This window comes from Impatiens glandulifera, chromosome 1 (genome assembly GCF_907164915.1).
Source record: "Impatiens glandulifera chromosome 1, dImpGla2.1, whole genome shotgun sequence".
Taxonomy (NCBI): domain Eukaryota; kingdom Viridiplantae; phylum Streptophyta; class Magnoliopsida; order Ericales; family Balsaminaceae; genus Impatiens; species Impatiens glandulifera.
This window is the reverse complement of record NC_061862.1, coordinates 67,372,644-67,425,344: the sequence shown is the minus strand read 5'-3', so window position 1 is coordinate 67,425,344 and position 52,701 is coordinate 67,372,644. Positions and strand designations below refer to the sequence as shown.

Below are 52,701 nucleotides of genomic sequence, written 5' to 3'. Positions count from 1 at the left end.
TAAATAAGTTAAATTTTTACAATTTGAAATTTACACCGATAATATTTACTATTTATAAGTTTATAAATAATTTTGATTTTATTTACAATTTTATTCTTCTTTAGAAAAAATGTATATTTATAAATTAAATTTATTTTTATTATTTATTCAAATAAATAAATTATGAAAATCATTTTATAAATATGATTTCCTTTAATGTTAATTTCCTTTAATATTATTTATTAATTAATTATATTATATGATAAGATAAGATATAGCTAATATTATTTTAAAATAAATTCTCATTATTTTAAATAAACTCTTAATTTTAATAATGTATAAAGTTGATAATTTTAAGTAAAATTTTGATTTTGACTATGGATCCTAACTATTATTTTATTAAAAAACTATTAAAATTAAAATTATTTTTTTACTTGGTATAATATTATTTATTGAATAGTAAATAATTTATGAATTATGATAAATTATATATGCGGTATTTTTATTTTATTTAATATAAATATTATTTTGGTTTTAATGTAATTTTAGTTAATTTTAATTAGATTATTATTGTATTTTTTTTATAAATAGAAGAAATATAATTTATTTTTAATAATGATATCGAATAAAAAGATAAATTATTAAAACTTTATTTTATTAAACATTTTTATTTATAATATTTATAGTTAGGGTGTTAAATAGGTCTGAAACAAAACCTACCGAATTTAAATTCAATTTGAATTTATTTTCTATTTTTTAATTGAATTTTACCCGTTGAAATTTTAACTACATACCTAATTTGAAAATGAATTCATTTATTTTTATTTATTTTAATTAATTATTTTATTACATATTATATAATTTATTACATATAATTAAATAATTATATATTTAAATTAAATATAATAATTTTTATCTCTACAACAAAATACAACCGCCGCATATCTCTCTTATTTATTCTCATTTATCTAATGCCCTAACCCTAATCAAATAATTCCTCTACTAGCCGCCGCCCATCTCTCCCTCTCCTATCTATTCTCATTTATCTAATGCCCTAACCCTAATCAAATAATTCCTCTACTAGCCGCCGCCCATCTCTCTCTTATATCTACTCTTATTTTCTCCGCAACATCTCTCCTTCTCTTATATGGACTCTTATTTTCTCCGCCAACATCTCCCTTTTATATCTACTCTTATTTTCTCCGCCAACATCTCCCTTTTAACCCACCTCCCTCCCTCTCATTTCTATTCATAATCAATCTACCTTCTTATTTCTGGTTATCTCTATTTCTTCTTTGTAAGACTATTGAGTCTGTATCTATATTTCTTCTTTCTTGTTAAAATTTCAAAACTCTTGAGTTTAGATCTATATTCTTTCTTTCTTGTTGATAATATTCGCTTGCTTGCTTGTCGCAAACCGCCAACATTGAAGATCAAGTTTAGAGGTAACTTAAATTTTGTTTTAAGAATTTATTTGAATTTGATTCGGTTATTAAATTGGCTAAAAAATTATATATTCAAAACATTTTGAATATAACAAGTAAAATTAATGTTATATATATTTTTTCACTTACTATGTATATATATATATTAAATAAATAATGTATATATTCTTATTAAATTATAAAAAAATTATAATATAAATAATAAAACTTAATATATATATATATATATATTAATAAATTTATATATATGTAACAATAATATATATAATTTAAAAACTTAAAAATATATTAATAATTTTAAATTTTTATTTATAATAATAAAAAATAATAATAAAAAATAAAAATAAATAAATTACTAAATATTTTTTAATAATAAAAAATTAATGACATATAAACTATTAGATGTGTTTGTGGTGATATTTATAATATCAAATTAAAATGAAATAAATTGTTCATATTCATAAGATATAATATTAAATATTTTGTTATATATTATTACTCATTATTGGTAATAATATATAATAATAAAATAGATAATAATAACAATAATTTAAAATATATAATATTTTAGTGTCTTGATTAATTAATTGAAGTATGTGATAGATAAGAAAGAAAATAAAATAATGTTTAACGTTATTTAATTTTAAAAAATTATAATCAAACTCATTATATTTTAATATTCTTAATATTTATTTCACTCATTATATTTTAATATTTTTTATTTATTCTCTTATTTTTTTCATTTATTATTATTATTATTATTTTTATTTCTCTTTCTAATTTTTTATATTATATAAAATTATTATAATAATAAAACATAAATTTAAACATATAACCTTTTTTTTCGATACACATATACACAGTCATATTATAAATTTATTATATCTATATATTCTCTACAATTTACAATATAATATTATTTTTTAAGATATTAATTATACATTTTAATAACGTAATAAACAAACTAAAAAAGATAAAAAAAAAATTGTATGTCAAAAAATTTACAAAAATAAATAAAAGTGTATTTTAGTATTTAATTTAATAAATTTATTAATTTGATTAATTATTAGACAGGTGAGAGGATAATAAATTATTTGATACATAATTCAAATGAAGAAGGATTATGTCTTAATTATCAAATTAACAAAAACTAAAATGTGTAACAAATGGGCCCTAAATATGCATGCATTTATCTATCTGTCATTTGACATAGAGCGCAGGTTTGATTTTGCGTATTTAAAAACCAAATTTATTTACTTATTGATCAATTCTTTACCGACACAGAAAAACAACGTTGTACGGTCAAGGTCAGAAGAGCGAGAAATGGTGAAGAAGCATGTGGAGAAGAGAGGCGGCGGCGGCGGCAGCGGAAAGAGAAAGAGAAAGAAAAAGAGCAGGGTTAAAAACAATGGAAGTCACTTGTCCCTATAATTTACGATTGGCTAACTCATCACTCACTTCTCTGGCCTTCTCTATCATGCAGGTACGCATATATATATCTAATGTATCTATCTATCTATCTAATCTGTATCTAATCTAGCTTTATTATCATGCATATAAATAGATGGGGTCCCCAGTTAAAAAAGGGTTCTTTCAAGAACAGCCAGCGCCTTTACATTTCCGAACAGGTAATTAAACTTAATTGGATCTCCTACTTCTCTTTGTTTTTTTCATTTATGTACATCCTTTTATAATTAATTAGCTATATCTAAACCATATGCTTAATTAATTTGATAAAATATACAAAGCCTCATCTTAGCTAGCTAACTTTACTTTGCATGTCTCATGGTCGCTCTAGCCTCTTGGGTAAGGCTAGTTAGGCGGCCTAAGGCGCATAAGCTAGGCCCCCTCCCACAGCCACCAAAAATAGAAAAACACTAACAAGATTTGAAGCATAGGCCATTAGATGAATTTACTTTTTTAGTCTAAGGCATCAAAAACCTCGTGCCCAGACACTGGCTCGACTTCATCTTCTTTGGAACAAAGTCTTCACCATTTGAACAACAAGAGCCACCATCAGTCTTAGATGTTCATCGAAGCAGTTTTGAAGTCTATACTATGTTTCGATGATTATTAGATTGTCCACTTGAGATCAAATGTTAATCTAGAATTGACTACAACTAAGAATTTGGAGGAGGCACGATAATTCAAATTTGGGGACCGAGCGAGCCACCAAAGGATTAAGACTTTTGAGTTGAACTAGGAAGATGTTGTTTAATCTCGGGTTGAGAAACCCTAAAACTTTCTAACAACCTAAATTATAATAGGGTTGGTAGAAACAAACTTGAATGTAGTGCACCAATTTATGCTAGACAATGGATTAGCCGGCTTGTTTTTGTATTTGTTCCAATGCTTTTAGCATTGAAGATAATAATGAAAAATATTGTAAAACTGAAAAAGAATAGTGATCATAATTAAATGATAGCTTTAAGAGATAGTTTGTCTAAAATTCTTTTATTGGTTGTCTAAAATTCTTTTATTGACTACTAACCCTGTTCAGTCAAGATTTTAATTTTATTTGAGAATCACACTATTCAAAATTAAATTTATATAGATTGTCCAGATAGTTATTTAAGTTAAATGTTGCAACATTCCAAATAAATCAAAAAAATAATAGTTTGTTTAGGCACACATTAGACAAATTTCCTCTATTTTGTAGTGTCAACAAGTCCTTCAATTCTTCATCTATTGCATATTTACACGGACTATATTTTAATTACTTTTGTGAAAAAGTCCAATGTTTACAAGAATTATAATGAGACTTTTTTTTTGTTGGCATCCCAAAATTTAATGGTTTCCACTTTGGAATTAGTAAGCAAACTAAATATGTTATAATCTTACGAGATTAAATGTTACTTTATCTCATTGTCTTTTGTTTGACGAAGAAATCTAGTCTTAGCTTATCGATGCACTATCTTACGTAACAATTAATTTCGGTTCACATGCTGACTAGTTCTTAAAACACAACTCTATTTTTCGTACCTATCTAGGACATCAAGATACAGTTGAGGATGTACAATTTTGCCCTTCAAGGTAGAGAAATTACATTTGTAAATTGATCTTTAGGCTTGATATTTCAATCTATATGCAGTTTATGATATTTTTTAAGTAAATTCTTTTTTTGTATGTACTAAAGTGGACAAGAGTTCTGTAGTGTGGGTGATGATTCATGTCTCATACTTTGGGATGTAAGGACAGGTTCAAATCCAACTATCAAGGTACCTACACTCCTTATTTTGAATGGGTAAACATTGAAATGTGTTTTTTTATTGTTTTTTTTTCATCTTTTGTGATTTTCTGAATTAAATTTGGTATTATTCAACAGATCGGCTGATAATACAGTAATGATGTATGACCGTAGAAAACTTACTTCTGGATTACCCGTTCATGTATTTGAGGGTCACAATGTTGCTGTTCTATGTGTACAGGTTTGAAAAATATGATGACTACTGTTTTCTAAATATTTTCATGAAGGGAAATAATATAAAAAGAACAAATGCTTCAATTTGTTTTTCAGTGGTCTCCCGACAAGGCATCAGTTTTTGGAAGTTCATCGGAAGATGGAACATTAAACTTATGGGATCATGAAAAGGTTTAAACCTAATTAATATATGATGAATTGTTTTTTATTGTAAATTGATTTCAAAATAAAATTTTTAAATTTCATTCATGTTGCAGATGGGCGGAATGCAAGAACTTGGTGGATCATCAGATAGTTCACCGGGCTTGTTATTTAATCATTGTGGTGATAGGTAAGAAACTTATTATTGTATTTCTTTCTTTCTTTTTATATTTATTTTTTTTTGATATATCAATTCAGAATTTTATATTTATTTATTTTGGATATATCTATTCAGAGGCAAAGTTGTGGATTTCCATTAGAGTTCTTTTGATCCTTGGACAATCGTTAGTGTATCGGATGATGGAGACAGTATTGGCGGTGGTGGTACTATGCAGGTAATAATTGTTTTTTAGTAATTTCTATTGTTATGAATAATTAATATGGTTAGATGATTAAATGAGTAATTGGTAAATGTTGTTGTTTTTAGATATGGAGAATTATAGACATGATTTACCGACCACGAGAGGAGGTTCTGGCTGAGTTAGAGAATTATAAGTAAGATATAATCAATTTCAACTAACACCTATACATTATTAATTTTCTTTTGTTTTTAACACTGATATGATGGGCTAAACTTTAATGTCTTCGATCGTTAATATGTAGTCATTTTAATCAATGGTATCAAAATATTTTTTAAATTACTTGTCCTATTTCATTAGTGTTATATCCAACTATAATAAAGAAAGTTGGAGAATTTTCAAGAATAGAGTGAAAATGCTAAGAAAACTATGTTTTAATTTTGATCTAAACAAAACAATTAGACCAAAGATCCCAAAAAAGCTTGTACGAGCTATAAGCCATGTAAGATTCAACAATCTAATGCATATTAAATCCATACACAATGAAGTGAGCTTGTTTGTTGTTTGGGTTATTTTGAAATTTTATTGAGTTTTTTTTAAAATATATTTTTGATAAAAAATATTTCATAATTTTTTTTGTGAGTATAGTATATCTACTAGGATAATTTAAATGGACAATTATGGTGCGAATCCTTATCGAGATATTGAGTAGTACTAACTTCTTAAATTGAAAAAATTATTAAAAATAATAATTTTTTTATAAATACAAAGGTTTTCCAACGGATAGTAAGGCTTCTTTAATTTTTTTTTTGTAAGTAATGCATGACAATGCCATCTTTCTATTTAAAATATAAATTTCATAAATATTAGACCAAAAAAATTTATTTTAATGTTTTTGAGAATTCTCTTAGAGTTTTTTATGATTATTTTAATAAATATTAATTTATTAAAAAATGTTAAATGTGATAATTTTGAAAAGATGAGTAGTTTTTGGTTAAAATATTTAAAATATATTAATTTATAATAATAATTTTAGTTTTTGTAAATAAATAATATTTTAATGCTTTGATTAATGAATTGAATAATTTAGATGATGAGAGAGTGAATAAAATTATGTTTATTTATGATTTAGTCTAAGAGGGAAATCATCTAACAAATCCTAAGAATAATAGTTTTCAAAATTGTGAGAGTAAGAAAGAAAACTACACAATCAAACATACTTCATAATTTCATTTAAAATGTTTTAATATTAAATATTATATGACAATATATATTTAATAATATTTTCATTATTTTGTAATCTTAACAGTAAAATGTGTTCCTCCATAAATAAGAACTCGTGCAATCAATAAAGAAATCCTAATAAAAATATTAAGGCTTTTGCCTCTATTTCTTAATTTGGTTTGCTGAGTGCTTCTTACTTATATCGAAACCCTTGTGACAAATTCAATATTTTGAGCAATTGGTGTTTTATTTGTAATAAGAAAGTTATTTTTCTTCAGATACTTCAGATATCAGAAAGTTTTTTATGTTATATCTGGTTATATATTTATGGACGTCTCTAAATTAAACGAAATGCTCCGATCGACGGTTGGAGAACCGTTCATTGCACAATAGAACACGTTCTAGAGGGCGCACGACAACCGATTGAAGGTGTTGGAGGATGGCGGTCGACTTCCGATGTAGAAGCGCGTTCGCAACGAGAATCCGTGTTGTTTGTGTCGTTCGTGTCAATCATGCCGATTGTGCCGATCATGTCGATCGTGCCGACAGCGACCCAAATATTCGATCCATAAACTATAATCGCGATATCTCCCGATTCCTCTAGTAAAATTGAAATTCCTTTTAAGGGGGAAAGAGACGTACCTAATGGAGAAATTTGAGATCATTCCGACATTGGAATTTCTGGCGGCGTTGATGTGTCAGTCGTGCCCGAAGTGAGAAAATAAATCTCCAGAGAAAATTTCTCCGGCGGCATTGATGTGCTTGTCTAGTGTTACCTTATTTAACATTGAATAATCATCAAAAGTAACATCTCGATTGATAATGGGTTTTTTTGCATCCAAACACCAAAGGCGATATTCTTTAACTCCCGTAGTAAATCCCATAAAAAAGATTTATTTCCTCGTGGATCCAACTTTGATTCATCTAAATGATAATATACAGTAGAACCAAAAATATGCAAAAAATCATAATCAGTTGTAGGTTTTTCAGACCATACCTCTAATGGAGTCTTGCCACCAAGTGCTGATGATGGTAGACGATTTACCAAATGTTGAGCGTATTACACAGCTTCTGCCCAAAATTTCATGTCTAACCCAGCATTAGACAACATACATCGAACTTTCTCCACCAATGTCATGTTCATACGTTCCGATACTCCATTCTCCTGTGGTGTTTTTCTGACTATGAAGTGTCGAACTATGCCACACTCTTGGCATAACTTCTAGAATAGATCATTATTGTATTCTCTACCGTTATCAGTCCGAAGAATTTTGATCTTTCTTCCTGTCTCGTCGTCAACTTGAGTTTTCTATTTAAGAAAAATCTCAAACACTTCACAATTATTCTTCATAGTAAACACTCATACTCTTCTGGAAAAATCATCAATAAAAGTAACAAAATAATGTCTACCTCCAAGAGAAGGAGTCTTGGGAGGAGGTCCCTAGACATTCGAGTGCACATAATCCAAAATACCCTTGGTGTTATGGATAGCAGTGTCAAATTTTACCCGCTTTTGTTTTCCCACAATACAATGTTCACAAAAATCTAATTTACAAACTTTTGTACCTTTCAACAAACATTTCTTGACAAGAGTTTACATAGATTTCTCATCAGTCTGCCCCAATCGCATATGCCATATCTTTGTTGCCTCTAATTCCTTACTGCTCCCGGAAGTTGATACATATGTTGTCTCATTAACTGTACTACCTTGATAGTAATACAAATTATTATTTTTCCTGATAGCTTTCAACATCACTAGCGCTCTAGAGATTACCTTAAGAATTTCATTTTCCATTTTCACATGTAGACCTTCTGACTCCAAGGCTCCAAAGAAATGAGATTCTTTTTTATATTCGATATGTACCGAACATCTCTGATAATTCTGGTGGATCCGTCATCTTTTCTCAGCTTTATTGAACCTATCTCTTTTATTTTACATGTTTTAGCATCTCCCATGTAAACAACTCCACCATCCAGCTCCTTAAAGTCAAAGAACTACTTTCGAACTAGTGTCATATGATAAGTGCAGACCGAGTCCAATATCCACGCATCAGGATGTGATGTTGTGTGTGACATCGATAAAGAGTATTCTGAATCTGCATCAACTTTGTGTTGTGCAACATTTACATCTTCAAAATCTTTCTCTTTCTTATACAACTTTGGACAGTTAGTCTTTCAATTTCCTTTCTCATGACCGAAAGCACATTCATCTTTGGCAACTCTACTTTCAGATCTTCCTCCTTTCCCTTTTGATTTGTTTTGCTGACGGCCCCTGACCATCAATATTTCATCTTCTGTACCTATTTTGTTTTTCCTTTTGTCCTGCTTTCTCAATTCATGACTATATAAAACAGAACTTACTGCATCAAAAGAAACATTTTCCTTCCCATGAAGTAACATTGTTTCTAAGTGTTCAAATTAATCAGGAAGGGACGATAGCAACATCAATGCAAAATCTTCATTCTCAAACTTAACATCAAGGTTTAACAGATCTGCTACTAATTCATTAAACTTAGTAATATGTTCATTCATAGTAGTACCTGATTGATAATCAAACCGGAACAAACACTTCTTCATAAGGAGCTTATTTTGACCACTCTTTTTCAAAAATTTGTCCTCCAATGCTTACCATTGTTTCGGTGCAGAAATTTTGTTCTTCACAACATACTTCTGCTCTCTAGACAAGCATGATCGAATTGTTCCGCACGCCAACCGATTCATGATACTCCACTAATTTTCTTCTATATCATCTGGTTTTTCGACCTCAATAGCAACATCTAGACCCTGCTGAAAAAGACAATTTAGAACATCACATTGCCACATGCCGAAATGCCCAATTCCATCAAAGATTTCTACCGTAAACTTCAAATTCGACATCGATGTCCTCGTCCAGGATGACGAAGGAGTTGACGCCCTTTTGAAGACTCCACCATGCCAAGGACGAATCTTCGGCTCTGATACCACTTGTTGGGAAAAACCTTGATAGAAACACAAAAGAATAAAACAACCGAAAGAACACACTAACAGAATTTGATAATGGAGTTCGGCCAAAATGTTGCCTATGTCTCCGAACACTAATGCTATCAATTAATAATAAGAAGAGATACCAATATTGGGTGCAATAAATTAAAGAGGGGAGAATTTTTTTTTATACACTAAGAAACTTCCCCAACTCCCATCATTTGTTAATAGGAATTTCTATATGGTAAGACCATTGTTTTTCAAAACTACTAAATGTACCAAATCTAGATGTGACTTATAGGCTTCATACACAACATATCGATTAGGCTGGCTCAGAATAATCCAAATTAGAACATGAACATGAACTGAATGTTTTAGATTGTGATGGAGTGGTTCAAGGGTCACAAGATAATTTAGATATATAAGAAAGAAACAAGATGCGTACATATGGACGGTCGGTGTGAGTTGCCACCGTATTGCTATTTTTTTTTGAGGAAGTTCTCTATCTTTATTCATTCTTGATGATTCATATACAATCAAAATTTGTGTTATTCACTTCAAGAATGGATATAAAATGATATAAAATATTATGAATTATGGCAACCTGAAAACTTTACATAATATATATATATATATATATATATATATATATATATATATATACTATTGATCATATTTCTAAAACAATCAATAAAATTGAAAGCCAATAATATCAATATAGAATAATGCATGCATTGTGCAAATAAAAGTTAACAAGATTTCTAGAACATCATGCCTCTAAATAATAATTTCAAATTAACATATTGAATTTTAGAAACATCCCTATGTCCTAATTATGAAAAGATAGAAAAAAACAACTAAAATCATTCAATACCTCTCCAAGGTGAATAATTATTTTGAATATTTTTACAAAAAGAGAACTGAACTTTTTATTGAGCTTCAAAATCATGCAGCCAAAGTACACATTATTTTTTAGTAAAACATTGAAAAAGAGAGTCAATTATTAATTTTTAAAATGTCAAGAATAATAAATTTACAAGTGTGATATGTTTTTGGAGACCACTAAAAACAAATATATATATATATATATATATATATATATATATATATATATATATATATATATTGATTGTTAAGACCTTGAATATATTATAGATTGCAACAAGACTACATTTAAGATAATTGAGTAAGTTTTTCCTTACATTATTTATTTTTATAAACAATAATTTCAATAAGAATAAAACTTGAGACCTATTATTAGAAGAAAAAAGATTCAATGAATATAGATCCAAATATAACGAAAAACAACAATGAATTTATGAATCTAAATTATAGTAAGTTTTGATATATTATAATCTTCAAATAATCTCATCCAATTTTAGACATGAATAAAAAATATGAGACAAAATAGTGTTTCTAAATATTAAAGATTTACAATAATCGATTGATAAAGAACACTATTTGTATGTAAGATTCTTTCCATTTGATGATAAAAAATTGTACGAATAAAGTTTGCCCGTGAAGATATGCAACCTTGGCTTTCATGGGCAGTAAAATTTTGATATTTCACTCTCAATCTAAAATTTAATATTATAGATCATCAAAATAATAGATCATCAAAATAAGACTGCTCTTGGTACCATAAGAAGAGGAAGAGCTCGTTCAAAACTTAGAATTTGTGATAAGGATTAAATCGATATAAGTAAGAGGAACTTAGCGACGACCGGATTAAAAATTGGAGGCTAACTTAATATTTTTGTTAGGGTTTTTTCTTTATTTCATTTATTGAGTCAATAAAGAAATTAACTCAATAATATTATCTTAAATATTAATTGTCTCGGTTGAATATAAAATTTAAAACCAAGCAATTACATTTGTAGATACTAGAATCACCACTAAAGTCTACTACCATCAACAACTATAGTAGTAAAATCATCCCTTATGGATTAAATTGTACCAAATTTCTATCTATAAGAAGTATATAGATAAAGATGAAGATAATGCATGAACATATATAATCTTCCTTATGTGGAGCATTGTACCGGGAAAAGGGCTAATCACTTTGATAGAACTTTATTAATTAAAGGGTTCTAGTTTGCATCTATAATAACAAAAGCACGAAATGAGGTGTACCATCCATCCTTCCACCGAGAAGAAAAATAGTAAAGTCGTGACTAGCTTATTCGGTCTCACGACGTACAACCCCAATATTGAGTTTGTGGATTTTAAAACAACGCTTGATTGTCCTGCCAACATTACATATTGAAACCAGAAGGCACATTATTACAAACAGTGTGATATATTTATTTTTGTGTTATTTGTTTAGTTTTTTCTTTATTAAATAGTTCCGCATGTGACATGTCATTATTATTGTAGTGAAATTTCCTTAGTTTTTTTTTTATTTTATAGAATTTCATGTCTGTATTATTTCTTCTATTTTTTTGATACATTAGTTATTGAAATAAAATTATTATTAGTTCTGTATTAAATTTAAATTGAATATTTCTTCTCTCAATTCATTTGCTATTTGTAATGTACTAGCTTAATTTTCATGATATAAATCGCTTGATTATTCGTTTACGTCCCCTCTCCCATCAATTTTCTTTTTTCTTGGGCGGCAGTAAACTTTATGAATAAAATAATGTAGACTCCAAACACACATAAGTTTCAGAATAAACATAAAAAACATTGAAGGTATATACATTTTTATTTAAGACAGTAATATATTTACCTAAATCAAAATTGATTGTTAGTTCATTCTACCATCGTAAGTCTATTCTACAATCGTAAAGTTTTAAAATATCGAGTTGATGGTTAAAATTATACCATTGCAAAATAGACTAACAATTTTATTTCGATAAACTTTTAAATAAGTTAAATTTTTACGATTTAAAATTTTCACCCGATAATATTTACTATTTATAAGTTTATAAATAATTTCGATCTTATTTACAATTTTATTCTTTTTTATAGAAAAAAAATTATATTTATAAATTAAATTTATTTTTATTAGTTATTCAAATAAATAAATTATGGAAATAATTTTGTAAACATGATTTCATTTAATGTTAATTTCCTTTAATATTATTTATTAATTAATTATATTATATGATAAGATATAACTAATATTATTTTAAAATAAATTCTCATTATTTTAAATAAACTCTTAATTTAAAAAATGTATAAAGTTGATAATTTTAAGTAAAATTTTGATTTTGACTATTGATCCTAACTATTATTTTATTAAAAAATTATCAACATTAAAATTATTTATTTTATTTGGTATAATATTATTTATTGAATAGTAAATATTTATGAATTATGATAAATTATATAAGCGGTATTTTTATTTTATTTAATATAAATATTATTTTGGTTTTAATGTAATTTTAGTTAATTTTAATTAGATTATTATTGTATTTTTTTTATAAACAGAAGAAATATAATTTATTTTTAATAATGATATCGAATAAAAATATAAACTATTAAAACTTTATTTTATTAAACATTTTTATTTATAATATTTATAGTTAGGGTGTTATATAGGTCTGAAACAAAATCTAACCGAATTTAAATTTAATTTGAATTTATTCTCTATTTTTTAATTGAATTTTAAACTTATTCGAATTTAGATACGATTTTTCATGTTGAAATTTTAACTACATACCTAATTTGAAAATGAATTCATTTATTATTATTTATTTTAATTAATTATTTTATTATATATTATATAATTTATTACATATAATGAAATAATTATATATTTAAATTAAATATAATAATTTCTTATCTCAACAACAAAATACCATAGCTGCCTATCTCTCCCATCTATTCTCATTTATCTAATGCCCTAACCCTAATCAAATAATTTATCTACTAGCCGCCCATCTCTCCCTCTCTTATATTACTCTTATTTTCTCCGTCATCATCTCTCCCTCTTATACATTTACTCTTATTTTCTCCGTCAACATCTCCCTCGGTCTTATCTCTATTCTTATTCTCATTTTTAATACTTTAACCCTAGCCCACATCCCTCCCTCTCATTTCTATTCTCTACTATCATATAATCAATCTAGCTTCTTATTTCTGGTTATCTCTATTTCTTCTTTTTAAGACTCTTGAGTTGGATCTATATTTCTTTTCTTTTTAGAAATTTCAAGACTCTTGAGTTTGGATCTATATTCCTTCTTTCTTCTTGAAAATATTGCTTGCTTGCTCGTCCCGAACCTTCAACATTGAAGATTAAATTCAGAGGTAACTTAAATTTTGTTTTAAGATTTTATTTGAATTTGATTCGGTTTTTAAATTGGCAAAAAAATATATATTCAATTTTTTTTTGAATATAACAAGTAAAATTATTGTTATATATATTTTTTGACTTACTATATATATATTAAATAAATAATGTATATATTCTTATAAAATTATAAAAAAATTATAATATAAATAATAAAACTTGATATATATATATATATATATATATATATTAATAAATTTATATATATGTAACAATAATATATATAATTTAAAAACTAAAAATATATTAATAATTTTAAAATTATATTTATAATAATAAAATATAAAAATAAATAAATTACTAAATATTTTTAATAATAAAAAATTGAAGAAATATAAACTATTAGATAAGACGGAGAATACCAAAAGAATTCACTTCAATATATGAAATCCTGGGAGAATTATCCTTATAACTATGTGTTTGTCGTGATATTTATAATATAAAATTAAAATGAAATTAAATTTTCATATTCATAAGATATAATATTTTTTTATATATTATAATATATAATAATAAAATAAATATTAATAATTTAAAATATATAATATTTTAGTATTTTGATTAATTAATTAAAGTAGGTGATACATAGAGAATAAAATGATGTTTAATTATTTTGAGTTATTTAATTTTAAAAAATTATAATCAAACTCATTATTTTTTAATATTTTTAATATTTATTTCCCTTATTATTTTATAATATTTTTTATTTATTCTCTTTTATTTTTTTCAATTATTTTTATTTCTCTTTCTAATGTTTTTATATTATTTTACTTATTGATCAATTGTTTACAGACACAGACACAGAAAAACAACTTTATACGGTCAAGGTCAGAAGAGCGAGAAATGGTGAAGAAGCAGGTGGAGAAGAGAGGAGGCGGCGGCGGAAGCGGAAGCGGCAAAGAGAAAGAGAAAGAAAAAGAGCAGGATTGGCTAACTCATCACTCACTTCTCTGGCCTTCTCTATCATGAATATATATATATATCTAATGTATCTAATCTGTATCTAATCTAGCTTTATTATCATGCATATAAATAGATGGGGTCCCCAGTTAAAAAAGAGTTCTTTCAAGAACAGTCAGCGCCTTTACATTTCCGAACAGCTTAACTTAATTGGATCTCCTACTTCTCTTTGTTTTTTTCATTTATGTACATCCTTTTATAATTAATTAGCTATATCTAAACCATATGCTTAATTAATTTGATAAAATATACATAGCCTCATCTTAGCTAGCTAACTTTACTTTGCATGTCTCATGGTCTCTCTAGCCTCTTGGGTAAGGCTAGTTAGGCGGCCTAAGGCGCATAAGCTAGGCCCCCTCCCACAGCCACCAAAAATAGAAAAACACTAACAAGATTTGAAGCATAGGCCATTAGATGAATTTACTTTTTTAGTCTAAGGCATAAAAAACCTCGTGCCCAGACACTGGCTCGACTTCATCTTCTTTGGAACAAAGTCTTCACCATTTGACCAACAAGAGCCACCATAAGTCTTAGATGTTCATCGAAGCAGTTTTGAAGTCTAGACTATGTTTCGATGATTATTAGATTGTCCACTTGAGATCAAATGTTAATCTAGAATTGACTACAATTAAGAATTTGGAGGAGGCACGGAAAAAGGTCTCCACTTCAAATTTGGGGACCGAGCGAGCCATCAAAGGATTAAGACTATTGAGTTGAACTAGGAAGATGTTGTTTAATCTTGGGTTGAGAAACCCTAAAACTTTCTAACAACCTAAATTATAATAGGGTTGGTAGAAACGAACTTGAATGTAGTGCACCAATTTATGCTAGACAATGGATTAGCTGGTTTGTTTTTGTATTTGTTCCATTGTAAAAGCATTGAAGATAATAATGAAAAAATATTGTAAAACTCAAAAAGAGTAGTGATCATAATTAAATGATAGCTTTAAGAGATAGTTTGTCTAAAATTCTTTTATTGGTTGTCTAAAATTCTTTTATTGACGACTAACTGTTCAGTCAAGATTTGAATTTTATTTGAGAATCACACTATTCAAAATCAAAATTTATATAGTTTGTCCAGATAGTTATTTAAGTTAAATGTTGCAACATTCCAAATAAATCAAGAAAATAGTAGTTTGTTTAAGCACACATCAGACGAATTTCTTCTATTTTGTAGCTCCAACAAGTCCTTCACTTCTTCATCTATTGCATATTTACACGGACTCTATTTCAACTACTTTTGTGAAAAAGTCCAATATTGACAAGAATTATAATGAGATTTTTTTTGTTGACATTCCAAAATTTAATGGTTTCCACTTTAGAATTAGTAAGCAAACTAAATATGTTATAATTTTACGAGATTAAATGTTACTTTATCTCATTGTATTTTGTTTGACGAAGAAATGTAGTCTCTAAAGTTATTGATGCACTATCTTACGTAACAATTAATTTCGGTTCACATGATGACTAGTTTTTGAAAAACAACTCTATTTTTCGTAATAGTTTTATTTATCCCTCTTCCTTCAAAGTGAGTTTGGAATGCCAAGACACTTGAGAGTTCTTATTCTTTTAGTATGAATATCAATATAAACTCAAAATGATGTGTTTCACATTGACTAACACATGTTTCCTATGCGATAACAACAAGAAGACAATTAACCACGATATGTTTCACTTCACCCTTGCTTTAATATTTTGACTCTACTTCAAAGTTTCCTTAACTATCAAATGATCATATCTCAATATTAATTGGAAATTTTGGGTTTAATGGACAAAATAATGTTTTCCATCGTCGATGGCTATCATGGCTGTAAATGCCAAAAAAAAACATACATAAATCAATTAAATAAAATCAACCTATAATAATTAGTATGCTTTTTTTTTTATTAAAGGTCATGTTGTATTAAAATGATTTAATTAAATAAATTTATAAACGCGAGGGGTGATCAATTTTAGAAAAATGTAAATAAATAGAAAGACATTAACAAAGAAAAATGTGTTAGATTCATATGAAATCATAGTAGTCTCATCTATGACAAATCCTTCATTTTTTATCGAGATGAACATGCATAGAGTTACTCTCATTTCCAAAAAAAAAAAATCCTTTAAATGTCATGCTTTATATTGCATTATTTCTAAATCATCCAATAAAGATCCAATAAATGTTTGACCCGACTAAGGACTAGAGGTATGAGACGAGAAACTAAAACAAAATGTAGCATATTTTTTGGAAAACATATCAACTTTTATTTCAAAGAGACGTGAATGTGAAGGGCATTCAAAAGTTATGAGCAAAGAGAATCAAAGGAAAAAAAATAAGTAAAAAAAAATTAAGCTCTATCATCTCAAATATAGTTGGTTAATCATTATATAATTGAATTATTGATAACTTAAGTGCTTCTGTTTTGATTTCAAACCTTATATTGCGAAGATGATTAGCAAGGGTTGTGAACACAAATGTTTATTACTTTATTTAAGAAAAAGACTTATAAGAAAGTTTATATAACTCGATAATATAACACAAATCTCATTTTTATATGGTCATGAGTTCGAGCTTTAGTGACCTTTTAAAAAAAGAGATAACCAAAAGACAATTCTAAAAAGTCTTGCCTAGACATTAGAAGAATCAAACCAAGATAACTAAAATTTATTTTGATAATTTGAAATATCTTATATATAGATTTTATGAATAAAATTCTAATTAATATAGTTAAAAATTTGTTAATAACTTTCCATGTTTAAAGTTTTGTGTGTTACTTAACCAACACATTTTTTATTGATTTTTTTCACCTTATACAAAGAGTAAAAATACATAATTATTATCATAAGAACCGTTACTGATATTTACATAGTTGGTCTTTGGCGATTATGAGAGTCAAATTTAAAATCATCCTTTTATAAATGATATAATTAAAAAGGTGATCAAAATTTATTCCTCTACAAGTTTGCTATAATTTGAACACATCACTCTCAAAATTTTGTATAAATATAAATTTGACCTTTTAAAAGACCAAATCTATATATTATATATAGGGGATAACTCGTTACACATTAAATTATAGCATTATTCCAATAAATAAATTTATTGGAACTTTGGCTTCTCAACTCTCTTCGTCTCTCTTCATATCATGTCTATCCCTTTGAATTGAACTCTAGGAAGTAGGAATTGATATTTATCACTATATATATATATGCTTGCTAGGGAATGATGAAGCATCTGCTTGTCATATTTCCACATTATTAATCTTATATCTATGTTGTTGTTTTAAAAAATTGGTTCCTAGCTATTTCTGATATTTTGTTGTTTGTTTATGTTTCGTTTACTAGACTGATGGTAGAGTGCCAAACACACTTGTTATCATAAATTGTGATATTGTTAAACATAGGGTTGCTTCATCTCAACATATCACACCGGTAAGTGTATCAATCCTGACATTGTAAAAATAATAGTTCATTCTCTTTTTCAATGTTCTACCAATGGAATAATGTATGTTTTGGTTGCATGATCTTTGCAGTTAAATGAAAAGTCTAGTTCTCCCTTTGTGAAGAAATTCAAAACAATAATTCACCTTGGAGAGGTATTAATTATTTTAGTTGTTTTATATCTTTTCATAATTAGAATATAGGGATGTTTTAAAATTAAACATGTTAATTTGAAATTATTATTTAGAGGCCCGATATTCTTGACATCTTGTTAGCCTTATCTGCAATATGCATTCATTATTCTAGATTGATATTATAGCCTTTCAGTTTTATAGATTGTTCTAGAAATATGATCACTAGTGTATATATGTGTTGTAAAGATTCCAGGCCGCTATTATCCATAATATTATATATCATTTCATCTTCATTCTTTAAACACAAATCTTGATTGTATATGGAATCGTGAATCGAATCAAAGAACTTCCTCAAAATATAAATATTGTGGCCACTCACACTGACGGTCTAAATGTATGCATCTTGTTGCGTTCTTCTATATCTGAATTATATTGAGACACTTAAGATCCATTGAGTTCTTTCTATCTCAATCTAAAGCATTCAGTTCCTGTTCAGGTTCTAATTTGAAATGTTGAGAGCCAGCTTAATCGACAAGCTGTGTATGGAGCCCGAAATTCTTGTCCAGATTTGGTACGTGATGTTGCACAATAAAATGTTGTCATGATACAATCATTTTTTCAAATATTTATAGTTATATCTTATACACTTAAATTTGCAGATTTTAACTTAAATATTTCATATATTAAGAAACATCTTTGAATGATATTTATTTTGAGTTGTAGTTTATAATAGAGTTCTAATGCATAAAAGAATCATTACCTAACATGCAGGTACTTATTGGGCATAAAGAAAAATGCAGAATTTGCTCTTGCCATGGGCCAAACTGAACCTTTTGTGCTTTCTGGAGGTTGGAAACTCATTATACCTTTGAAATGTTTTTAGTACAAATTGTTTTTCTTATATTTAATAAATACAATTGTTTTTGATATTATTTAAGGACAAATTGGTGGTTCTATGGAATATTGAAGATCATATCTCCACCTTGGCTTTAGAGAACGATAAGAAACTCCAAGGTTGGTGGGAGTTCTGTTGAAAGTATTACTACTCTTCATCCTCGAGGTACCTATCTAGGACATCAAGATACAGTTGAGGATGTACAATTTTGCCCTTCAAGGTAGAGAAATTACATTTGTAAATTGATCTTTATGCTTGATATTTCAATCTATATGCAGTTTATGATATTTTTGAAGTAAATTCTTTTTTTGTATGTACTAAAGTGGACAAGAGTTCTGTAGTGTGGGTGATGATTCATGTCTCATACTTTGGGATGTAAGGACAGGTTCAAATCCAACTATAAAGGTACCTACATTCCTTTAAATTACCTTAAGAAGCTTACAAAATTGATTTTTTTTTTATTAAAACTTGATTCTCTATCTCTTTTTCAGGTTGAGAAAGCTCATGATGCTGACATTCATTGTGTTGATTGGAATTCACATGATCTTAACCTTATTTTGACTGGGTAAGCATTGAAATGTGTTTTTTAATTATTATTTTCATCTTTTGTGATTCTGAATTGAATTTGGTATTATTCAACAGATCAACTGATAATACAGTAATGATGTATGACCGTAGAAAACTTACTTCAGGATTACCCGTTCATGTATTTGAGGGTCACAATGCTGCTGTTTTGTGTGTACAAGTTTGAAAAATATGATGGGCTAAACTTAATTTTAATCAATTTTAATTTTCTTTTGTTTTTAACACTGATATGATGGGCTAAACTTTAATGTCTTTGATCATTATTATGTAGTCATTTTAATCAATGGTATCAAAATATTTTTTAAATTACTTGTTCTATTTCATTAGTGTTATATCCTACTATAATAGAGAAAGTTGGAGAGTTTCCAAGAATAGAGTGAAAAATGCTACGAAAAATATGTTTTAATTTTGATCTAAACAAAACAATTAGACCAAAGATCCAAAAAAGCTTGTATAAGCCATGTAAGATTCAACACTCTAAAGCATATTAAATCCATACCCAATGAAGTGAGCTTGTTTGTTGTTTGGGTTATTTTGAAATTTTATTGAGTTTTTTTTAAATATTTTTTTGATAAAAAATATTTCATAATTTTTTTTTGTGAGTATAGTATAACCTACTAGGATAATTTAAAGGGATAATTATGGTGCAAATCTTTATCAAGATATTGAGTAGTACTAACTTCTTAAATTGGAAAAATCATTAAAAATAATAATTTTTTTTTTATAAATACAAAGGTTTTCAAACGGATAGTAAGGTAAACCTCTTTAATTTTTTTGTACGTAGATGCATGACAATACCATCTTTCTATTTAAAATATACATTTCATTAATATTAGACAAAAAAAATTTATTTTATTGTTTTTGAGAATTCTCTTAGAGTTTTTTATGATTATTTAAATAAATATTAATTTATTTAAAAAATGTTAAATGTGATAATTTTGAAAAGGTGAGTAGTTTTTGGTTAAAATATTTAAAATATATTAATTTATAATAATAATTTTAATTTTTGTAAATAAATAATATTTTAATGTTTTGATTAATGAATTGACTCATTTAAATGATGAGAGAGTGAATAAAATTATGTTTGATTATGATTTAGTTTAAGAGAGAAATCATTGAACAAATCCTAAGAACAATAATTAATAGTTTTCAAAATTGTGAGAGTAAGAAAGAAAACTACACAATTAAACATGATGAGAATGTTATATATATTAGAGAAAAAATAAAGCTTAAAACTTTTAATAACTTCAAAATTAGAATGTTAAATTAACCAAGTTGAAAAAATACACATGTGTAGATAAATTTTTAATATGCTAACACTCATAGGTCGATATAGTTACTACTTCAACATAGTTACTAATGATACACTATGTTTAACTTAAATTTTGCAATACATAGTCAAATTATTATAGTAGGAGAGTCACACCACCAAATAAAATAAACATAATATATAATTATGTAATAAGATTTAAATATATTTAAATATATATATATTATATATAAATTGTGATGTTATTTATGATCACTAAATAGACACTCTAACCCAAATTTAAGATTCTTATTATAGACACTTTATTTATTTGTTATTTTATTTAACTACATTTTTTATTTTATATAATTATTTTTAACATAAATATATATTAGGATAAATTGTAATTTGTATTTTGTTTTAATTAAATTTTAATTTAATATATTAAATTTTAATATTTATTAAATATATTTTATATTAATGTATAATATTTAAGTTACAATGTATTAAAATAAATAAAATATATTAAATTGAAAAATAAATTATAGTTTTATTATTTATAATTTCTTAATTTTAAAAGATAATTTTATAATAGACCGGATAAGATAGGTGCAACCCTACAACTTTTCAAAACAATTACGATATTAATATGATATTAATGTACACAATTTTTAACTCGGATTCAAAACGATTAAATTAGATATTAGTGATGCACACATTTTAACTAGGAGGTTATTAAGTCTTTTCGGTGTGAATAAGTGGACAAGCCAAAACATGAATAATAAAAACATAATCAATCATGTGATAAAATTTTAAAAGATTAAATATATTTACAAAAATGATGTGTTATAATGACTGACTATAAATACATCATCCAAATTTAGGATCATTTTAGAAACTTTGTTTATATTTTATTTGATTAAATTATTAAGTGTGTATTCAATTATTTTTAATATAAGTATATAATAAATTATGTATATTAACATTTATATTTAATTTAATTTTAATATTTATTTAATCTATTTTAATATATAATATAATATTTAATTTTAAGTAAATATGTTTAATTATAATTATAAATATATTTTATATTTATAAATTTCAAAAGAAGAAGGTGCAGGATAATTTGAAAATGAAAAGGGTGTTCTGCATTATTTAGTATAACCTGAATGGATCCGATCGAGATGTGTTCCACCATGGCCAAAGACGAGCTCAAGGGACAACACATTTCTCTCTCCGTTCGAAAATAGGGTTTCTTGATCATTTCTCATTTCCTAAATCTTGACTTAGCCGTCATTTAATCAACTTTATGAATCATTGATATTTAGAAAATATTTTTGTCACGGATTTTATAAATGTGTACTAGATGAGATTATTTGAAAATAAGGTTATATTTAAACTTAGAATAAGTCAGATTAATAAATTTATTGATACTTTTTTTTTAGATTTGGATATATGTTTAGTAATATTATTTTTAATAATTTCATTGAAATATGTGGTGACAACGCATTAATAAGGTGAAGACAAATTAACTCAATAATATTATCTTAAATATTAATTGTCTCGGTTGAATATAAAATTTAAAACCAAGCAATTACATTTGTAGATACTAGAATCACCACTAAAGTCTACTACCATCAACAACTATAATAGTAAAATCATCCCTTATGGATTAAATTGTACCAAATTTCTATCTATAAGTAGTGTACAGAAAAAGATGAAGATAATGCATGAACATATATAGTCTTCCTTATGTCGAGCATTGTACCGGGAAAAGGGCTAATCACTTTGATAGAACTTTATTAATTAAAGGGTTCTAGTTTGCATCTATAATAACAAAAGCACGAAATGAGGTGTACCATCCATCCTTCCACCGAGAAGAAAAATAGTAAAGTCGTGACTAGCTTATTCGGTCTCACGACGTACAACCCCAATATTGAGTTTGTGAATTTTAAAACAACGCTTGATTGTCCTGCCAACATTACATATTGAAACCAGAAAGCACATTATTACAAACAGTGTGATATATTTATTTTTGTGTTATTTGTTTAGTTTTTTTCTTTATTAAATAGTTCCGCATGTGACATGTCATTATTATTGTAGTAAAATTTCCTTAGTTTTTTTTTTTATTTTATAGAATTTCATGTCTGTATTATTTCTTCTATTTTTTTGATACATTAGTTATTGAAATAAAATTATTATTAGTTCTGTGTTAAATTTAAATTGAATATTTCTTCTCTCAATTCATTTGTTATTTGTAATGTACTAGCTTAATTTTCATGATATAAATCGCTTGATTATTCGTTTACGTCTCCTCTCCCATCAATTTTCTTTTTTCTTGGGCGGCAGTAAACTTTATGAATAAAATAATGTAGACTCCAAACACATATAAGTTTCAGAATAAACATAAAAAACATTGAAGGTATATACATTTTTATTTAAGACAGTAATATATTTACCTAAATCAAAATTGATTGTTAGTTCATTCTACCATCGTAAGTCTATTCTACAATCGTAAAGTTTTAAAATATCGAGTTGATGGTTAAAATTATACCATTGTAAAATAGACTAACAATTTTATTTCGATAAACTTTTAAATAAGTTAAATTTTTACGATTTGAAATTTACACCGATAATATTTACTATTTATAAGTTTATAAATAATTTCGATCTTATTTACAATTTTATTCTTTTTTATAGAAAAAAAATTATATTTATAAATTAAATTATTTTTATTATTTATTCAAATAAATAAATTATGGAAATAATTCTGTAAACATGATTTCATTTAATGTTAATTTCCTTTAATATTATTTATTAATTAATTATATTATATGATAAGATATAACTAATATTATTTTAAAATAAATTCTCATTATTTTAAATAAACTCTTAATTTAAAAAAGTGTATAAAGTTGATAATTTTAAGTAAAATTTTGATTTTGACTATTGATCCTAACTATTATTTTATTAAAAAAATTATCAACATTAAAATTATTTATTTTATTTGGTATAATATTATTTATTGAATAGTAAATATTTATGAATTATGATAAATTTTATAAGCGGTATTTTTATTTTATTTAATATAAATATTATTTTGGTTTTAATGTAATTTTAGTTAATTTTAATTAGATTATTATTGTATTTTTTTTATAAACAGAAGAAATATAATTTATTTTTAATAATGATATCGAATAAAAATATAAACTATTAAAACTTTATTTTATTAAACATTTTTATTTATAATATTTATAGTTATGGTGTTATATAGGTCTGATACAAAATCTAACCGAATTTAAATTTAATTTGAATTTATTCTCTATTTTTTAATTGAATTTTAAACTTATTCGAATTTAGATACGATTTTTCATGTTGAAATTTTAACTACATACCTAATTTGAAAATGAATTCATTTATTATTATTTATTTTAATTAATTATTTTATTATATATTATATAATTTATTACATAATGAAATAATTATATATTTAAATTAAATATAATAATTTCTTATCTCTACACCAAAATACAATAGCCGCCTATCTCTCCCATCTATTCTCATTTATCTAATGCCCTAACCCTAATCAAATAATTTATCTACTAGCTGCCCATCTCTCCCTCTCTTATATTACTCTTATTTTCTCCGCCCACATCTCTCCCTCTCTTATATACTCTAATTTTCTCTGCTCACATCCCTCTTATATTACTCTTATTTTCTCCGTCAACATCTCTCCCTCTTATACATTTACTCTTATTTTCTCCGTTAACATCTCTCCCTCTTATACATTTACTCTTATTTTCTCCGTCAACATCTCTCCCTCTTATACATTTACTCTTATTCTCATTTTTAATACTTTAACCCTAGCCCACCTCCCTCCCTCTCATTTCTATTCTCTACTATCATATAATCAATCTAGCTTCTTATTTCGGGTTATCTCTATTTCTTCTTTTTAAGACTCTTGAGTTGGATCTATATTTCTTTTCTTTTTAGAAATTTCAAGACTCTTGAGTTTGGATCTATATTCCTTCTTTCTTGTTGAAAATATTGCATGCTTGCTCGTCCCGAACCTTCAACATTGAAGATTAAATTCAAAGGTAACTTAAATTTTGTTTTAAGAAATTTTGTTTTAAGATTTTATTTGAATTTGATTCGGTTTTTAAATTGGCAAAAAAATATATATTCAATTTTTTTTTAATATAACAAGTAAAATTATTGTTATATATATTTTTTCACTTACTATATATATATTAAATAAATAATGTATATATTCTTATAAAATTATAAAAAATTATAATATAAATAATAAAACTTGATATATATATATATATATATATTAATAAATTTATATATATGTAACAATAATATATATAATTTAAAAACTAAAAATATATTAATAATTTTAAAATTATATTTAAAATAATAAAATATAAAAATAAATAAATTACTAAATATTTTTAATAATAAAAAATTGAAGAAATATAAACTATTAGATAAGACGGAGAATACCAAAAGAATTCACTTCAATATATGAAATCCTGGGAGAATTATCCTTATAACTATGTGTTTGTCGTGATATTTATAATATAAAATTAAAATGAAATTGAATTTTTATATTCATAAGATATAATATTTTTTTATATATTATAATGTATAATAATAAAATAAATATTAATAATTTAAAATATATAATATTTTAGTATTTTGATTAATTAATTAAAGTAGGTGATAGATAAGAAAGAGAATAAAATGATGTTTAATTATTTTGAGTTATTTAATTTTAAAAAATTATAATCAAACTCATTATTTTTTAATATTTTTAATATTTATTTCCCTTATTATTTTATAATATTTTTTATTTATTCTCTTTTATTTTTTTCAATTATTTTTATTTCTCTTTCTAATTTTTTTATATTATTTTACTTATTGATCAATTATTTACAGACACAGACACAGAAAAACAACTTTATACGGTCAAGGTCAGAAGAGCGAGAAATGGTGAAGAAGCAGGTGGAGGCGGCGGCGGAAGCGGCAAAGAGAAAGAGAAAGAAAAAGAGCAGGATTAGGATTGGCTAACTCATCACTCACTTCTCTGGCCTTCTCTATCATGCAGGTACTCATATATATATATATATATATAATGTATCTAATCTGTATCTAATCTAGCTTTATTATCATGCATATAAATAGATGGGGTCCCCAGTTAAAAAAGGGTTCTTTCAAGAACAGTCAGCGCCTTTACATTTCCGAACAGCTAAACTTAATTGGATCTCCTACTTCTCTTTGTTTTTTTCATTTATGTACATCCTTTTATAATTAATTAGCTATATCTAAACCATATGCTTAATTAATTTGATAAAATATACATAGCCTCATCTTAGCTAGCTAACTTTACTTTGCATGTCTCATGGTCTCTCTAGCCTCTTGGGTAAGGCTAGTTAGGCGGCCTAAGGCGCATAAGCTAGGCCCCCTCCCACAGCCACCAAAAATATAAAAACACTAACAAGATTTGAAGCATAGGCCATTAGATGAATTTACTTTTTTAGTCTAAGGCATAAAAAACCTCGTGCCCAGACACTCAGGGGCGGAGCCAGAATTTCTAGTCTACCCGGGCTAAAATTATTTTCACAAAAACTAATATAACATGATATTTTTTTTAATATTCCATTATATATTAAAAAATATGAATCGTTTAAGCACAACGAAACAAAGCATGACATTAGAAAAATAAAAAATACTGAAAAGAGAAAAAAAATATCTTAGACTAAAGATACAAAAAAAACAATAATGACATTACTATTGAAGTTGGGATTTACGATTTTTTGAAATATAATAGTCATCGATAATTGAATTCGTGTCTATACTTGAAACAAATTCCCTCTCAATATAGATGATCATGGAATCGGTGAGAAAATCTTCTCCCATTTTATTACGATAAACTTTTTTAATATGTTTCATAGTAGAAAATGCTCGTTCAGTAGTCGTCGTTGAAACGGGTATAGTTAAAACTAAACGGATCAACCTAGCAATCAAATGATACTATTCCAACCTTTTTGTTTCAGATAAACCTCGGCACAATTCTGAGATAGTTGACATATTTTGGAATTTTTCATGACAAACTATATCAATCTCAAAATGTAGTAGTTGACTCCTCAAATGATGCATTTCTTGTCTAGTGAAATCCTCGGGATAATACTTCTTGGAGATAGTCAAAATTTTGTCGATGTTGAAGTTTTTAAATTTATCATTTGGGTCCAAAGTAGAACTAAGCGAAAGAAGTTCGACTGTATCATCACTGAATCTGAAGTTTAACTATTCCAACTAAAAATCTATTGCAGCATTGAATATATCATAATGAAAGTGATGCTCAACTGTGATGGTATCCTTTTGTCCACATGAACGACTATATTTCTTGTAACGAGCACTCATCTCTGGTATATCAACATCTAATCTTGTGCAAAATGATATGACATTCGAAAGAAGAATATCAAACCCATCATTTCTTAAATTCAAGAGAAGTGCTTTAGTAAAAGATACTAAATTCATTGCATTTAATATATCAATAGACTTTCTCTGTAAGTCACGACTAAGCAAATTTGTGATCCCCATAATTTTATGCATTAAGTGCAAAATAAAAATGAAATCAAAAGACTTCATCACTATTAAAGATCCACCAGCTTCCCCACGCATCGAAATAGAGGAACCATCTTTGATAATATTTTCAAGCACATTAATAGTTGCATCATACATATCTATCAAGCTGCAAATAGAATCAAAATGGGAACTCCAACGAGTAGTTCCTGGTCGTTGTAAATTACCAATCTGGTTAGCTCCTCGTCCAAGCTCACGTTCACCATCAGCAATAGAACGAGCAATTTCATTAGCTGCTACCGCTTATCCAATTAGAGGTTAAAAAATTATGATTAATATTACTTATATTAATTAGATATTATGTTAAAAAAGAGCTGCTACCGCTTATCCAATTAGAGGTTAAAAAATTATGATTAATATTACTCATATTAATTAGTAGATATTAGGTTAGAAAAGAGCGGCGGTCGCTTATCCAATTAGGTTAAAAAATTATGATTAATATTACTTATATTAATTATATTAATTAGATATTAGGTTAGAAAAGAGCGGCGACCGCTTAGGTTAAAAAATTATGATTAATATTACTTATATTAATTTATATTAATTAGATATTAAGCCCAAATAATAGAATATATTAGTGAGATTTATATGTTAGATTAATAAATATATTATAGAATATATTAGTGAGATAAAATAAATATAATATAATATATAATTAGTTGGTTGTGGTGGGACTCCGGGCTATAGGCTATAATTTAGCCTATTAGATAGCTATATAATTTTATATTATATAATATTCTACTACTAACTGATTAAATCCCTCCGGGTTAAGTTGGGTGTGGCTCCGCCCCTGCAGACACTGGCTCGACTTCATCTTCTTTGGAACAAAGTCTTCACCATTTGACCAACAATAGCCACCATAAGTCTTAGATGTTCATCGAAGCAGTTTTGAAGTCTAGACTATGTTTCGATGATTATTAGATTGTCCACTTGAGATCAAATGTTAATCTAGAATTGACTACAATTAAGAATTTGGAGGAGGCGCGGAAAAAGGTCTCCACTTCAAATTTGGGGACCGAGCGAGCCATCAAAGGATTAAGACTATTGAGTTGAACTAGGAAGATGTTGTTTAATCTTGGGTTGAGAAACCCTAAAACTTTCTAACAACCTAAATTATAATAGGGTTGGTAGAAACGAACTTGAATGTAGTGCACCAATTTATGCTAGACAATGGATTAGCTGGTTTGTTTTTGTATTTGTTCCATTGTAAAAGCATTGAAGATAATAATGAAAAAATATTGTAAAACTCAAAAAGAGTAGTGATCATAATTAAATGATAGCTTTAAGAGATAGTTTGTCTAAAATTCTTTTATTGGTTGTCTAAAATTCTTTTATTGACGACTAACGTGTTCAGTCAAGATTTGAATTTTATTTGAGAATCACACTATTCAAAATCAAAATTTATATAGTTTGTCCAGATAGTTATTTAAGTTAAATGTTGCAACATTCCAAATAAATCAAGAAAATAGTAGTTTGTTTAAGCACACATCAGACGGATTTCTTCTATTTTGTAGCTCCAACAAGTCCTTCACTTCTTCATCTATTGCATATTTACACGGACTCTATTTCAACTACTTTTGTGAAAAAGTCCAATGTTGACAAGAATTATAATGAGATTTTTTTTTGTTGACATTCCAAAATTTAATGGTTTCCACTTTAGAATTAGTAAGCAAACTAAATATGTTATAATTTTACGAGATTAAATGTTACATTATCTCATTGTATTTTGTTTGACGAAGAAATGTAGTCTCTAAAGTTATTGATGCACTATCTTACGTAACAATTAATTTCGGTTCACATGATGACTAGTTTTTGAAAAACAACTCTATTTTTCGTAATAGTTTTATTTATCTCTCTTCCTTCAAAGTGAGTTTGGAATGCCAAGACACTTGAGAGTTCTTATTCTTTTAGTATGAATATCAATATAAACTCAAAATGATGTGTTTCACATTGACTAACACATGTTTCCTATGCGATAACAACAAGAAGACAATTAACCACGATATGTTTCACTTCACCCTTGCTTTAATATTTTGACTCTACTTCAAAGTTTCCTTAACTATCAAATGATCATATCTCAATATTAATTGGAAATTTTGGTTTTAATGGACAAAATAATGTTTTCCATCGTCGATGGCTATCATGGCTGTAAATGCCAAAAAAAAACATACATAAATCAATTAAATAAAATCAACCTATAATAATTAGTATGCTTTTTTTTTTTTATTAAAGGTCATGTTGTATTAAAATGATTTAATTAAACAAATTTATAAACGCGAGGGGTGATCAATTTTAGAAAAATGTAAATAAATAGAAAGACATTAACAAAGAAAAATGTGTTAGATTCATATGAAATCATAGTAGTCTCATCTATGACAAATCCTTCACTTTTTATCGAGATGAACATGCATAGAGTTCCTCTCATTTCCAAAAAAAAAATCCTTTAAATGTCAAGCTTTATATTGCATTATTTCTAAATCATCCAATAAAGATCCAATAAATGTTTGACCCGACTAAGGACTAGATGTATGAGATGAGAAACTAAAACAAAATGTAGCATATTTTTTGGAAAACATATCAACTTTTATTTCAAAGAGACGTGAATGTGAAGGGCATTCAAAAGTTATGAGCAAAGAGAATCAAAGGAAAAAAAAATAAGTAAAAAAAAATTAAGCTCTATCATCTCAAATATAGTTGGTTAATCATTATATAATTGAATTATTGATAACTTAAGTGCTTCTGTTTTGATTTCAAACCTTATATTGCGAAGATGATTAGCAAGGGTTGTGAACACAAATGTTTATTACTTTATTTAAGAAAAAGACTTATAAGAAAGTTTATATAACTCGATAATATAACACAAATCTCATTTTTATATGGTCATGAGTTCGAGCTTTAGTGACCTTTTAAAAAAAGAGATAACCAAAAGACAATTATAAAAAGTCTTGCCTAGACATTTGAAGAATCAAACCAAGATAACTAAAATTTATTTTGATAATTTGAAATATATTATATATAGATTTTATGAATAAAATTCTAATTAATATAGTTAAAAATTTGTTAATAACTTTCCATGTTTAAAGTTTTGTGTGTTACTTAACCAACGCATTTTTTATTGATTTTTTTCACCTTATACAAAGAGTAAAAATACATAATTATTATCATAAGAACCGTTACTGATATTTACATAGTTGGTCTTTGGCGATTATAAGAGTCAAATTTAAAATCATCCTTTTATAAATGATATAATTAAAAAGGTGATCAAAATTTATTCCTCTACAAGTTTGCTATAATTTGAACACATCACTCTCAAAATTTTGTATAAATATAAATTTGACCTTTTAAAAGACCAAATCTATATATTATATATAGGGGATAACTCGTTACACATTAAATTATAGCATTATTCCAATAAATAAATTTATTGGAACTTTGGCTTCTCAACTCTCTTCGTCTCTCTTCATATCATGTCTATCCCTTTGAATTGAACTCTAGGAAGTAGGAAATCATATTTATCACTATATATACATATATATATATATATATATATATATATATATATATATATATATATATATATATATATATATATATATATATATATATATATATATGCTTGCTAGGGAATGATGAAGCATCTGCTTGTCATATTTCCACATTATTAATCTTATATCTATGTTGTTGTTTTAAAAAATTGGTTCCTAGCTATTTCTGATATTTTGTTGTTTGTTTATGTTTCGTTTACTAGAATGATGGTAGTGTGCCAAACACACTTGTTATCATAAATTGTGATATTGTTAAACATAGGGTTGCTTCATCTCAACATATCACACCGGTAAGTGTATCAATCCTGACATTGTAAAAATAATAGTTCATTCTCTTTTTCAATGTTCTACCAATGGAATAATGTATGTTTTGGTTGCATGATCTTTGCAGTTAAATGAAAAGTCTAGTTCTCCCTTTGTGAAGAAATTCAAAACAATAATTCACCCTGGAGGGTATTAATTATTTTAGTTGTTTTATATCTTTTCATAATTAGAATATAGGGATGTTTTAAAATTAAACATGTTAATTTGAAATTATTATTTAGAGGCCCGATATTCTTGACATCTTGTTAGCCTTATCTGCAATATGCATTCATTATTCTAGATTGATATTATAGCCTTTCAGTTTTATAGATTGTTCTAGAAATATGATCACTAGTGTATATATGTGTTGTAAAGATTCCAGGCCGCTATTATCCATAATATTATATATCATTTCATCTTCATTCTTTAAACACAAATCTTGATTGTATATGGAATCGTGAATCGAATCAAAGAACTTCCTCAAAATAGAAATATTGTGGCCACTCACACTGACGGTCCAAATGTATGCATCTTGTTGCGTTCTTCTATATCTGAATTATATTGAGACACTTAAGATCCATTGAGTTCTTTCTATCTCAATCTAAAGCATTCAGTTCCTGTTCAGGTTCTAATTTGGAATGTTGAGAGCCAGCTTAATCGACAAGCTGTGTATGGAGCCCGAAATTCTTGTCCAGATTTGGTACGTGATGTTGCACAATAAAATGTTGTCATGATACAATCATTTTTTCAAATATTTATAGTTATATCTTATACACTTAAATTTGCAGATTTTAACTTAAATATTTCATATATTAAGAAACATCTTTGAATGATATTTATTTTGAGTTGTAGTTTATAATAGAGTTCTAATGCATAAAAGAATCATTACCTAACATGCAGGTACTTATTGGGCATAAAGAAAAATGCAGAATTTGCTCTTGCCATGGGCCAAACTGAACCTTTTGTGCTTTCTGGAGGTTGGAAACTCATTATACCTTTGAAATATTTTTAGTACAAATTATTTTTCTTATATTTAATAAATACAATTTTTTTTATATTAGGTAAGGACAACTTGGTGGTTCTATGGAATATTGAAGATCATATCTCCACATTGGCCTTAGAGACACCATCTGGTGGTGGTAGAACCATAAAAAACTCCAAGGCTGGTGGGAGTTCTGTTGAAAGTATTACTACTCTTCATCCTCGAGGTACCTATCTAGGACATCAAGATACAGTTGAGGATGTACAATTTTGCCCTTCAAGGTAGAGAAATTACATTTGTAAATTGATCTTTAGGATTGATATTTCAATCTATATGCAGTTTATGATATTTTTTAAGTAATTTTTTTTTGTATGTACTAAAGTGGACAAGAGTTCTGTAGTGTGGGTGATGATTCATGTCTCATACTTTGGGATGTAAGGACAGGTTCAAATCCAACTATCAAGGTACCTACACTCCTTTAAATTACCTCAAGAAGCTTACAAAATTGATTTTTTTTTATTAAAACTTGATTCTCTATCTCTTTTTCAGGTTGAGAAAGCTCATGATGCTGACATTCATTGTGTTGATTGGAATTCACATGATCTTAACCTTATTTTGACTGGGTAAGCATTGAAATGTGTTTTTTTATTGTTTTTTTTTCATCTTTTGTGATTCTGAATTAAATTTGGTATTATTCATCAGATCAGCTGATAATACAGTAATGATGTATGACCGTAGAAAACTTACTTCTGGATTACCCGTTCATGTATTTGAGGGTCACAATGCTGCTGTTCTGTGTGTACAGGTTTGAAAAATATGATGACTACTGTTTTCTAAATATTTTCATAAAGGGAAATAATATAAAAAGAACAAATGCTTCAATTTATTTTTCAGTGGTCTCCCGACAAGGCATCAGTTTTTGGAAGTTCATCGGAAGATGGAACATTGAACTTATGGGATCATGAAAAGGTTTGAAACCTAATTAATATATGATGAATTGTTTTTTATTGTAAATTGATTTCAAAATAAATTTTTTAAATTTCATTCATGTTGCAGATGGGCGGAATGCAAGAACTTGGTGGATCATCAGATAGTTCACCAGGCTTGTTATTTAATATTGTGGTCATAGGTAAGAAATTTATTATTGTATTTCTTTCTTTCTTTTTATATTTATTTTTTTTGGATATATCAATTCAGAATTTTATATTTATTTATTTTGGATATATCTATTCAGAGGCAAAGTTGTGGATTTCCATTGGAGTTCTTTTGATCCTTGGACAATCGTTAGTGTATCGGATGATGGAGACAGTATTGGCGGTGGAGGTACTATGCAGGTAATAATTGTTTTTTAGTAATTTCTATTGTTATGAATAATTAATATGGTTAGATGATTAAATGAGTAATTGGTAAATGTTGTTGTTTTTAGATATGGAGAATTATAGACATGATTTACCGACCACGAGAGGAGGTTCTGGCTGAGTTAGAGAATTATAAGTAAGATATAATCAATTTCAACTAACACCTCTTAATACATTATTAATTTTCTTTTGTTTTTAACACCGATATGATGGGCTAAACTTTAATGTCTTCGATCGTTATTATGTAGTCATTTTAATCAATGGTATCAAAATATTTTTTAAATTACTTGTCCTATTTCATTAGTGTTATATCCTACTATAATAAATAAAGTTGGAGAGTTTTCAAGAATAGAGTGAAAAATGCTAAGAAAACTATGTTTTAATTTTGATCTAAACAAAACAATTAGACCAAAGATCCCAAAAAGCTTGTACCAGCTATAAGCCATGTAAGATTCAACACTCTAATGCATATTAAATCCATACACAATGAAGTGAGCTTGTTTGTTGTTTGGGTTATTTTGAAATTTTATTGAGTTTTTTTAAAATATTTTTTTGATAAAAAAATATTTCATAATTTATTTTTGTGAGTATAGTATAACCTACTAGGATAATTTAAAGGGACAATTATGGTGCGAATCCTTATCGAGATATTGAGTAGTACTAACTTCTTAAATTGAAAAAATCATTAAAAATAATAATTTTTTTTATAAATACAAAGGTTTTCAAACCGATAGTAAGGCCTCTTTAATTTTTTTTGTAAGTAGATGCATGACAATGCCATCTTTCTATTTAAAATATACATTTCATTAATATTAGACCAAAAAAATTTATTTTATTGTTTTTAAGAATTCTCTTAGAGTTTTTTATGATTATTTTAATAAATATTAATTTATTTAAAAAATGTTAAATGTGATAATTTTGAAAAGATGAGTAGTTTTTGGTTAAAATATTTAAAATATATTAATTTATAATAATAATTTTAGTTTTTGTAAATAAATAATATTTTAATGCTTTGATTAATGAATTGAATAATTTAGATTATGAGAGAGTGAATAAAATTATGTATATTAACATTTATATTAAATTTAATTTTAATATTTATTTATTTAATGTATTTAATTTTAATATTTATTTAATCTATTTTAATATATAATATAATATTTAATTTTAATTAAGTATGTTTAATTATAATTATAAATATATTTTATATTTATAAATTTCAAGAGAAGAAGGTGCAGGATAATTTGAAAATGAAAAGGGTGTTCTGCATTATTTAGTATAACCTGAATGGATCCGATCGAGATGTGTTCCACCATGGCCAAAGACGAGCTTCAGGTACAATACATCTCTCTCCGTTCGAAAATAGGGTTTCTTGATCTTTTCTCATTTCCTAAATCTTGACTTAGCCGTCATTTAATCAACTTTATGAATCATTGATATTTAGAAACTATTTTTGTCACAGATTTTATACATGTGTACTAGATGAGATTATTTGAAACTAAGGTTATATTTAAACTTAGTATAAGTCAGATTAATAAATTTATTGATACTTTTTTTTTAGATTTGGATATATGGTTAGTAATATTATTTTTAAAAATTTCATTGAAATATGTGGTGACAACGCATCAATAAGGTGGAGACAAATTAACTCAATAATATTATCTTAAATATTAATTGTCTCCGTTGAATTTAAATATAAAATTTAAAACCAAGCAATTACATTATACTAGAATCACCACTAAAGTCTAGTACCATCAACAATTATAATAGTAAAATCATCCATTATGGATTAAATTGTACCAAATTTCTATCTATAAGTAGTGTACAGAAAAAGAAGAAGATAATGCATGAACATATATAATCTTCCTTATGTCGAGCATTCGAGCGAAAAAGGGCTAATCACTTTGATAGAACTTTATTAATTAAAGTGTTCTAGTTTATTATGATTTCATTAATTTTGTTTTATATATATATTAATTTGTTTAATGTATAGTGCGATGAATGTAATAACAAAAACACGAAATGAGGTGTACCATCCATCCTTCCACCAAGAAGAAAAATAGCAAAGTTGTGACTAACTTGTTCGGTCTCACAACGTACAACCCCAATATTGAGTTTGTGGATTTCAAAACAACACTTGATTGTCCTGCGAACAATACATATTGAAACCAAAAGGCACATTATTACAAACAATGTGATATATTTATTTTTGTGTTATTTGTTTAGTTTTTCTTTATTAAATAGTTCGGCATATGACATGTCATTATTATTGTAATATTATTTCCTTAGATTTTTTTTATAGAATTTCATGTCTTTATTATTTCTTCTATTTTTTGATACATTAATTATTGAAATAAAATTATTATTAGTTCTGTATTAAATTTAAATTAAAAACGTCTTCTCTAAATTCATTTGTTATTTGTAATGTACTAGCTTAATTTTCATGATATAAATCACTTGATTGTTCTTTTACGTCCCCCTCTCACATCAATTCTTCCATCAATTTTCTTTTCTTGGTGGCAGTAAACTTTATGAATAAAATAAAATAGACTCCAAACACACATAAATTTCAGAATAAACATAAAAACATTGAAGATATATACATTTTTATTTAAGACGGTAATATATTTACCAAAATCAAAATCGTTAGTCCATTCTACAATCGTAAGTCTATTCTACAATTGTAAAATTTTAAAATATCGAGTTGATTGTTAAAATTATACCATGGTAGAATAGACTAACAATTCTATTTCGATAAACTTTTAAATAAGTTAAATTTTTACAATTTGAAATTTACACCGATAATATTTACTATTTATAAGTTTATAAATAATTTTGATTTTATTTACAATTTTATTCTTCTTTAGAAAAAATGTATATTTATAAATTAAATTTATTTTTATTATTTATTCAAATAAATAAATTATGAAAATCATTTTATAAATATGATTTCCTTTAATGTTAATTTCCTTTAATATTATTTATTAATTAATTATATTATATGATAAGATAAGATATAGCTAATATTATTTTAAAATAAATTCTCATTATTTTAAATAAACTCTTAATTTTAATAATGTATAAAGTTGATAATTTTAAGTAAAATTTTGATTTTGACTATGGATCCTAGCTATTATTTTATTAAAAAACTATTAAAATTAAAATTATTTTTTTACTTGGTATAATATTATTTATTGAATAGTAAATAATTTATGAATTATGATAAATTATATATGCGGTATTTTTATTTTATTTAATATAAATATTATTTTGGTTTTAATGTAATTTTAGTTAATTTTAATTAGATTATTATTGTATTTTTTTATAAATAGAAGAAATATAATTTATTTTTAATAATGATATCGAATAAAAAGATAAATTATTAAAACTTTATTTTATTAAACATTTTTATTTATAATATTTATAGTTAGGGTGTTAAATAGGTCTGAAACAAAACCTACCGAATTTAAATTCAATTTGAATTTATTTTCTATTTTTTAATTGAATTTTACCCGTTGAAATTTTAACTACATACCTAATTTGAAAATGAATTCATTTATTTTTATTTATTTTAATTAATTATTTTATTACATATTATATAATTTATTACATATAATTAAATAATTATATATTTAAATTAAATATAATAATTTTTATCTCTACAACAAAATACAACCGCCGCATATCTCTCTTATTTATTCTCATTTATCTAATGCCCTAACCCTAATCAAATAATTCCTCTACTAGCCGCCGCCCATCTCTCCCTCTCCTATCTATTCTCATTTATCTAATGCCCTAACCCTAATCAAATAATTCCTCTACTAGCCGCCGCCCATCTCTCTCTTATATCTACTCTTATTTTCTCCGCAACATCTCTCCTTCTCTTATATGGACTCTTATTTTCTCCGCCAACATCTCCTTTTTATATCTACTCTTATTTTCTCCGCCAACATCTCCCTTTTAACCCACCTCCCTCCCTCTCATTTCTATTCATAATCAATCTACCTTCTTATTTCTGGTTATCTCTATTTCTTCTTTGTAAGACTATTGAGTCTGGATCTATATTTCTTCTTTCTTGTTAAAATTTCAAAACTCTTGAGTTTAGATCTATATTCTTTCTTTCTTGTTGACAATATTCGCTTGCTTGCTTGTCGCAAACCGCCAACATTGAAGATCAAGTTTAGAGGTAACTTAAATTTTGTTTTAAGAATTTATTTGAATTTGATTCGGTTATTAAATTGGCTAAAAAATTATATATTCAAAACATTTTGAATATAACAAGTAAAATTAATGTTATATATATTTTTTCACTTACTATGTATATATATATATTAAATAAATAATGTATATATTCTTATTAAATTATAAAAAAATTATAATATAAATAATAAAACTTAATATATATATATATATATATATATTAATAAATTTATATATATGTAACAATAATATATATAATTTAAAAACTTAAAAATATATTAATAATTTTAAATTTTTATTTATAATAATAAAAAATAATAATAAAAAATAAAAATAAATAAATTACTAAATATTTTTTAATAATAAAAAATTAATGACATATAAACTATTAGATGTGTTTGTGGTGATATTTATAATATCAAATTAAAATGAAATAAATTGTTCATATTCATAAGATATAATATTAAATATTTTGTTATATATTATTACTCATTATTGGTAATAATATATAATAATAAATAGATAATAATAACAATAATTTAAAATATATAATATTTTAGTGTCTTGATTAATTAATTGAAGTATGTGATAGATAAGAAAGAAAATAAAATAATGTTTAACGTTATTTAATTTTAAAAAATTATAATCAAACTCATTATATTTTAATATTCTTAATATTTATTTCACTCATTATATTTTAATATTTTTTATTTATTCTCTTATTTTTTTCATTTATTATTATTATTATTATTTTTATTTCTCTTTCTAATTTTTTATATTATATAAAATTATTATAATAATAAAACATAAATTTAAACATATAACCTTTTTTTTCGATACACATATACACAGTCATATTATAAATTTATTATATCTATATATTCTCTACAATTTATAATATAATATTATTTTTTAAGATATTAATTATACATTTTAATAACGTAATAAACAAACTAAAAAAGATAAAAAAAAAATTGTATGTCAAAAAATTTATAAAAATAAATAAAAGTGTATTTTAGTATTTAATTTAATAAATTTATTAATTTGATTAATTATTAGACAGGTGAGAGGATAATAAATTATTTGATACATAATTCAAATGAAGAAGGATTATGTCTTAATTATCAAATTAACAAAAACTAAAATGTGTAACAAATGGGCCCTAAATATGCATGCATTTATCTATCTGTCATTTGACATAGAGCGCAGGTTTGATTTTGCGTATTTAAAAACCAAATTTATTTACTTATTGATCAATTCTTTACCGACACAAAAAAACAACGTTGTACGGTCAAGGTCAGAAGAGCGAGAAATGGTGAAGAAGCATGTGGAGAAGAGAGGCGGCGGCGGCGGCAGCGGCAAAGAGAAAGAGAAAGAAAAAGAGCAGGGTTATAAACAATGGAAGTCACTTGTCCCTATAATTTACGATTGGCTAACTCATCACTCACTTCTCTGGCCTTCTCTATCATGCAGGTACGCATATATATATCTAATGTATCTATCTATCTATCTAATCTGTATCTAATCTAGCTTTATTATCATGCATATAAATAGATGGGGTCCCCAGTTAAAAAGGGTTCTTTCAAGAACAGCCAGCGCCTTTACATTTCCGAACAGGTAATTAAACTTAATTGGATCTCCTACTTCTCTTTGTTTTTTTCATTTATGTACATCCTTTTATAATTAATTAGCTATATCTAAACCATATGCTTAATTAATTTGATAAAATATACAAAGCCTCATCTTAGCTAGCTAACTTTACTTTGCATGTCTCATGGTCGCTCTAGCCTCTTGGGTAAGGCTAGTTAGGCGGCCTAAGGCGCATAAGCTAGGCCCCCTCCCACAGCCACCAAAAATAGAAAAACACTAACAAGATTTGAAGCATAGGCACTAGTAAAAAAAAGGTCAATATCAACAGTTTTTACTGTTGTTATTAAACAAAAAATGGTTAGTATTGAGTAATAACAACAGCTCAAAAAGCGGTTGACATCCGTTACTAGAGCCTCCGTAGGCATTGCTCAAACATGAAATATCAACCATTTTGGGGCGGTTGTTATTACTCAATAACAACCGTTTTTTGAGCGGTTGTTATTAAGAAATATCATCCGTTTTATATGCAATTGTTATTAAGCAATATCAACCGTTTAAAAAAAATTACTCAATACTAACCATTTTGTAGGCGGTTGTTATTAAGAACTATAAAAGTGGTTGTAATTTCTTAATTATAATGGTTGTCAATTGTAATTTCTTAATTATAATGGTTGTTGACATTTTTTATTCCGAATTTATAAAAAAAATATTTCAATTATTTAATTAAAAATCACTTTAAAATAAATTTAATTATTTTATACAAAATTTCAAATGACAAGATAATTTTTAAATATAATTCAAAAATTAACATTAAAATAATTTAATTCCATTACATACAAATACTACATTTAAATAAAAAAAATTCATAATACAAAAAATAAAAAATAATAATTCAATCTTCTATCATCTATTTCTTCTTCCTTGATCTTCATCTTCTATCTCTTCTTCCTTGATCTTCATCTTCTATCATCTATTTCTTCTTCCTTCAGCATAAACCTCATTTTCTTCATAATTAACTACCTCCTTTTTTTATAATTAATTCCGTCCAAATTTAGTATACCTACATATAAAGACATTTACAACATAAATAATTAAAATTAAAGTTAATAATATAAACCTGATTATACAATGATAATTTTACCTATAAGGAAAATGAGGAAGGAATTAAGAGCATTGATTTGAAGGAGGAGAGTTCTCCATGGGATTTGAGAGAATAGGGTTGAGGATTGAGGGATGAGAGAGGTTGAGGGATGAGAGAGGGATTGAGGAGAGAATAAGTAATCGAGGTCATAAAAATAAAGGTTGTGGGAAGAGAGGTGATTGAGGAGAGAAGAAGTTATCGAGGTTAAAAGAAGTTATCAGATAATGGAGAATTAATTAATTAATTATTTTGTATAACAACCCACGATTTTAATGATATTTTATTTATTTATTTTAATTATATATATATATATATTATATTTAACAAATTTAATTACTTAAATATTATATATATATTAACTATTAACTATTATATATAAATATAAATTATTAAATTCAAAATATTAAAAAATATTTAATATCAACTATTTTTAAAATGGTAATATTATATATATTTACTCTATTAAATAACAAATCAAATTAATTTATATAAAAATTTTAAATTTTAAATATTTTATATGTTTATTTTATTAAATAAATATGAATAGTTTAAATTTAATTATATATATATACATATTTATTTTATTACATAAAATATGAAATTATATTATGTTTTTAAATTTAAAATATATTATCATAAAATTTTAATTTTTTTACTTATTATTATTCTTTAATATTTATATTATATATATATAATTCATATAATTAATTATTAATAAATTCATATATATTTATATAAATAATTATTAATTATATTTTAAATTTAATAAAAATATATGATTATATATCTTTCCTAGTTTCTTTCTAATCTCTCTCTACTTATTAATTTTTTTCTTTAAATTTTAAATTTTAATTTCTCCTTTTTAATATAATAGTATTTTTTTATTCTTATTAAATATTAAAATTTATTAATATTTATATTTTTCATAAACACTAAATTTTGTTAATATTTTTATTTTTACTTTCCCTAAAAAAAAATATTTCTTCCTGTATATTTTTTTTTAATCTTATCTCACTTTTATTCCTCGTATAAAATAAATAAAAATAACTCAAAAATTACAAATAAATTCTCATAACAATTTTTAATAAAAATATTGAATAATTTATTTTTTACTAAGAATAATATTTATTCAAACATTTTTCTGCAATAATAAAATATAATATAACAAAATATATATCAGAATAAGTCTTATAATACCGGTTGATATTTCCCCTTTATATCAACGGTTTTTAAAATGGTTGATATAGATTTGGTCAATATCAACGGTTTTTAAAGTGGTTGATATAGATGTGGTTAATATCGACGGTTTTTAAAACTGTTAATATAGAGTGGGTCAATATCAACCATTTTAAAATTCCGTTAATATAGATGAGTTAATATCAACCGTTTTAAGAGCGGTTGATATTGACCCCCTTTATATCAACGGTTTTCGAAACTGTTGATATAGAGTGGAGTCAATATCAACCGTTTTACAATTCCGTTAATATAGATGAGTTAATATCAACCGTTTTTAAGAGCGGTTGATATTGACCCCCTTTATATTAACGGTTTTTTAAACGGTTGGTATTACCCCTTTAATATCAACCGCTGAACAAACGGTTACTATTTTTGGTTACTATTAATGATTTTTTTACTAGTGGGCCATTAGATGAATTTACTTTTTTAGTCTAAGGCATCAAAAACCTCGTGCCCAGACACTGGCTCGACTTCATCTTCTTTGGAACAAAGTCTTCACCATTTGAACAACAAGAGCCACCATCAGTCTTAGATGTTCATCGAAGCCGTTTTGAAGTCTATACTATGTTTCGATGATTATTAGATTCTCCACTTGAGATCAAATGTTAATCTAGAATTGACTACAACTAAGAATTTGGAGGAGGCACGATAATTCAAATTTGGGGACCGAGCGAGCCACCAAAGGATTAAGACTTTTGAGTTGAACTAGGAAGATGTTGTTTAATCTTGGGTTGAGAAACCCTAAAACTTTCTAACAACCTAAATTATAATAGGGTTGGTAGAAACAAACTTGAATGTAGTGCACCAATTTATGCTAGACAATGGATTAGCCGGCTTGTTTTTGTATTTGTTCCAATGCTTTTAGTATTGAAGATAATAATGAAAAATATTGTAAAACTGAAAAAGAATAGTGATCATAATTAAATGATAGCTTTAAGAGATAGTTTGTCTAAAATTCTTTTATTGGTTGTCTAAAATTCTTTTATTGACTACTAACCCTGTTCAGTCAAGATTTTAATTTTATTTGAGAATCACACTATTCAAAATTAAATTTATATAGATTGTCCAGATAGTTATTTAAGTTAAATGTTGCAACATTCCAAATAAATCAAAAAAATAATAGTTTGTTTAGGCACACATTAGACAAATTTCCTCTATTTTGTAGTGTCAACAAGTCCTTCAATTCTTCATCTATTGCATATTTACACGGACTATATTTTAATTACTTTTGTGAAAAAGTCCAATGTTGACAAGAATTATAATGAGACTTTTTTTTTTTTGTTGGCATCCCAAAATTTAATGGTTTCCACTTTGGAATTAGTAAGCAAACTAAATATGTTATAATCTTACGAGATTAAATGTTACTTTATCTCATTGTCTTTTGTTTGACGAAGAAATCTAGTCTTAGCTTATCGATGCACTATCTTACGTAACAATTAATTTCGGTTCACATGCTGACTAGTTCTTAAAACACAACTCTATTTTTCGTAATAGTTTTATTTATCCCTCTTCCTTCAAAGTGAGTTTGGAATACCAAGACCCTTGAGAGTTCTTATTCTTTTAGTATGAATATCATTATAAACTCAAAATGACGTGTTTCGCATTGACTAACACATGTTTCCTATGCGATAACAACAAGAAGACAATTAAACACGATATGTTTCAGTTCACCATTGCTTTAATATTTTGACTCTACTTCAAAGTTTCCTTAACTATCAAATGATCATATCTCAATATTAATTGGGAAAATTTGGGTTTAATGGACAAAATAATGTTTTCCATCGTGAGATCAAATGTTAATCTAGAATTGACTACAACTAAGAATTTGGAGGAGGCACGATAATTCAAATTTGGGGACCGAGCGAGCCACCAAAGGATTAAGACTTTTGAGTTGAACTAGGAAGATGTTGTTTAATCTTGGGTTGAGAAACCCTAAAACTTTCTAACAACCTAAATTATAATAGGGTTGGTAGAAACAAACTTGAATGTAGTGCACCAATTTATGCTAGACAATGGATTAGCCGGCTTGTTTTTGTATTTGTTCCAATGCTTTTAGCATTGAAGATAATAATGAAAAATATTGTAAAACTGAAAAAGAATAGTGATCATAATTAAATGATAGCTTTAAGAGATAGTTTGTCTAAAATTCTTTTATTGGTTGTCTAAAATTCTTTTATTGACTACTAACCCTGTTCAGTCAAGATTTTAATTTTATTTGAGAATCACACTATTCAAAATTAAATTTATATAGATTGTCCAGATAGTTATTTAAGTTAAATGTTGCAACATTCCAAATAAATCAAAAAAATAATAGTTTGTTTAGGCACACATTAGACAAATTTCCTCTATTTTGTAGTGTCAACAAGTCCTTCAATTCTTCATCTATTGCATATTTACACGGACTATATTTTAATTACTTTTGTGAAAAAGTCCAATGTTGACAAGAATTATAATGAGACTTTTTTTTTTGTTGGCATCCCAAAATTTAATGGTTTCCACTTTGGAATTAGTAAGCAAACTAAATATGTTATAATCTTACGAGATTAAATGTTACTTTATCTCATTGTCTTTTGTTTGACGAAGAAATCTAGTCTTAGCTTATCGATGCACTATCTTACGTAACAATTAATTTCGGTTCACATGCTGACTAGTTCTTAAAACACAACTCTATTTTTCGTAATAGTTTTATTTATCCCTCTTCCTTCAAAGTGAGTTTGGAATACCAAGACCCTTGAGAGTTCTTATTCTTTTAGTATGAATATCATTATAAACTCAAAATGACGTGTTTCGCATTGACTAACACATGTTTCCTATGCGATAACAACAAGAAGACAATTAAACACGATATGTTTCAGTTCACCATTGCTTTAATATTTTGACTCTACTTCAAAGTTTCCTTAACTATCAAATGATCATATCTCAATATTAATTGGGAAAATTTGGGTTTAATGGACAAAATAATGTTTTCCATCGTCGATGGCTATCATGGCTGTAAATGCCAAAAAAAACATACATAAATCAATTAAGTAAAATCAACCTATAATAATTAGTATGCCTTTTTTTTAATTAAAGGTCATGTTCTATTAAAATGATTTAATTAAATAAATTTATAAACGCGAGGGGTGATCAATAGAAAGAAACTGACAAAGAAAAATGTGTTAGATTCCTATGAAATCATAGTAGTCTCATCTATGACAACCCCTTCATTTTTTATCGAGATGAACATGCATAGAGATCCTCTCATTTCCAACAATTTTTTCCTTTAAATGTCATGCTTTATATTGCATTATTTCCAAATCATCCAATAAAGATCCAATAAATGTTTGACCCGACTATCTAGTTTGTTGTAATCAAAAGTCTACTACAAAATGTGTTATAACCAATTGATAAATAAGAATACTACGGAGTAAGGACTAGATGTATGAGACGAGAAACTAAAACAAAATGTAGCATATTTTTTGGAAAACATATCAACTTTAATTTCAAAGAGAGGTGAATGTGAAGGGCATTCAAAAGTTACGAGCAAAGAGAATCAAAGGAAAAAAAATTAAAAAAAATTAAGCCCTATCAATTCAAATAAAGTTGGTTAATCATTATATAATTGAATTATTGATAACTTAAGTCTCTTATTTCTATCTTGTTCTCACTTATTTGCTTCTGTTTGATTTCAAACTTTATATTGCGAAGGGTCGTGAACACAAATGTTTATTACTTTATTTAAGAAAAAGACTTATAAGAAAGTTTATATAACTCGGTAATAGAACACAAATCTCATTATTATATGGTCATGAGTTCGAGCTTTAATGACCTTTTTAAAAAAAGATAACCAAAAGACGATTCTAAAAAGTCTTGCCTAGACATTAGAAGAATCAAACCAAGATAACTAAAATTTATTTTGATAAATCGAAATATCTTATTTATAGATTTTATAAATAAAATTCTAATTAATAGAGTTAAAAATTTGTTAATAACTTTCCATGTTTAAAGTTTTGTGTGTTACTTAACCAACACATTTTATATTGATTTTTTTCACCTTATACAAAAAGTAAAAATACATAATTGTTAGCATAAGAACCGTTACTGATATTTACATAGTTGGACTTTGGCGATGATGAGAGTCAAATTTAAGATCATCCTTTTATAAACGATATAATTAAAAAGGTGATAAAAATTTATTCCTCTACAAGTTTGCTATAATTTGAACACATCACTCTAAAAAATTTGATCTTTTAAAAGAAAAAAATTATATAATATATATAGGGGATAACTTGTTACACATTAAGTTATAGCATTATTCCAATAAATAAATTTATTGGTACTTTGACTTCTCAACTCTCTTGGTCTCTCTTCATATTATGTCTATCCCTATGAATTGAACTCTAAGGAAGTAGGAATTGATGTTTATCACTATATATATAAATGCTTGCCAGGGAATGAAGCATCTTCTTGTCATATTTCCACATTATTAATCTTATATCTATGTTGTTGTTTTAAAAATTTTGTTCCTAACTAGTTCTGATATTTTGTTGTTTGTTTATGTTTCGTTTGCTAGACTGATGGTAGTGTGCCAAACACACTTGTTATCATAAATTGTGATATTGTTAAACATAGGGTTGCTTCAGCTCAACATATCACACTGGTAAGTGTATCAATCCTAACATTGTAAAAATAATAATTCATTCTCTTTTTCAATGTTCTACCAATGGATTAATGTATGTTTTGGTTGCATGATCTTTGCAGTTCAATGAAAAGTCTAGTTCTCCATTTGTGAAGAAATTCAAAACAATAATTCACCCTGGAGAGGTATTAATTATTTTAGTTGTTTTATATATTTTTTTCATAATTAGAATATAGGGATGTTCTAAAATTAAACATGTTAATTTGAAATTATTATTTAGAGGCCCGATATTCTTGACATCTTGTAAGCCTTATCTGCAATATGCATTAATTATTCTAGATTGACATTATAGTCTTTCAGTTTTATAGATTGTTCTATAAATATGATCACTAGTGTATATATGTGTTGTAAAGATTCCAGGCCGCTATTATCCATAATATTATATATCATTTCATCTTCATTCTGTAAACACAAATCTTGATTGTATATGGAATCATCACAGGTGAATCGAATCAAAGAACTTCCTCAAAATAGAAATATTGTGGCCACTCACACTGACGGTCCAAATGTATGCATCTTGTTGCGTTCTTCTATATTTGAATTATAATTAGACACTTAAGATCCATTAAGTTTTTTCTATCTCAATCTAAAGCATTCAGTCCTGTTCAGGTTCTAATTTGGAATGTTGAGAGCCAGCCTAATCGACAAGCTGTGTATGGAGCCCGAAATTCTTGTCCAGATTTGGTACGTGATGTTGCACAATAAAATGTTGTCATGATACAATCATTTCTACAAATATATACAGTTATATCTTATACACTTAAATTTGCAGATTTTAACTTAATTATTTCATATATTAAGAAACATCTTTGAATGCTATTTATTTTGAGTTGTAGTTTATAATAGAGTTCTAATGCATAAAAGAATCATTACTTAACATGCAGGTACTTATTGGGCATAAAGAAAATGCAGAATTTGCTCTTGCCATGGGCCAAACTGAACCTTTTGTGCTTTCTGGAGGTTGGAAACTCATTATACCTTTGAAATATTTTTAGTACAAATTATTTTTCTTATATTTAATAAATACAATTTTTTTTATATTAGGTAAGGACAACTTGGTGGTTCTATGGAATATTGAAGATCATATCTCCACATTGGCCTTAGAGACACCAACTGGTGGTGGTAGAACCATAAAAAACTCCAAGGCTGGTGGGAGTTCTGTTGAAAGTATTACTACTCTTCATCCTCGAGGTACCTATCTAGGACATCAAGATACAGTTGAGGATGTACAATTTTGCCCTTCAAGGTAGAGAAATTACATTTGTAAATTGATCTTTAGGCTTGATATTTCAATCTATATGCAGTTTATGATATTTTTTAAGTAATTTTTTTTTTTGTATGTACTAAAGTGGACAAGAGTTCTGTAGTGTGGGTGATGATTCATGTCTCATACTTTGGGATGTAAGGACAGGTTCAAATCCAACTATCAAGGTACCTACACTCCTTTAAATTACCTCAAGAAGCTTACAAAATTGATTTTTTTTTATTAAAACTTGATTCTCTATCTCTTTTTCAGGTTGAGAAAGCTCATGATGCTGACATTCATTGTTCATTGTGTTGATTGGAATTCACATGATCTTAACCTTATTTTGACTGGGTAAGCATTGAAATGTGTTTTTTTATTGTTTTTTTTCATCTTTTGTGATTCTGAATTAAATTTGGTATTATTCAACAGATCAGCTGATAATACAGTAATGATGTATGACCGTAGAAAACTTACTTCTGGATTACCCGTTCATGTATTTGAGGGTCACAATGCTGCTGTTCTGTGTGTACAGGTTTGAAAAATATGATGACTACTGTTTTCTAAATATTTTCATAAAGGGAAATAATATAAAAAGAACAAATGCTTCAATTTGTTTTTCAGTGGTCTCCCGACAAGGCATCAGTTTTTGGAAGTTCATCGGAAGATGGAACATTGAACTTATGGGATCATGAAAAGGTTTGAAACCTAATTAATATATGATGAATTGTTTTTTATTGCAAATTGATTTCAAAATAAATTTTTTAAATTTCATTCATGTTGCAGATGGGCGGAATGCAAGAACTTGGTGGATCATCAGATAGTTCAACAGGCTTGTTATTTAATCATTGTGGTCATAGGTAAGAAACTTATTATTGTATTTCTTTCTTTCTTTTTATATTTATTTTTTTGGATATATCTATTCAGAGGCAAAGTTGTGGATTTCCATTGGAGTTCTTTTGATCCTTGGACAATCGTTAGTGTATCGGATGATGGAGACAGTATTGGCGGTGGAGGTACTATGCAGGTAATAATTGTTTTTTAGTAATTTCTATTGTTATGAATAATTAATATGGTTAGATTATTAAATGAGTAATTGGTAAATGTTGTTGTTTTTAGATATGGAGAATTATAGACATGATTTACCGACCACGAGAGGAGGTTCTGGCTGAGTTAGAGAATTATAAGTAAGATATAATCAATTTCAACTAACACCTCTTAATACATTATTAATTTTCTTTTGTTTTTAACACCGATATGATGGGCTAAACTTTAATGTCTTCGATCGTTATTATGTAGTCATTTTAATCAATGGTATCAAAATATTTTTTAAATTACTTGTCCTATTTCATTAGTGTTATATCCTACTATAATAAATAAAGTTGGAGAGTTTTCAAGAATAGAGTGAAAAATGCTAAGAAAACTATGTTTTAATTTTGATCTAAACAAAACAATTAGACCAAAGATCCCAAAAGCTTGTACCAGCTATAAGCCATGTAAGATTCAACACTCTAATGCATATTAAATCCATACACAATGAAGTGAGCTTATTTGTTGTTTGGGTTATTTTGAAATTTTATTGAGTTTTTTTAAAATATTTTTTTGATAAAAAAATATTTCATAATTTATTTTTGTGAGGATAGTATAACCTACTAGGATAATTTAAAGGGACAATTATGGTGCGAATCCTTATCGAGATATTGAGTAGTACTAACTTCTTAAATTGAAAAAATCATTAAAAATAATAATTTTTTTTATAAATACAAAGGTTTTCAAACCGATAGTAAGGCCTCTTTAATTTTTTTTGTTTGTAAGAAGATGCATGACAATGCCATCTTTCTATTTAAAATATACATTTCATTAATATTAGACCAAAAAAATTTATTTTATTGTTTTTAAGAATTCTCTTAGAGTTTTTTATGATTATTTTAATAAATATTAATTTATTTAAAAAATGTTAAATGTGATAATTGTGAAAAGATGAGTAGTTTTTGGTTAAAATATTTAAAATATATTAATTTATAATAATAATTTTAGTTTTTGTAAATAAATAATATTTTAATGCTTTGATTAATGAATTGAATAATTTAGATTATGAGAGAGTGAATAAAATTATGTATATTAACATTTATATTAAATTTAATTTTAATATTTATTTATTTAATGTATTTAATTTTAATATTTATTTAATCTATTTTAATATATAATATAATATTTAATTTTAATTAAGTATGTTTAATTATAATTATAAATATATTTTATATTTATAAATTTCAAGAGAAGAAGGTGCAGGATAATTTGAAAATGAAAAGGGTGTTCTGCATTATTTAGTATAACCTGAATGGATCCGATCGAGATGTGTTCCACCATGGCCAAAGACAAGCTTCAGGTACAATACATCTCTCTCCGTTCAAAAATAGGGTTTCTTGATCTTTTCTCATTTCCTAAATCTTGACTTAGCCGTCATTTAATCAACTTTATGAATCATTGATATTTAGAAACTATTTTTGTCACGGATTTTATACATGTGTACTAGATGAGATTATTTGAAACTAAGGTTATATTTAAACTTAGTATAAGTCAGATTAATAAATTTATTGATATTTTTTTTTTAGATTTGGATATATGGTTAGTAATATTATTTTTAAAAATTTCATTGAAATATGTGGTGACAACGCATCAATAAGGTGGAGACAAATTAACTCAATAATATTATCTTAAATATTAATTGTCTCCGTTGAATTTAAATATAAAATTTAAAACCAAGCAATTACATTATACTAGAATCACCACTAAAGTCTACTACCATCAACAATTATAATAGTAAAATCATCCATTATGGATTAAATTGTACCAAATTTCTATCTATAAGTAGTGTACAGAAAAAGAAGAAGATAATGCATGAACATATATAATCTTCCTTATGTCGAGCATTCGAGCGAAAAAGGGCTAATCACTTTGATAGAACTTTATTAATTAAAGTGTTCTAGTTTATTATGATTTCATTAATTTTGTTTTATATATATATTAATTTGTTTAATGTATAGTGCGATGAATGTAATAACAAAAACACGAAATGAGGTGTACCATCCATCCTTCCACCAAGAAGAAAAATAGCAAAGTTGTGACTAACTTATTCGGTCTCACAACGTACAACCCCAATATTGAGTTTGTGGATTTCAAAACAACACTTGATTGTCCTGCGAACAATACATATTGAAACCCAAAGGCACATTATTACAAACAATGTGATATATTTATTTTTGTGTTATTTGTTTAGTTTTTCTTTATTAAATAGTTTGGCATATGACATGTCATTATTATTGTAATATTATTTCCTTAGATTTTTTTTATAGAATTTCATGTCTTTATTATTTCTTCTATTTTTTGATACATTAATTATTGAAATAAAATTATTATTAGTTTTGTATTAAATTTAAATTAAAAACGCCTTCTCTAAATTCATTTGTTATTTGTAATGTACTAGCTTAATTTTCATGATATAAATCACTTGATTGTTCTTTTACGTCCCTCTCTCCCATCAATTTTCTTTTCTTGGTGGCAGTAAACTTTATGAATAAAGAAAAGTAGACTCCAAACACACATAAATTTCAGAATAAACATAAAAAACATTAAAGATATATACATTTTTATTTAAGACGGTAATATATTTACCTAAATCAAAATCGTTAGCCCATTCTACCATCGTAAGTCTATTCTACAATCGTAAAATTTGAAAATATCAAGTTGATTGTTAAAATTATACCATGGTAGAATAGACTAACAATTTTATTTCGATAAACTTTTAAATAAGTTAAATTTTTACGATTTGAAATTTACACCGATAATATGTACTATTTATAAGTTTATAAATAATTTTGATTTTATTTACAATTTTATTCTTCTTTAGAAAAAAATGTATATTTATAAAATAAATTTATTTTTATTATTTATTCAAATAAATAAATTATGGAAATAATTTTGTAAATATGATTTCCTTTAATGTTAATTTCCTTTAATATTATTTATTAATTAATTATATTATATGATAAGATATAGCTAATATTATTTTAAAATAAATTCTCATTATTTTAAATAAATTCTTAATTTTAATAATGTATAAAGTTGATAATTTTAAGTAAAATTTTGATTTTGACTATGGATCCTAACTATTATTTTATTAAAAAATTATCAAAATTAAAATTATTTTTTTACTTGGTATAATATTATTTATTGAATAGTAAATAATTTATGAATTATGATAAATTATATATGCGGTATTTTTATTTTATTTAATATAAATATTATTTTGGTTTTAATGTAATTTTAATTAGATTATTATTGTATTTTTTTATAAATAGAAGAAATATAATTTATTTTTAATAATGATATCGAATAAAAAGATAAATTATTAAAACTTTATTTTATTAAACATTTTTATTTATAATATTTATAGTTAGGGTGTTAAATAGGTCTGAAACAAAACCTACCGAATTTAAATTCAATTTGAATTTATTTTCTATTTTTTAATTGAATTTTACCCGTTGAAATTTTAACTACATACCTAATTTGAAAATGAATTCATTTATTTTTATTTATTTTAATTAATTATTTTATTACATATTATATAATTTATTACATATAATTAAATAATTATATATTTAAATTAAATATAATAATTTTTATCTCTACAACAAAATA

General features: G+C 25.9%; 2 pseudogenes; both read left to right on the top strand.

Annotated features, from left to right (window-relative positions):
• The first annotated feature begins 2,827 nt into the window (after positions 1-2,827).
• On the top strand, positions 2,828-34,052 carry LOC124930907 (annotated as a pseudogene).
• A 5,372-nt stretch (positions 34,053-39,424) lies between these two features.
• Positions 39,425-49,191, top strand: LOC124930898 (annotated as a pseudogene).
• Positions 49,192-52,701: the final 3,510 nt, after the last annotated feature.